Source organism: Arachis ipaensis, chromosome B1 (genome assembly GCF_059453495.1).
Source record: "Arachis ipaensis isolate K30076 ecotype BB chromosome B1, ASM5945349v1, whole genome shotgun sequence".
NCBI classification, from domain to species: domain Eukaryota; kingdom Viridiplantae; phylum Streptophyta; class Magnoliopsida; order Fabales; family Fabaceae; genus Arachis; species Arachis ipaensis.
Window position 1 is genome coordinate 12,569,006 of NC_142436.1, and position 72,089 is coordinate 12,641,094.

The 72,089-nt window shown below is 34.3% G+C and overlaps 4 protein-coding genes and 2 pseudogenes across 6 annotated transcripts in view; 3 read left to right on the plus strand and 3 right to left on the minus strand.

Moving 5' to 3' along the window:
* The first annotated feature begins 9,589 nt into the window (after window positions 1–9,589).
* Window positions 9,590–25,154, plus strand: GCT (RNA polymerase II transcription mediator). 3 transcript variants are annotated; one of them, XM_016327790.3, is made up of 22 exons: window positions 9,590–9,897; window positions 10,397–10,470; window positions 10,591–10,730; window positions 10,907–10,993; window positions 11,116–11,203; window positions 11,278–11,358; window positions 11,634–11,711; window positions 11,803–11,879; window positions 12,455–12,533; window positions 12,637–12,969; window positions 13,576–13,635; window positions 13,956–14,199; window positions 15,216–15,476; window positions 15,938–17,311; window positions 18,316–18,559; window positions 18,634–18,781; window positions 18,885–18,972; window positions 19,655–19,733; window positions 20,351–20,646; window positions 20,918–21,986; window positions 22,793–23,158; window positions 24,193–25,154. In XM_016327790.3, the coding sequence occupies exons 1-22, from the start codon at window positions 9,874–9,876 to the stop codon at window positions 24,759–24,761; spliced, it is 5,859 nt and encodes a 1,952-aa protein (XP_016183276.1). In that variant the 5' UTR covers window positions 9,590–9,873; the 3' UTR covers window positions 24,762–25,154. The 3 variants fall into 3 exon arrangements, with proteins under 3 accessions (XP_016183276.1, XP_088357154.1, XP_088357153.1); XM_088501028.1 differs by having other exon boundaries at window positions 12,640–12,969; XM_088501027.1 differs by lacking the exon at window positions 9,590–9,897 and having other exon boundaries at window positions 10,310–10,470.
* Window positions 25,155–34,330: 9,176 nt separating this feature from the next.
* Window positions 34,331–45,943, plus strand: LOC110269587 (lupeol synthase-like; annotated as a pseudogene).
* Window positions 45,944–46,090: 147 nt separating this feature from the next.
* On the minus strand, window positions 46,091–50,392 carry LOC107625216 (TORTIFOLIA1-like protein 2). Its single transcript, XM_016327804.3, has 6 exons — window positions 49,483–50,392; window positions 48,915–49,109; window positions 48,710–48,812; window positions 47,663–48,321; window positions 46,652–47,365; window positions 46,091–46,535 (listed from the first exon to the last, which is right to left on the minus strand). Exons 1-6 carry the CDS (start codon window positions 50,152–50,154, stop codon window positions 46,347–46,349), a joined length of 2,532 nt encoding a protein of 843 aa, XP_016183290.1. The 5' UTR covers window positions 50,155–50,392; the 3' UTR covers window positions 46,091–46,346.
* Window positions 50,393–51,351: 959 nt separating this feature from the next.
* LOC148575743 (uncharacterized) lies at window positions 51,352–55,463 on the minus strand. The gene is made up of 7 exons (XM_088502528.1): window positions 55,319–55,463; window positions 54,044–55,201; window positions 53,490–53,504; window positions 53,157–53,332; window positions 52,847–52,943; window positions 51,711–52,636; window positions 51,352–51,387 (listed from the first exon to the last, which is right to left on the minus strand). The coding sequence occupies exons 1-7, from the start codon at window positions 55,461–55,463 to the stop codon at window positions 51,352–51,354; spliced, it is 2,553 nt and encodes an 850-aa protein (XP_088358654.1).
* Window positions 55,464–61,048: 5,585 nt separating this feature from the next.
* On the plus strand, window positions 61,049–67,707 carry LOC148575744 (cycloartenol synthase 2-like; annotated as a pseudogene).
* LOC107646469 (uncharacterized) overlaps window positions 67,697–72,089 on the minus strand; it is a 6,590-nt gene continuing 2,197 nt past the window's right edge. Inside the window, exons 8-18 of the mRNA XM_088501029.1 lie at window positions 71,936–72,008; window positions 71,609–71,674; window positions 71,183–71,225; window positions 70,745–70,884; window positions 70,234–70,446; window positions 70,025–70,109; window positions 69,532–69,826; window positions 68,999–69,257; window positions 68,636–68,858; window positions 68,289–68,503; window positions 67,697–68,160 (exon numbers count right to left, since the gene is read on the minus strand). Of these exons, the coding sequence (XP_088357155.1) occupies window positions 68,011–68,160; window positions 68,289–68,503; window positions 68,636–68,858; window positions 68,999–69,257; window positions 69,532–69,826; window positions 70,025–70,109; window positions 70,234–70,446; window positions 70,745–70,884; window positions 71,183–71,225; window positions 71,609–71,674; window positions 71,936–72,008 (1,762 nt within the window). The 3' untranslated portion in view covers window positions 67,697–68,010. The remainder of the gene's footprint in view (window positions 68,161–68,288; window positions 68,504–68,635; window positions 68,859–68,998; window positions 69,258–69,531; window positions 69,827–70,024; window positions 70,110–70,233; window positions 70,447–70,744; window positions 70,885–71,182; window positions 71,226–71,608; window positions 71,675–71,935; window positions 72,009–72,089) is intronic.

Here is a 72,089-nt window from a genome sequence, read left to right on the forward strand (position 1 = left end):
GCAATATTCATTTTCGTATTTCTTTAAATTTTTTATTGTGTAAATTGAAAGATTCAATAGATGTTGAATTTTGTCTTTTTATCCCAATTGAAAGAAGAAGAAAAACACATAGAAAGAACAAAAACAGATATAGAAAAGGAACAGGAAAAAGAGAGTACCCCTGAATACTTATCTGAGAATCTTTCTGAGAACGATAATAGAGAGAAGAAGCTCAAATTAAAATTTTTTCATAAGAAAATAAAAATAGGTAATTATTTATTAACAATATTTTTTTATTCAAAATTCGTGTCCATTCTCTCAAATCTTGTGTTTATTATTGTCCTTTGTTTAAGAATGAACACAAAAAAAAAAAAAACTGTCCTAAAAACACTGTATTTATTATCTATGTTTCTTTATCTAAATACGTTTTAAATATTTAATGTCCATATTTTTGTGTCCTGTCCATACAAATAAATACAGTCTCAATGATATTTTTCTTATCAATTGTTTAATGTAGAAGATAAAAGAAATTACGACAACTATGTTATTTGTAAGAAATTCATAGAAACCAAAATAATTTTTGTGAGACCGAGTAAAATAGACGAAAATATTATTTCTTGAAAATTATAAACAATTCGAAAATCTTAAATTTGAAGTAATAAATGAAAAAATTAAATCATCTATTCTCTATTCTTTTCTTTTATCTTCTTATAAAAAAGTTGACTATTATATTCGACCGAAAATATGCATTGAGTAAAAAAAAAACATTTCAAAAAATTTTAAATATGAAAATTTTCCCATTTAAAATTTTAAAACAAGTGCACCTATGATATTATTTCAAAACTTAAATCTTAGGGTGAAGATTAATGTGGAAAAATCTAAAGCGTTTTACTCTAAGGCTTGGTTTGGTAAAGTTTTTTGAAGAGGTGTTTGTGCTTTTTAAAAATTCAAGCTCCTCATTTTTTGTTTGGTAAATTAAAAAGATCATGTGCTTGTGCTTGCAGCTTTTAAAAGATCTTGGTTTGGTAAAGCTTTTGCTTTTTAAAAGTAGCTTATGAAAGCTGTCTTTTAAAAGATAGCCTTTTAAAAGCTGCAGCACTTGCGTTTGTTAAAATCAAATTAAAAATGACTTTTAATAAGTACAAGCACTACAATTATGTTTGGTAAAACAGCTTTTAAAAGTTGAAAAAATTATAATAAATATGTTTATAACAAAAAATATTTTTTTTTTCAAATTTTTTAAAAATTTATATAATATTTTAAAATAAAATAATGTTAAAATAAAAAATTCATAATAAACATAATATAATAAATAAATTCTTTTATTTTTTAACTTTAAAATTTTATATAAGTATCATAAAAATTTATTTTATCCTAAATATCATCACTAAAAATAAAAAATAAAAAATATATGAAGACTGTGTTAGAATTTGTGAAGGTTAGGATGAGAAGTTATAAATATTTGAGGATTTCAATGGCAATATAATAGCGAGAAATATGTGCGGAAAAATGAAAAAAATTTGGTAAGTATAAGCCAGCTTTGAAAAGCTCCCTCCTAGGTGCTTTCAAAAGCACCCCTAACTTTTAAAAGCCGTAAGCACAAGCACTTGGGCTTTTTAATTTACCAAACGCAAAATGACGTGCTTGTGCTTTTAAAAAGCACAAGCACCTCTTGAATAAGCTTTACCAAACTCAGCCGTAGAGCTTTTCAAAGTTGGCTTGTGCTTTTCAAAATTTAAAAGTCTAATATAACCTCATATGTTAACTAATTTTCAAATTTAATGCTTGCATTTATGTCTATTATAGTATTTTTAAATTTTAAAAGCTATTTTACCAAACGCAATTGTTGTTACTTGTATTTATTAAAAGCTATTTTTAATTTAATTTACCAAACATAAATGCTACAACTTTTAAAAAGCCATCTTTTAAAAGTTAGCTTTTATAAGCTACTTTTGAAAAGTAAAAGTTTTGCCAAACCAAGCCTAAGAATATCTCTACAATAAGAAAATAGGTTTTTATTGGAGTATCATCTATCAAATTTGTCCAAGACTTGAGCAAGTATCTTGGAGTTACTCTTAGCCATTCTAGGGTGACCCGTTCAGCTTTCAATGGTGTCCTGGATAAGATTCAGGATAGACTAGCAAACTGGAAAGGGAATTTACTCAATCGGACTGGTAGGCTCTGCTTGGTTAATTCTGTTGCAGCCGCTATTCCCACGTACCAGATGCAGGTCTCTACTTTTTCCAAAGGAATCACTAGTAAATTTGAGTCTATGATGAGAAATTTTCTTTAGAAATGACAAGTTGATGGAAGATGATTGAATCTTATTAGTTGGAAGGTACTGGTTACTCCAAAAAAATATGGAAGTTTGGGGATTAGAGATTCTTATTGTGTGAATATTGCTCTTATTGGGAAGCTAGTTTGGATTTTTTTTCCAGCAGCTAAACAAGTTATGGGTCCAATTGTTGGATGCCAAATACCGATCATCTCTATATGACTGTTTTAGTTGTCCTAAGAACGAGGCTCACCCATTTGGAAGAGTCTTTGCAACGCTTGGAAAGTGTTGAATGATAGGTTTTCTTGGCGTATTGGGAATTTGAACCAAAATTTTTTATTTTCTAACTGGAGGAGAGAAGGACGATTATCTAATGAGATGGATTATGTTCACATTTCTGATTCGAATATCTGGATACAAGATATTTGATCGGTTGGTAGATGGCATTTGGATACTCTTTATTCTCCTTTATCTCAAAATCTGAAAGGTAACAATATTCTTTTTTACAATCCAGATGTGCAAGCAGGTTCGGAAGTAGGTTGGTATTGGGTTGGGTCTGCTGCCATTAGGTATGAAAAATAATAAACAGAAAAAGAACTATGTCTGAGGTACAAATTTTCTAGATGATAAATAATTGTTACAATTCACTATTACTCCTTATATATATATATATATATATATATATATGCACACACACACTCATTGTACATGGTAATAATTAGCTAATATTTTTAATGGAGATACTTGCTACAATTAGGTAAAAATTATGCCATTATCTTTTATTAACCTTTATGATTAATTCAATGGAGATACTTACTCGGTATACATGTTATCTACATTAATTATATGCCAATATTTTTAGGAAAGAACTAAAAAAAGAGATATATAAATATATATAATATTGTTGCTCTATAGGAAGCAGATATAAATTACTACGTTCTTTTTTATTATATTATATAACTTAAAATTATAGTATCATGTTATTATTAATTATAGATACTTGTTACAATTATATCAAATTTAATTATGACTCTAAATAAATAAAATAGATAACAATTAATATTATTTTGTTTTCTTTTTTACATTCAATATTTATTATAAATATAAAAAATAAAATAACTAATGAATAAAAATATGAGTAAAAAATAAAAAATAATAATTAAAATTCAATTTGTTAACTAATTAATCTTGTGTCCATACAATATTAATATTATTATTATTGTTATTATTATTATTATCCACTAATTAAAGCAGAAGATAAAGAACTATATAATTAACAACTATTATTAGAATGAGTGAAAATTATAGCATGAATTATTGTGGATACAACTATCTACTAATAAAATTATTGCACATGAATGAGAATTAGAACTATATCAATTAATATAATTAGAATAAATACAAATATCGATGATTGATAATTAGTTTAATAATGCATTGAATATTGATTTGATATAATTATAATAAAGATATTTTCGTAAAATAATATAATTATACATTATTCATGAACTAATTGTAATATAATTAAAATAAATTCATTTGAAAAAAAATCATGTGTAATCTTCATAAATTACAGTAATTTTTTTTATTTATGTATACGTATGTATTAATTTTGTTAAATAATTCTAAATATTTTCTTATTTATACATACATATATATTAAATTATACATAAAAATATTTAAATCACATATATTAAATATTTTTTGTTATAATTATTATTATTATATATATATATTTTTTTTTTATTCCACAATACGTGCAATAAATTTTTATGTTTGATATCGATCGATATATAGTTTCCAATCCTAACTCCATTCATATGCAAACTATATACAATTTTTTTAATAGAGCAATTTTATTTTTTAATGGAAATACTTGCTACAATTAAGTAAAAATTATGTTATTATCCTTTATCAACCTTTATGATTAATTCAATGGAGATAATTGCTCAATATATATGTTATATATCTACATTAATTATGTGCCAATATTTTTAGGAAAGAGCTAAAAGAAGAGATATATAAATATATATAATATTATTGCTATATAGAAAGTAGATATAAATTGCTACGTTCTTTTTTATTATATTATACAATTTAAAGTTATAGTATCATGTTACTATTAATTATAGATACTTGCTATAATTATGTCAAATTTAATTATAAATCTAAATAAATAAAATAGATAACAATCAATATTATTTTTTTTCTTTTTTACATTTAATATTTACTGTAAAAATAAAAAATAAAATAACTAATGAATAAAAATATAAGTAAAAAATAAAACATAATAATTAAAATTTAATTTGTTAACTAATTAATATTGTGTCATACGATAATAATAATAATAATAATAATAATAATAATAATAATAATAATAATAATAATAATAATATTATTATTATTATTATTACTATTATTATTATTATTATTATCCACTAATTAAAGCAAAAGATAAAGAACCATATAATTAAGAAACCATTATTAGGACGGATGAGAATTATAGCATAAATTATTGTGAATATAAGTATCTACTAATAAAATTATGGATAAAATTAATTATTAATATATACAACTATCTATTAATAAAATTATTGCACATGAATAAGAATTAGAACTATATCAATTAATATAATTAGAATGAATAAAAATATTGATGATTGATAATTAGTTTAATAATGCATTGAATATTGATTTAATATAATTATAATAAAGATATTTGCTTAAAATAATATAATTATACGTTATTCATGAGCTCATTGTAATATAACTAGAATAAATTTATTTGAAAGAAAAAAAATTCATGTGTAATCTTCATAAATTACAGTAATTTTTTTATTTATGTATATGTATATATTAATTTTGTTAAATAATTCTAAATATTTTCTTATTTATACATACATATATATTAATTATGCATAAAAATATGTAAATCACATATATTAAATATTTTTTGTTATAATTATTTTCTTATATATATATATATATATATATATATATATATATATATATATTCCACAATGCGTGCAATAAGCTTTTATATTTGATATCCATATATAGCCTCTAATCCCAACTCCATTCATACGCAAACTGTATACAATTTTTTTAATAGAGCAATTTTAATTTTTCGTTTTATTTTCTTTCACGTACATTTTCTTTTTCCTTTAAATAGTGATATTTTAATTTTTTTCTTTTTGTTTTAAGTAAATTTTTATTAAGAATTACATTACTAATCTAAAATACAAAAAGAAAAAAAAAGGTGATACATATATTCAAGAAAAAAAATTAAATATAAAAAAAAAGAAATCTTATATTAAAATATTTAAAAATAACATATCCAATAAAAATAGTCGTAATATATAAATTGAGGCAACAATTTAAATTTAAATTAATGTAACACGAATTTAATCAAATACCAATATTAGAACTAAATTACTTAAATAATATTTAATCTATTCTAGTTCTTAGACACATATAAATTAGAGTCATTTTCGTAACGGTAACCAACTTAAACATCATAAGTTTGGACATTTAGAATTCGCGCAAATTCAGACCATCCTCTTGTTAAATAAGCTTCATCATCCGTTATCCCATGCAATACTGCAAGATATAGAATTGCTACACTGAGAAACTAAATTGACCATTTATTCTCCTCAATGATATTGCATTGATGCAAAAGAAGGCCGGTAATTTCTGAAAAAAATCACAATATATTATAAAATTATTTTAATAACTAAAAACTTAAAATAAAAAAATTTAAATATATTACCAATCATTAAAATTGCATATCCGAATTCGACACGAATTTAGCAAAACTGACTTAAATTGAGGGAATTCAATCTCATTATGTGCTCTACTTCGAAGATCTTCGGACAGACGTATAAAGCATGGAGGGGATGGAACTTGAACTTGGCCTACAAAGCTCCGTGGAAATAATTCCTCAATCAAAAATCGAGTTCTTTCCAAGAAAACTAATTTTACCCACATTCCATTAGGTTGGTCATAATATGTAAGTAGATCCAACCATCCTTCGATAAAATAGAGTTTACTGCCTCTCCTTTGGACGCTTACATCCATGTAGTTAGAAACCGAATAAGTGAATACAACTGGATGAGGTATTTCATAAATGTGATGCATTGTAAACGATTGCGGCAAAAGACAATTGCAATGGAACATTAGACGAAAAGAATAAGTTGGAGTAAGAACAATCATTAAATTATCAAAAGAATAAGAGTAAATAACCATTTCTAACCACGAAAGATATAAACACTGACAAATCTATCCATGAAAAAACAAAACTAACGCTGTAACCATAAAAGATAGACTACCGTAGATAAAACTAACCAAAACTTAAAAAACTATTCAAATTCCAAAATTACCCCTTCTTTACCAAATTTAATCTAATCTATTTATGTCCTGCAGATCTCTCTACACATGAAATGCTACTTTTTCTTCTCTTTCTATCTCTCTGTCTCTGCATAGCAGTAACAATTTATTTATCTATGTATTCATTTATTGCTAACATATACTCAAAAGTACATTCAGATTTGAAGGAATCTGTGTTGGATTTGTGAAGATAGAGAAAAATCAAGAATCGTCATTTTGGTAATTCAGAGACCAACTTCATGTGTAGGTTTCGAATCTGCCAAACCTGTATTTGAACGATTCTATTTGGAGCAACAATTATAGTTCAAAGAGGCCTGATGAAGGAGGAGCTTCGACATCAAAGTCAGCGGTGAAATCAACTCATCACCATCACCTTTACCATCACCCGCTTCTCTACAAGTCAAAAGCACCTCTTTATGATTTCAACGATGGCTGGAAGCAGATCAACAACAACACCACCAATGGATCTCTCTTCACCATGCCAGAGTCAATAGCAACGGACCAGAACCGACAGAGAAGCTGATGGCGACGGAGCTAACCCAGAGTGGCACCACGACGGGATCTTTGACCTCGCGTGAATCACACCCTCGTTTCTAGAAGGTTCCAAGGGCCTCTTCTTCCGCTTCGATTTTCGCCACGACGGTACTCTCTTCGGCAACAAGCTCATCGACAAATGCCGCATTCCGGTGGCTAATCTTGTCCACGACGGCGAATGCAATTCGATCTGTTAGCTACCGCCTACCAGGTTCGGTCCGGCGAGGAAAAACCTAACGGGATCTTTAATTTTTCGTATCGATTGAAAGGAATTGGGGATAGGTACAATCGATATGAATCATCGCAAATTTTAGAAGGGAGAATTTTTTGTGGGTGAGTTGATGTAGGACGATGAAGGTGAGTTTATCAAGTTGAAGTTGAGTGCGGTGGTGGAGGTGGTGGAAGAGGAAGAGGAAGAAGAAGAAAAAGAAAGGTTGTGGGATTAAATTTGGTAAAGAAGGGGTAATTTTGGAATTTGAATAGTTTTTTAAGTTTTGGTTAGTTTTGTCTACGAGGGTCTATCTTTTATGGTTACCGCCTTAGTTTTGTTTTTTCATGGATAGATTTGTCAGCGTTTATATCTTTCGTGGTTAGAAATGGTTATTTACTCAAAGAATAATATAATAAAATGAGTATAAAAAAAATACTATACAAAATTATAAATTGTATCTCAAAAGGATCAACTTCGATGAAAAACGAAAAATACATTCTATGAAGTAGTAAAAGAAGAATAATAAATTTAAAGAAAATGAGTTGACTCTCAGATTTAGGCTCATGTACCACAAAAAAAAAACTCTATATACAAGTTTTATTTAAAAAAAATATGTAAATTAGTTATTATTAAGGTAATTTTTGATTATTTACGTTAGTTATACATCATATATTTGTTTTGTTAAAATTATATGATTTTATCATATCATATCATGATTATAATTATTGTTTTTTTTATCACGAATAGAGTAGTCGGGGCCAACTTCATATTATTATTAAAAATATTTTTGATTGATAATTGATAAGTTGTTTAATAATACATTAAATATTGATTTTATATAACTATAATAAAGATATTTTCCTAAATTAGTATAATTGTGCATTATTATTTAAATGCTAATTATAGTATAATTATAATAAAGATATTTTTATAAAATAAACTTAGAAGAGAAAATAGTGCATTTATTTTGGCGAAAAAATGAATTCATGAGGAATCGACACCTCACTTCTATTAGTTGGGAGAAACCCAGTTTTAGTATATTAAATAAATAAATAAATAAATAAATTGAAGTAGATAGATAGACAAGTACATCTTATGTTTGTTTGGGGCTATTAAATTAATAAAAAAGATATTTTTTAATAAAAAAGATATTTTTTAATAAAAAAGATTTTTTTATTTTTTTAAATTATTTAATAAATTTATAGTAGTAAAAGTAAAAATACTAAAAAATAAAATAAATATATTTTTTGAGAAGTTACAATTTATATTTTTTTAAAGATTTTTTCTTAAAAAAAGATATTTTTCACATAATAAATAAATAAAAAGTACTTTTATATTATTATTTTCAAATATAACTGATAAATAATTTTCTTTATATGAGATATCTAAACATAAAATTATTTTTATTTTTTTAAAAACTCACCCAAACAAGATCTTTTATCTTGTAATACTATTTTACTTTTTGAGTTTTATGTTTATGCTTTTGAAAAAAAAGTAACAAATAAGCTGTTGAAGAGAGAAAATTTGAAATAAAATGGTATTACAAATTTATTTCTATATATTTTTAAAAAGACAAATATAGTAAAAAATATAGCATATTAAAATAAAATATTTTTAATTAAAATATTATTAAAAAGATAGCATAGCTAATATTTTATTAAAATTTTATGTAATTATTTTATTATATACTAATAAGTAAATACATAATAAAATAATTATAACTTTTTTTTAAAAACTATATTATGAAAATATTTTTTATTTATATATTTATTTTATCTAAATAGATTATTTGATTCTTACTCTAATAATATAAAGTGCTTATATAAATATATTTAAAAAAAAATTTAATTTTACTTCTATTTTTCAAACATAAAAATAAATAGGTAACGAGTTATAGCTCAAATAGTATAGTATCTTCATATTCACTTAAGAAGTTGTGGGTTGGAGTCTCCCTATCTTCGGTAGAAAAAAAAAAGATCATTATAATTTTAAGTAGCCTTATGTTTATTAATATTGGATATATTTAATAAATAAAATGATAATTAATAAGACATGAATTCTATTTGTTCATGAAAAAAAGATATGTATAAAAAATTAAAAAAATCAAATTAATAATTGTATATTTATTTTATATATTTTATATTTTAATATGTATTTATTATTTGTAACTGATTTTTTATGCACTTAGCATATGTGCACTTAGCATATGTGTTTAATTGTTTGTTTATTTATACTTATGTTGGCGCGTCCATGTGAGTGGTTCCGGAGTTAAGTAGGATCGGCGGTAAGAGGGTGCTGAATCTGATTCGGGAATTTGTAAATTGAAAAAATTGGAATGCAGAGTTAACCACTGCTGTAGCTCCAGCTGCATAGCTGAACCACGTAAACGTCAATTTCAACAAAACAAATCATAAACCCTCTTTCTGCCGATCGAGACGCTGCTCAAACCCTAATTCCCCAATTCCTCCCAAAACCTCATATTCCAGTTATGTGGACCAATGTCTTCAAAATCGTATGTTTTCTTCCAATCCCTCTGATTTTTTTTTTTTTAATAATTATTTTTTGTCTATAGCTGTTTCCTTGCTATGGTCCGAAACAGAGAGTCATAGATGATGTTATGTGCTTTTCATTCTCTTCAATGCTGTTTTTGGATGAGTGAATAGCTTCATCTGGTGCTTTGATCCTGATTGGGTGGACAAGACCAAAGAGTGGCTTTTGGATCCTGCAAATAACTTATTTGCTCTATCTTGTCAATTAGTGGCATTAATGCAGTTCTCATCCCTGTCAACCTTTTTAATAAAAGGATTGCCCGAAATAATTGAGAATTTAAACTTGTTTCTTTAGTGGGAGAACGGTATCAGTATAGAAACTGAGAGTGAATGGTTATGGAGTGAAGCTTGAAATTTAGTTAGCTTTTGTTATAAACTAATATATATGTAATGATTTCTGCTTTGTTAATAATTGCTCATATTTCTTTATGTAAGTTTACATGCTGTTGCAAATTTGTGCAGGGAGGTCTGCATCAACTATCATGGTTTCAGTTCCTCCCTAATGAACCTGATCCGTGCTTTCTACCTGATAAAAGGTTAAATTTGCATTGTTTCTCCATTTTGATTCATTTTGTTTAGATTTGCCCATAAGTTTTCTAATCTTTTATGTTTCTTTATCTTTTTACTATCACTAATGCTGTCTTGTGTTCGAACAGCAATAAAGTGGACCAGAAGGATGCTGCAATGTTAGCGGTGATTTCATCGCATCTTCAATTGCAGAAGGAAGGATTTCTCAGCGCATGGACTAATTCTTTTGTTGGACCTTGGGATCCATCTCAGGGTTTGCATAATCCTGGTAGAGATTGCTGACCGAATGGTTTTTGTAATAATGTGCTATTTGTTATTTGCTTTGTGGGCATGAATGCAACTATCTACATGTTTTCTTTTTCTTTTTTTTTTTTTTGGTACGTTATGTACCTGTTTTCTAAGTATGCAAATATGTCCTTGATACCTTCTACATCAAACATGCAGATGAAAAGATTAAGCTTTGGCTTTTTATTCCGGGGCGTCACTCTTCAGTTATTGAGACTGCTCAGTCAGCAGTATCTGGATTGAGAGGTATCAATGCTACTAAACTTTGTTGTGCTCACGTCTTTCCTTTAGAGGTAGTAGAATTGTAATTATATGCCCTAACATTTTCTAATTATTATATTTTTTTGGGTAAAAAATATTCAATGAAGTTGTTGCTTCTGGGCTCTGGTTAGCTCCTGGGGATGTAGAAGAGGTTGCTGCTGCTCTCTCTCAGGCTTTAAGGAATTGTATAGAAAGGTTTGCGTCCCATCCCTTCAAAGTCAAATTATTCTTGATTAGTTCCTGCCATTTTATCTTATTTAATTTTGTAGGGCACTTAATGGGCTTTATTACATGAGATTTGGAGAAGTATTTTCAAAGTTTCATCATTTTCAAAGTGAAGAGCTATTTAGGTATGTTTTATCCGCATTCATTCATTGTTGCATAAAATAATAAATTGAGGTGATAGGCCAAATAAATTATTCAGGTTAAGTGGAAATTGTATGTAGTTTGTCGTTCTCTCTTTAGAACTTCGACTAGAATACCTGGCTTGTAATTGTAAAGTTACTTACCATATTGTGTTACCCCATGATATGACCTGTTGCTATAATTAGGTCTAATATACTACAGTTACAATTTCATAATTTGAATTCGCTAATGCGTGCTTGCATGTTTCTGATACATACAGGAAAGGACAACCTACAGTTGAGTTCGTCTTTGCTGCAACTGAGGAGGCAATCTTTGTACATGTCATAGTTTCCTCAAAGTATGGTGCTAAATATTTAGTTGGTCAAAAGTATTACCAAATCTTATGTTCAAATATTTAAATGTTGTTTTCCGATTTTCCCTTCATACAGGCATATCCGAATGCTTTCCACTGGTGATCTGGAAAAAGTATTGAAGCATTCTATGGAGGCGAAATATAGACTACCAGGTTGATATGATTTCTTTGTGAAGTTTATTATTTGTTTGAAGTAGTCAGAGTTACTATTCTCTGATAATTTTCTTTGATATGCTATATTAGCGGTGTTAAAATATTTTGGTTATGCTTGTGTTTTTTTGGGCCAGTGAAAAGAACAGTGGTAGTATTTTCAAACTTTATTTGGTATGGCATTTTATGTCATTACCTTTGCTAAAATGTTTCTTTTGAGATGTATCAGAAGTAGGTTAAGAGCTTTATTGTACTCTGTCTTGGAGATTTTGTTATGGATGCTCAAATGAATTTAAAGGGGTTTCTGTCATTCACTCGGATAACTTTCTTGAAAAAAAATTCTTTTACTATAAAAAGGAGAGAATTAATTCATTATCTTGAATTAATTCATTATCTTTTCTATGTCAATTTTTTGTCACCCTCTATTTGTCACTGTCTATATTTCTTTTACATTATTCTGTTCTGTTTTCAGTTGTCATACCATATTTTCATGCATTTGTTTTTTTTTAAATATCGTAAAGGGTTAGGTTAATACAGCTTCTGATGTTTAATTTCATCTTTATATCATCACGTAACAGTGATCGTTTCTCCTCATGGAATAAGAGGCAGCCTGGTTGGTAGTTCTCCAAGTGATCTTGTCAAGCAAAGTTATTTCAGGTCCTTACTCTGACCTTATGCATTTGCATTTGATATATGGTGAATTATGTATGATAGTATCCATACCTGAATTCCATTTTATATTTTTAATTTTCTTTTATAGCAGTACCTCCAAGTTTAGGGCATCAAGTGGAATTATAGGTCTTCCAAATCATGTTTCCCAGGGTGTTGGTTGCCAGCTTAGGGGCCAGAATTGTTATGTTGAAGTAAGTCTTGGGTTCCCTCGCTTGGTAACTGACAAGGCATTGCAGTCAAACAAGAATAGTGTCAGGAATTTATCCAAACTTCATGTTGCTGAATCTCCTGCTGCTGGGCGGAGTGATCATAAGGGTTCACCAGATCATTTGTCTGATTGTGAGAAAACATTTCTCTATCCTGCTGAGGCAGTTCTTGTGCCAGTTTTACAAACGTCCTTAGCAAGGTCATCTTTGAGAAGGTATTGTTATTTCTATGTGTATATGCTTGTGTATTTCTTATTTTATTTTCTACCTTTATTTGATTTGGAGGAAATGTGATTGTCCTTTTTTGTCTTTCAACAAAAATTCATTTAGATTGAATAAAAATTGAGAGGAAATAGGGCAATAAAAGATACTCACAAATTTAAGGGGTAGTCCAGTGCACAAGCATCCTGCGTTAACGCAGGGTCCGGGGAAAAATTTTAAACAACAAAAGAAACAGATAAAACATTACTGGAGCAAAGTTGCTATTCCCTCTGGATATCTATTAGGCAAATCTCTTTGAGAAGTGCTTAACCTCATAAAGAAGCTAATTGTGTCTAACCTTGTTTCAAATTTAGCTTCTTAGAAACTCAGACAGATAGAAACTTAAGCATTATGCTCCAATCATGCTACCAAATAGCAGTGTAGATTGCATAGGATTAGAAAGGTGGATAGTGTGTGTTAGAGCACAGCTTCCGTACTCCATCTCCTTTGAATGGAGATACTTTTTTTGAGTTATTTCTTGTTTACAATTTGTAATATATATTGTCATTATGCTTGGCCTGTTGTATGACTTGTCTAAAAGAGCTGTGTGATTCTTTCAGATTTTGGCTGCAGAATTGGATGGGACCATCCCTACCTGGTTCCTCGTCCTTTATTCACTGGTTTGCTCTCTCTCTCTGCAGATGCTTCTTGCGTTTTTCCTGTTTTCTTTGATTAATTGGGTCAATTCTGAGCTCTATACCATGTTATGGCTTCTTTTTTGTTTTCTGCTGATGGTTGTATGTCTCTGGAATGAGGATAGGCTGGAATAGAAAGTTATATTGCTATTTTTGAGTTTTTTTTTTTGGGTCTTGAGTTTTCTGTTACAATGCATATCATGATGTTGCAGGGGCTGATTTTTCCTTAAAACAAAAAGAGTTGGATAAATTTTTCTTGTTTCTCAAGCCCTTCAAACTCCTAAATTTTCATTTGTCTTCTGCAGTGCTGCTAATGTGGATTCTGTAGAAGATCCTTGGGCTGAAATCAATGGATCCCGCATGCAAAATAGTTATGACAGTAGTAGCAATAGCAATAGTAGCAGTATTAGTAGCTTAAGTGCCAGCTCTAGTGATAGTGATTACAAAACTACAGGACCAAATGAACTGGAGGCGGATGCTGATTCTTTAACATGTAGACAGTCTGTGGTATCTTCTGGCGATCAGTTGGAAAGTGATGGCCCTAAGTTGGTATGTTCTTATTTGCCCTTTTTGAAAATTATCTTTGATTTTTGATATTTTTGACATAAGATTTATGATCACAGTGAAAAGATAAATAATTGTAGTTTGAAGGATAATGATAAAAATGAAAATGAAAATAAAGCAACAAAGCAAAAATGGCAGCATCATTGACTCAAATGAGAGAAAGTTGCCCCCAATTCCTCTACGTGTCTGCCATGGACTCCTGGAATGAACTGTGTTTTTCACACCAAATAGAAGCTAATTTGGTAATCTTATCCAAATTCTGCTTTTGGATTAATGAAACCTTTTAAATGAAAATGTTTAATCTTACCCTTTAGCAAAGTGCTCCAAATATTAACAGGTTTGCACATTGTGATGAAAGCTTAGCCTGCTTTGTTTTTAAAAATCAAAACCACAAAACATAGTCACCGTTTTTCTCCATTTTATGCATGAATCTCTTAGTGTGGGATGTGATGCTGCTATCTTGTCACAGATTAAAAGAAAGAAAAATGTATCCTTTGGTGCCTGTTATAAGTATGGGATAAATTATAAATAAATTCCAGTATAAATACTACACTGATGCGTTTTTCATACAGTCGCTGGGCCAGTTAAGCATTTTCTCTGCAAAATAGTAACGCAGTTATGCTTAGAACATCATAAGTTGGCCACTTGTTTGATGATATCCATATCAAGGTGGCTTAATTATTGTTTTTAATATGAATTGATAAAACTGCTTATTATACGTATTGAATTTAAATTATATTATTTGTTGAGAAGAATGATTGTGTCCTCACAAAGAAAGCAAAAAATTAACAACCAAGTCTTTAGTGGATAATTCATGTAAGAAAGCATAAGCAAAATGCCAAAGGGATGCCATAAAGGAGTTATGAAACACTGTTTGACATTAGTCAATATTCTGTGTATTATTATAGGCTTCTTGAGGAAGTAGTATTTTCAATTTTCCTCTTTGCTGATCCTTACTTCATGAAATGTGTGGTGTTATGATGGCTCTAATTTCTATGCAGGGTTCTAAGCGATCTCGAGCGGGGGTGACAGAATCATTAAGTACAGCTACAAATGTCCCTATGCAAGATGCTTACATGTCAGATTTTGGTTCTATGGAAGTTAACAATTCAGCCATCACAGGAGTAGGAAATGAGCCAATTGGGTCTTATTGGGACTGGGGTGATGATGATAGAGGAGTGGAAATGGATATTCAAGCCCTTCTTTCTGAGTTTGGTGATTTTGGTGACTTCTTTGAAAATGATGTTTTGCCTTTTGGAGAGGTATAGTGAGAATTCCTTCATTTGATGCACAAATTTTTCTTTTTAAAAGTCTGAGTTGTAAGAGCTGTTAATTGTGACTTCAATGTTTAGACATTCTGCAACACGCGCAAGCTCTTTTAAATTGTAAATTTTTTATTCAAATCATTACATTGTATACATTTGACCTATCATTATCTATTGCCATCTACTTGTTCAAATAGTTATATTTTTTTCTCTCGTCATTATTGTACAAAACCTGAACCTTCCTACTTTTATCTATTTTTGTATTTTTCAAGTCAAGGTTCGAGTATGACATTGTCCTTTGGTTAATTGCCTAACTTCTAAATTTCCAATAATTTCTAAGAATCTTATTTGTTAACACTAACACATGGAGACTGCAAATTCAGAAGCTTCACTTTACATTCTAGCATTGTTTTCTCTTGCTTCTTGGTCTCTTATTGTGTTCAATTTTATGGCAAAAGCCCCCAGGAACTGCAGAATCTCAGGCACTTATGTTTTCTGCCCCGGATTGTGGAGATGTCAACAGCAGTCCTGTTGGAGTCATGGATGTTTCAGATCAAATGCTTTTGCCTGTTGGATTTCCTTCCTTTGAGAGTTTTGACCCACCTCCTCCAGCAGCCATGGAGGAATGCCTCAGCAAAAGTCAAGATAATTTGAACAATTCCATGTTATCGGGTCCAGTCAATCAAACACAATTGTCGTATACAAGGGAGTTTGATCATATAATGAAAACTGAAGCGATGATGACATTTGCTCCTGAATTTGGAGCTGTTGAGACTCCTTCTAGTGAGTTGTCCACAACGTTATTCAAAAGCCCATATTTTCCAAAATCACGAAAAGCAGATAGTTCAAATTCTAGTACAAACAGTTACTTATATGGTGCAGCCCCGCCCTCTTCTCCCTGCATTGAAGGATCAGAAGGGAAGAATGGAATGGTTATCAATAGCAAAACATGTTCTGGAACACATGATGCAACTATGAATCTCCACTCAAAGAATTACTATACTTATGTAGAGTCCAGGAAAGACATCAATGATAAAAAAACAGTTACATGTAAGAATGACAGCATTGTTAAATCTGATGGCATGGTATCACCTCCATTCTCAAACATAGGTTCTAATGCTGTAGCCAAGTCTGGCTTGAAGATGAATGAAGGCACACTTGAATCAGAACATTTGCTTCTATCCGCCAAAACTCTGTTGGCAACTGATGTTATGTGTGTTATGTTTCAAGCTTCGATGTGCAGGCTACGACACACGCTCTTATCTTCCAGCAACATCATGCCTCTTGGTTTCGGTAGGCCAACTGGGGTTGCATTTTTTAATCAGCTTCCTGGTGACCCGAGTACCACCACAGAAAACATATCGGGCAAGTATGAGGTGAAGAAGAAAGAAAACATACCTGTTAGAATTGCAGGTGATATTGAAGGAGGAATGCTTGATGGGCACCTCAATGCACCTGTTGGTGTCTGGCGCACTGTAGGAGTTTCGAAACCCATGAAACCTTCAAGTTCACCAAACATGGAAGTTGGTCCTTCTTATTCTCATAATTCATTCAGTGATGAAGGTCTCCTTTCTTACAGTCAACGGAAACCACTTCAGGAACTTCTTGATGGGATTGCATTGCTTGTCCAACAAGCTATTTCCTTTGTTGATTTGGCCTTGGATGTGGATTGTGGTGATGGTCCTTATGGTTTGCTCGCACTGCAAGAACAGTGGAGGCGTGGATTTTGTTGTGGTCCTTCAATGATCCATGCTGGCTGTGGGGGAACACTTGCTTCTTCCCATTCTCTTGACATTGCTGGTGTGGAGTTAGTGGATCCGCTTTCTGCTGATGTAAGCTTTTACTGTATATATGACTCAAAATTGCACCTTTTGTTTCGTATCAATTTGTGAAGAATTGAACCATGCATGCCTCTCTTGCTAGGAAAAGAGGTTGGGTTTTTGTTTTGGTACTTATATGTAGTGCTAATGCTGAAATAAGCTAGCTTTTTAAAGTTATCCTTGTTCAGATGCAAAATCAAATTGATTTGAAATCCTTGATTTGGTGTGGAAAATGTGGATAATTGTTATCTATAACTGTCACTTTGACAAGGGCATGCCACTTGGTAGTTATGGATTAGAAACTAACTAGATACATTGAATAATGTGTTTTGGTAGAAACTTGACATGGATTTTCCTTGTAAATTGTGATTCTTTTAGGCACATAATTCAGAGCACATGTAGCATGTGTTTCATGTTAAAATGTGTTAGGGACTTGGGTAATATAGGATTCCTATTGCCCAGAGTCCTACGTCAAGTAGTATGGGATGTTGGTTGTGGTTAAATAGAGTTGTTCTCCCCCTTATCAGCTATCTTTCGAAGGTGTGGTTCCCCGTTTTCCTTATGTGCTTGTGCTTTGCACATAAGTGTGACCTGCTTTTCTATCTAATCTAGGATATCACCCAGCCTAGATTTTTTTTCCCTGTACATCACACTTTCTTGCTGTCTTTTCAATATTATGGTTTCTCCAACGTGTTTAGCAAATAAGCAATGTCCATGTCATGGATATGTTTTGAAATTTTGTTTTGCAGCTCCAAATGCCTTATTATCTATGCTGAGGGGCAATTTAAAGTTTGGCTGAGAAAAAACAAAAGCCTTTCCCCACTTTGTTCTTGTTTACCAAACAAACACTCTGTCTTTGATGTGAGGACTTTATTTTTGATAAGATGCAAATTCCTTTTTGGTAGTCTTTTGGGGATACTTAAGTTTGGTTAATGAGTATCTTGCACCGAATGATGCTGTAGATGGTTTCTGTTTTGGTTTATATACTTATGTTGTCAATGTTTATGAACTTCCAGGTTCATGCATCTACTGTGATCAGTTTACTGCAGTCTGACATGAAAACAGCTTTGAAATCTGTATTTCCGCATTTGGAAGGGCCACTTTCTGTGACTGATTGGTGCAAAGGACGCAATCAATCAGTTGACACTGGAAGTATACTTGATGGGGTTTCTGCTGAGTCTGGCATTAGTGAATGTAGGGATTCCTCAGAACCACTGAGCCCATCCCTGTCATCTATTGGTGGATCATCCAGTATTAAGGGTAAGAGTTTTCTTTTATGAGTGCTGGAAGTTTTTTCTTTTCATCATGCTGATAGAGTTTGATTGTATGTGCAGTTTCCAACATGATTGATGGTGCTAAGGTGGAGGAGAATTCTCAAAGGAGATCTGGCCAAGATATGTGCAGTTCAGAGTCAGAGCAGCAGCCTTGTCCACGGCTAAAGCCTACCATCATTGCTCTTCCATTTCCTTCATTACTTGTAGGGTATGTGCATAGTTTATCATTTATGTTTGAAGAAAACAATGTTTGGTATGAGAACTCGTAAGTTTGGAATGTAGTTAACCACTCATGCAAATTTGTCCAATAGGTATCAAGACGATTGGCTGAAGACGTCAGCAAACTGCCTACAGCACTGGGAAAAGGCTCCTCTCGAACCCTATGGTCTTACAAAACCTGTAAGTTTATAATATCCAATTGCTACTGTAATGAGTGCAACCTTGCTGAGTTTCATATATCCTCATTTATCTTAAAGGTAAAGAGTTGAAGAACCATGCTTTTCTGTCATTAACAATCTCTCCCTCCCAGAAGTTTATCTACGAGCTTATTCTTTCATGAGATATGGTTCATGTGTGTTATTAGAACTTGTGTTCAAGTGGTATATATTTTGATCCTTGTTACTCATTGTTCTAATTGAAACTTCATATTAGGTAGGCATGCTTGTGAAATATCCATGCTTCTTTGAGGGGGCATGTTAGAGTTATAATAAAAGCTATTCATGGTCCTACATCTAACCATCTAAAAGATTAAGCAATTTGGTGTCATTCATTACCTCTCCCAGAAGTTTAAGCTATTATGTATAGGCTAATAAAGGTTTTATATCTATCAAACCCATTATGGAAGACTTTTAGCTTGAGGCTCGCATGAACTTGATCATTATATTTTCTTAATAAGAAGCATTGGGACACCATGAATTGAACTCTCGGCCACTTTATTATAGAGGGTCAGATATGTTATTAGACATCTATTCTGTCCAAAATCCTTACACTGTTAAACGAAGGTTGATTAATATTTATATATAAAAAATATCTGTTAATCCCATTAATCCCATATTATCATTATATTGATTGTTGGTTGCAGCTTACCTATCATGTTGTATGTCCTGACATTGATCCACTTACCTCTGCTGCTGCTGATTTTTTCCAACAACTAGGAACAGGTGAGCAATATGCTTCTAGTTGAGACTGTTTGATAATCACTACTGAGCGCATGCTTGAAACAAATAATTCTTTATGGTCTAGCAATTGCATTTGTATTTATGGCCTATTACATATTTCGAAATATGCAAGAGGCTACTAGGATTATGATAAAGACATTGGTTTGTATTCGATACTTAAAGTCCCACATCAAGTAGTTTGGGATGCTTGGCGATGTATGAAAGGAAGTGCTTCTCCTATGTTAATAGCTAGCTTATAAGAACCGAGGAAATCGGGTGACCATACCCTTAAAAGCTTGCTATTAATAGGGACAAAATAGAACACCAAGCGTACGATACTACACAATAAGGGACTTTGGGCTTCCCATACTGTGTCTCGGGATAGAATCCTCTTTCTTGAATGGAAATAGCAAGTGGTACGTGAGGTACTTAGAGAAGTCTATGTTTCTGAACATCAATGAGTCTTACTAATTGAATGTAACAGTAGTGCTATGCTGTGTTAGTAGAATGCTTTAAGATTTCCATGCTCTATGATTGCTGAGTTAAGTTTCATCTAATTTTGTCCATTCACTATTACCGTTGAATTGTTTATCAATCTTATTTTTTATATTCTCTTTCAGTGTATGAGACATGCAAGCTAGGTACTCATTCACCTCAAGGCTTGGGGAATCAGATGGAGATAGAGTCGGGGAAGTTGTCATCTTGCGGTTTTGTTTTACTAGATTGCCCCCAATCTATGAAGATTGAGAGCAGCAATGCATCTCTTGTTGGTTCAATAAGTGATTACTTTTTATCTTTATCTAATGGTTGGGACCTGACAAGCTATCTCAAATCTCTTTCAAAGGCACTTAGAGCTTTGAAACTTGGTTCTTGCTTCTCCTCAAACCCCAGTGAAGGAAGTAACAGTTCATGTATGGTGAGTGGCTAGTTTGGCTTGATTATGTAGATTCAATGGTTATTATATGTCCCTTGGCGCTAAGTATATCAAACATCAAACTTTTTGGCAAGGTCTTAATTGCCAAATTGTTGATTGGTTGTATTGTTTAAGTTACTGATACCATTATACGATTCATATAAGAAAATAACTTTCTCATAGTATATTTTTTTCTCCATTCTGCCTCTCAGTAGATATTTCTATGTCTCTAGATGTGTTCAATCTCATCTATTTTTATTTGTGTTATATTTAGGTAATCTATGTGGTGTGCCCTTTTCCTGATCCTTCTGCAGTCTTGCAAACTGTAATTGAATCTTCTGTTGCCATCGGTTCAGTTATCCAACAATCAGACAGAGATAGAAGATCATTGTTGCATAGTCAAGTTTCGAAGGCATTAAATGTCTCGGCAACTGTTGATGAAACTTCGGCTTCTAACATTCTTGTGCTTTCTGGATTTAGTATTCCCAAATTGGTCTTACAGATAGTTACAGTTGATGCTATCTTCAGAGTCACAAGTCCATCAGTTAGTGAGCTTGTCATTTTGAAAGAGACCGCTTTTACTGTATACAGCAAGGCTCGTCGAATTTCAAGGGGAGTTTCTAGTGATTTTTCTCAATCAGCATTTTCGAGTAGATCTCACTCTGTCTTAACTCAAATGCCTTCTCCTATCTCTGGCATGTGGAAAGACTGTGTTGGTCCTCGAATGGCAGGACATTCTATCCCAAGAGAGGGTGACATTGATGCTAGCTTGAGGACTGGTACATGGGATAATTCCTGGCAACCAACTAGGACTGGGGGGTTGAGCTGTGACCCAAGTAGATCTGGAGACAATTTTCTTCAAGATGAGACTCGTTATATGTTTGAACCCCTTTTTATTCTTGCAGAACCAGGTTCTGTGGAACATGGTGTTTCTGCTGTTGGTAGCCCCAATTCAGATTCTTCAAAAACAATGGCAGATGATGGTAGTGGCAATTATATGCAAAATACAAGTACTACAGGAAGTGCAGATTCTGCTTCAAGCATTGATGGATCTGGATCTGATCAAAAGACCCTTCCTAGCCTACATTGTTGCTATGGATGGACAGAAGACTGGCGTTGGCTTGTATGCATATGGACAGATTCAAGGGGAGAATTGCTTGACAGCAACATTTTCCCCTTCGGTGGGATTAGTGGTAGGCAAGACACCAAGGGTTTGCAGTGTCTGTTTGTTCAAGTTCTTCAGCAAGGTTGTCTGATACTTCAATCTTGTGATACTGGCCTTGCAAAGCCTCGAGATTTTGTCATAGCTCGCATTGGAGGTTTCTTTGAGCTTGAGTACCTAGGTAAGATTCTTATCTCTTCGTCTGCCATTTTTGGTAGTGCATATATAGATTTTAGGCCTTATGAGCCAATGTCAAAAGAGTACAAGGTTTCTTGAAGGAATTATAAAGATACATGGATGTACTTGACTTCTAAAATTAGCTTGTGTGTTTTCTAAATGGACACAGCCGACCCCACTTAGTGGGACAAGGCTTTGTTGTTGTTGTTTTGTTTTCTAAATGGACACAAGGAACAGCCTAGCATTTTGTATTCTTTAATATTACTTTATAATTGATTATTGGGGAATTGACAGGCCATAGGTCTTGCTATGAATAAAATTTTTTACCATAATTTGTGGCTGTATGTGACAAGCATGTGTTGTTAATATTATGAACCACATCAAGAGGTTTAAGCTGTCAGGTAGTGGAATGTGAGTGATTTTATATCAACACCCTCACGCAAGAAGCCATTGGGCTTGAAGTGTGAACAATGCATAGGACCATCCACCTCTTTATTTTCTTAGATTTCAAAATTTATTAAGGAGATTGGGGCAACATTTAATAAATTATGAACCATTTGGACATATGCTGTCATATATCTTCTCTCCTAAATGGTTAAGCTGTTGGTATAGAAACATGAATGATTTTACATCCAACAGCAAGCATACATTTGCATACAATCATAAATTGAAAATTGTAGTCATAATTCCAACTATATGAGACTATATGAGATAGAGTGGTCAATTGATGCTAAATATTGCTGATTGGAGTTGTTCACTTCTTCATATGACTAGCTTTATTTATGCATTGTTATTTTGTTATTTTTTCAGAGTGGCAGAAAGCGATTTATTCAGTTGGTGGATCTGAGATGAAGAAATGGCCCATGCAACTGCGGAAATCTATGTCTGATGGGTTGTCTGCAACTAGTAATGGTTCTTCTTTGCAACAACCAGAGATGAGTATGATCCCAGAAAGAGCTCTTCCATCCTCACCTAGCCCTTTGTACAGCCCTCATGCCAAACCCACTGGTTTTATGAAAGGCAGTTTGGGGCAACCTGCAGCAAGAAAGCAGCTTATGGCTGGACATATGGTTGACAATTCTAGGGGTTTGCTTCATTGGGCACAGAGCATCAGTTTTGTATCTGTTTCTATGGACCATACATTACAACTTGTTCTCCCTGCTGATTCATCTCCTGGTTAGTTATCTTTACTACTGTAGCTTTCATTTCTGTATTTTCTCGTTTCACTAAATTATGAGGGGCAAATTCAGAGTCTAATCCAGGTCTGTTTTGCATTGCCCAAGATCTGTTTTCTTATGGAACAACTTGTTTAGCATCTTTGGTGAATGTTGGGGGGTGTCTGGAGCCCTAGACCAATTATTTTTTATTAGGCTTGTTGGGTTTGGTAGTAGAAAAAAGGCAAAATTTTTGTGGCAATGTGCAGTTTTTGCCATTTCTGTATGCAGTTTTTGTCGCGAAAACCAACAAGACTTTATTTAATGCTTGGCACCATTTGCTTGAAAAATCCGATGGCTTGTAGCCAACCTTTGACCTAATTTATATCAATGACTATTTTCCAATAGCTGCACCCAGACTCCGAAATCCACCATCCTTTAAAGACTGGGTTATATAATTGCATTATACTGATGGTGATTATTATAATGATGAACTTCATTATTCTTAGCTTAGGCTTCCTCAATATTGTTATAGATGTGCCTTAATAGCAGAAGGGACTGAGCTGTTACCAAGGAAATCAAACTGGGTCCCGAATTTCAAAATTTTTGGGTTCTAATTCATATTTATGTTGTTTATTTTTTATTTTTAAGCAAATTTCATCTTAGTATAGTTAGTAATTGAGTGAGTGAGCTGCTTGGGTCGAGTCACTACATAACTTCTGCTCATAACGAAATCCAAGTTATCCAATAGCCTAACCAACTATGCCATGTGGATAGTGAGCTGGAACAGCTCATTCACTCAATTACCCTAAGGTCCTCTAGAAAAAGAAGTGAAAACAGGAAACAGAATTTTATTGCTTCTGTTTTTTTATTTTTGCCATAAAATCCTGAAAATAAATACTGAACAAAAAACAGAAAGTGAAAATGTAAACCAAACAGACCTAAGGTGGCAATATGTAATAAGATTTGCCTCCTTTTTCTTCTTGTTCTTCTTTTTTTTTTTTTTTTTTTTTTTTGTGTGGCTCAACTAAAAGATGTGTGTGATGTTTATTTTAGGTTATATAGAAGGTTTCACGCCAGTGAAGTCTCTTGGCTCAGCATCTTCTGCGTACATTCTGATTCCTTCTCCCAGTATGCGGTTCCTCCCTCCGACAACTCTTCAACTACCGACGTGTCTCACTGCAGAATCTCCACCATTAGCTCATCTGCTTCACAGCAAAGGATCTGCTCTTCCACTCTCCACCGGGTTTGTCGTTTCAAAAGCAGTACCTTCCATGAGGAAGGACTATAGAAGCAACCTGAAAGAAGAGTGGCCTTCAGTACTTTCAGTGAGCCTCATTGATTACTATGGAGGTACTAATATCCCCCAAGAGAAGATTCTCCGAGGAATTAACAAGCAAGGTGGCAGGATTCCAAGTTGGGAAGCGAAAGATTTCGAAATTGAGACCCACTTGGTTTTGGAGTCTCTTGCAGCCGAGCTTCATGCCTTGTCGTGGATGACTGTGAGCCCCACATACTTGGAACGACGAACGGCACTTCCATTCCACTGTGACATGGTTCTAAGATTAAGAAGACTTCTACACTTTGCTGATAAAGAGCTATCTAAACAATCAGAGAAATCCTAACTACAGGTTATATATCAAAAGAATCCCTTGGCTCACTGGTTTGAGAAGAAAGAGCGCCAAGCTGGGTGAGTAGACTGTATCATAATATATTCACTGTGATTTTATGTAAAGTTGTGTAAAGCCTGCTAATGTTTTCAAATTTCAAGGAAGAAATAGATTTAGCAAATTTAGGTGAGAGTGAAGATTGTTCAGAATGTACATGAGCTTTTTTAACCCAGATAAGATTAGCTTGATTCATAGAAGCTGTTGATTGTAGCATAGTCATAGTTCTCTCCTCGAGTGTAGGGTTGCTGGAATTAGATTACCTTTTGTAACTATTTTATTTTATTTTTGGTTAGACAATAATGTAGCGATGACGGTTTCATGGTTAATTTTGATTTCCTGGTTGATTAATTTTTGGGCTAACTATGTGACGAAGCCATCTTCTATTTCTCGTTTTTAACGTAGCTTGCCTGTAATTCAATTTCTTCGAAATATCTCTGGATTTTCTCAGCGGGTCGAATTTATTTTGGTATTACAAAAATATGAATAAAACCAGAAAAAGAAAATATTATCCATGATGTAGAATATCTGAATATGTAGTATTTCCATAGGACGAACAACTCCAAAGTGTACTTTTAGTTAGATTTATCTTTTATGTTATGGTAACAACTTTTAGTTAGAGTTGTAAACAATTCATCAACTTAAAATACATTTTGCTGTAAAAATTTATATTTGAATTCAATTAGCTTTTCATCCAAAATATTTTTATTTAGTATTGTTTGAGTTATTCAAGATACATTTTCATATTCTTAGTCATTATTAATTTTGCCAAAGAATATATAGTATAACACATTGCATAGATGAATTAAAAGTCATTGTATTTGTTTTGCATAGTGAAATTTAATCATTTTTCCTTTAAAGAGGAACTTTTTTCGAAGAATTATTTTCATATTATCTATGTGCAAATGATTAATTGCAGCACTTATTCAAGAAAAAGTACTCCTCTTTTAGAAAAATAATTAGCTTATCTATCTATCGTCAATTGTAGCAATTGGTGAAGAAACGATTTCATGTTTTGTGAATTATTAGTCAAGGTTAATAATTTTTTCTATAAAAAACTTTTTAGCTAAAATCTCTATGTCCAAATTTGTAATGGGAATATTTCTAGAAAGAAATTCTAATTTGAGAAAATGATTAGCTTGACTACTGTAAACAATGACCATTGGCTAATAAATGATCTCACATTTTGTTATTTATGAGATCTATATGTGGATAAATGACAGACATTGAATAGTTAGCAAATATAAAACTACCTTCATTCAAATATCTTCGATAGCAACAGTGAAATTTAATCATTTTGTCCTTATAGAAACTTTTTTGTAATATGAATGTACAAATTCATAGTTTGGCTATTGCAATGGATGACAATTGACTAACAAAGAATATCAAATTTTGAGAATTATGAAAATCTATATATGACTAGGTGATAAATATATTGAATAGTTGACATATATAAAATTATTTTTTTTTGAAGTGATTTGATTGTAATAGAAGTATAATCATTTTTTGAAAAAATGTTTTCGTAATATAAATGTTCACATTCTTAATTGCAACACCTTTTCAAAAAAAAAGTTCGTCTTGTTACGATAAGAATGAAATGGATGACCATAGACGACTCATCTTTTTCATACTGAAATGCTATGTTACCAATGTCCTTTCATTTAATGATAATGGTAAATAGAGGTTAAACCTCAGTGAATAACACACAAGCAATAAAACAATTTTTTCTCTTTTTTTTAGTTACAAATATTCTTCTCTCTCTTATTTCTGTGTGGTTTTAAACTATAATAATTATAATATTAATATAAATATATAAATTACTTATATTATAGTGAGATAAGAGCATATTTATATTTTTCTATTTATATTTATCTTCCTTATTTATTTTATAACACGTTATCAACATGAGACTCTGATCAAATTTTTAGGAAGACTCAAGTAACAAATTTTTATTATATCGAAACTCTCTCATCTTGAATTCAATGTTCTTGATATATCTGGAAATAATTATTTATCATGGATACTGCATACTGAAATCCATCTTGATTCAATGGATCTTGGAGATACCATTAAGGCTGAAAATAATGCATCCCAGAAGGATAAAGTCAAAGCCATGATTTTTCTTCGTCGTCATCTTGACGAAGGATTGAAAAATGAATATCTCACATCAAAAGATCCTGCAGATCTTTGGAAACACCTTGAAGAAAGGTATAATAAAAAAAAAACGGTGATACTTTCTCAAGTCCGATATAAATAGACGCACTTGCGTCTGCAGGATTTTAAATCCATAAATGAATATAATTCTGCAATGTTTCGAATCAACTCACGAATGAAATTATGTGGAGAAAAGATAACTGACAATGATATGTTAGAAAAAACTTTCTCGACCTTCCATGCCTCGAATGTGCTCCTGCAGTAGCAGTATCGAGAAAAAGGATTTAAAAAATATTCTAAGTTAATTTCTTGCCTTCTTGTTGCTGAACACAACAATGAGTTGCTCTTAAAAAATCATGAAGCGTGCCCAGCTAGCGCCACTCCATTTCCTGAAGTAAATGCGGCAAATTACCCCAGAAGAGGTAAATGGGAAGGTTTTAATAACAAGAAAAATTATGGAAGGAAAATGATGGAATAGTTTAATATGTGGGATTGTTAAGTATCCATGTAAATAAATAATGTAAAGAACTTATTATTAAGTTTTATTTTCTATGATGTATAATGTTCTTGAATTTTGAAATCATTAAATGTGTCAAGTTTTAAAATAAAATTTTAGTATATGCCATTATGTACAGTGTTTCTTAGAAAAATAATTCCAATCAAGTATTCAATTTAACTGTGCATACTACTCATTTTATTATTATTTGTCTTTGAAGAAAATGACAAGGATATATAATGAAAATGTATGCCTTGCGGATAGTACAAGTTCGCACACCATTCTTAAAAGTGATATATATTTTGCCCATCTTGTGCCAAAAGAAGAATATGTTAATACTATTATTGGCTCAGGCAATGTGATTGAAGGCTCCGGAAGAGCTATAATTTTGTTTCCCAAAGGAACAAAATTCATAATAAATAATGCACTATTGTCTACCAAGTCTCTAAGAAACTTGTTGAGGTTTAAAGATATTCGCCGAAATGGATATCATATTGAGACTCTGAATGAGAAAAATCATGAGTACTTATGTATCACAACTCATGATTCAAATAAAAAGGTTATATTAGAAAAGTTACCCTCACTTTCATCTGGGTTATATTATACCAAGATTAGTGCAATTCAATCACATGCCACTGTAAACCAGAAGTTTACTAGCCCAAATGAATTCATAACTTGGCACGACCGATTGGGTCATCCGGGAACAACTATGATGAGGAGAATTATTGAAAACTCTCATGGACATTTACTAAAGAACCAGAAGATTCTTAAATCTAGTGAATTTTGTTGTGCTTCATGTTCTCAGAGAAAGTTAATTTTAAGGCCATCACCAGTAAAGATTAGATTTGAGTCCCCTGAATTCTTAGAAAGGATTCAAGGCGATATATGTGGACCTATTCATCCACCATGTGGATCTTTTAGATATTTTATGGTCCTAATAGACACATCTTCGAGATGGTCACATGTGTGCTTATTGTCTTCTCGCAACCTGGCGTTTGCGAGATTACTGGCTCAAATTATTCGATTAAAAGCACAGTTTCCAAAAAATCCAATCAAAGCAATTCATCTTGATAATGCTGGTGAATTTACTTCCCAGGCATTTGATGCTTATTGTATGGCTAATGGAATAAGTGTTAAACATCCCGTAACTCATGTTCACACACAAAATGGGTTAGCAGAATCATTTATTAAACGTCTCCAATTAATTGCTAGACCCTTACTTATGAGAATAAATCTCCCAACCTCGGTTTGGGGCATGCTATTTTACATGCCGCAGCACTTATTCGTTTGAGGCCAACGAGTTACCATAAGTTCTCTCCTATGCAATTAGCTTTTGACTAGCAGCTAAATGTTTCCCATTTAAGAATATTTGGGTGTGCGATATATGTTTCCATTGCACCACTTAATCGCACCAAAATGGGACCCCAAAGAAAATTGGAGACATATGTTGGATATGATTCTCCCTATATAGTGACGTATCTTGAGATACAAATTAGAGATGTATTTAAATCCCAGTTTGCGGATTGTCATTTTGATGAATCAAAATTTCTAACATTAGGGGGGAGAGAATAAGCTTCCTGAAAAGAAACTTAATTGGAATGCATCATCCTTGATGCATTTAGATCCTCGATCAGGGCAATGTGAACTAGAAGTTCAAAAGATTATACATTTGCAAAGAATAGCAAATGAATTGCCTGATGCATTTTTCGATACAAAGAGGATAACCAAGTCGTATATACCAGCGGAAAATGTCCCAATTCGAATTGAGGTCCTAGTTGGACAAATTGCCACAGAAGCAAATACACGCCAGAAGCGTGGCAGGCCTGTCGGTTCCAAAGACAAAAATTCTCGAAAGAGAAAAGAGGTAAATACTATTCCTGTTGAAAAAGACATAGCAAAGACACCTGCAGTTGTCCAAAATTATATGATTTTAACGCCAGAAGACGTTCAGGTACCTGAAAATTGTGAAAATGACGAGATCTCGATAAATTATGTCTTTACAGGAGAAAAATGGGACCGAAATAAGACAATTGTCAATGAAATATTTGCATATAATGTGGCATTAAATATCATGCATGAAAATAAGGATCTTGAGGCAAGATCAGTCGAAGAATATCGACAAAGGAATGATTAGCCAAAATAGGAAGAAGTCATGAAGGCTGAATTAGACTCACTTGCAAAACGTGAAGTCTTTGGACCTGTAGTCCGTACACCAGAAGATGTAAAATTTGTTGGATACAGGTGGGTATTTGTGAGAAAACGAAATGAGAAAAATGAAGTTGTGCACTACAAAGCCCGACTTGTGGCACAAGATTTTTCATAAAGGCTCGGTATAGATTATGAAGAAACGTATTCCCCCGTAGTGGATGCAATAACATTGTGTTATTTGGTAAGTTTATCTCCATATCATAAACTGCATATGTATTTAATGGATGTAGTAACAGCCTACTTATACGGCTCATTAGATCGTGATATCTATATGAAAGTCCCTGAAGGACTAAAGATATCTAAACCATCCAATGAATATTCGCAAGGGTTATACTCAGTCAAATTGCAAAGATCTTTATATGGTCTGAAGCAATCTGGACGAATGTGGTATAATCGTCTTACTGAGTATCTGGCCAAAAATGGATTTAAGAATGATGATATTTGTCCATGTGTTTTCATAAAGAAATTTGCATCTGGATTCATTATAATTGCTGTGTACGTTGATGATTTAAATATCATTGGGACTCCTGAAGAGATTCCAACAATTATAAAAACTCTAAAAGAAGAGTTTGAGATGAAAGATCTTAGAAAGACTAAATTTTGTTTCGGCCTGTAGATCGAACATAAAAAAAAATAGGATCTTTATTCATTAAACAACATATACAGAAAAGATCTTGAAGAGATTTTATATGGATAAGTCACATCCATTAAGTACCCCAATGATGTGGAAAAGGATCAATTCCGTCCTAAAGAAGAAAATGAAGATATCCTTAGTCCTGAAGTACCATATCTTAGTGCCATTGGAGCGCTAATGTATATTGCTAATAATACGCGACCTGACATATCATTTGCGGTGAATTTACTAGCAAGGTATAGTTTCTCTCCAAGCAGAAGACATTGGAGTGGAATCAAGCAAATCTTTCGATATCTTCATAGAACGATTGATATGGGATTGTTTTATCCCTATGGATCCAAGTCACAGTTAGTTAGTTATGCAGATGTTGGATACTTGTCTGATCCACATAAAGGGAGATCTCAAACAGGATACCTATTCACATATGGTGGTACAGCTATATCATGGAGGTCCATGAAACAGACAATAGCAGCAACCTCCTCTAATCATGCTGAAATACTAGCGATACATGAAGCTAGTCGCGAGTGTTTTTGGCTGAGGTGTTTGATCCAATATATTCTGTCATCATGTGGACTGATTAATCAGAAGATAGCTCCAATTGTTCTGTTTGAAGATAATACAGCATGTATTGCTCAACTTAAAGGCAGATACATCAAAGGTGATAGAACAAATCATATTTCTCCCAAATTCTTCTTCACTCATGATCTTCAAAATCAAGGGACAATTGATGTCCAACAGATCCGCTCAAGTGACAATCTGGCAGATTTATTTATAAAGTCACTCCCAAAATCCTACTTTGAAAGATTGGCACATGAGATTGGGATGCGCCGATTTCGAGACATTAAATGATGTCGACAAGTGGGGGAGACTGTACTCTTTTTTCCTTGGTCAGGTTTTTTTTTTCTATTGGGTTTTTCTTGACAAGGTTTTTAATGAGGCAGTCCCCCATCATAAAGAATTTTGTACTCTTTTTCCTTCACTAAAGTTTTTCCCATTGGGTGTAAGGTTTTAATGAGGCATAATTCTAAATAGTCATCCAAGGGAAAGTGTTACGATAAGAATGAAGTGGATGAACATGTGCGGCTCATCTTTTCTATACGGAAATGCTACGTTATCAATGTCCTTTCATTTAATGATAGTGGAAAAAAAAAAGCTTTTTTGCATGTATAAATAGAGGTTGAACCTCAATGAATAACACACAAGTAATAAAACAATTCTTTCTCTTTTCTTACTTACAAATATTCCTTTTTCTCTCTTTCTTATCTATGTGTAATTTTAAATTATACTAATTATAATATTAATATAAATATATAAATTATTTATATTATAGTGAAATAAGAATATATTTATATTTTTTATTTATATTTATCTTTTTTATTTATTTTACAACACTTCTCTTTTAGACTTTTATTAAAGTGATTAGTTTAGTTGTTGCAAACGAAGATAATTAACAAAGAATATCACATTTAGTAAACTATAAAAACTTATATAAGAAGGAGACCAATATATTTAACAGTTGGTAAATACAAATATTTTTCGTTTCTATATCATCGATTGCGATGGTAAATCTTAGTCATTTTTCTTTAGAGAAAAGCTTTTTCTTGAAGAAATGCTTTTGTAATATTAATGTTTATGTTTTTAATTGTAACACAGTAACACTTATTCAAGAGGAAGTTCTCTTTCAAAAAAGTGATTAGCTTGACTATCACAAACGAACACAATTAGTAAAGAATATTACATTTAGCAAACTATGAGAATCCATATATAAATAGGTGTATATATATAATAGTTATTAAATGTGAAATTATTTCTTTTTTATACGTCTTCAATAGTTAGGAGTGTTCATGGATTGGATTTAATTTGTATATTTGTGGTGTTTATCCAAATTTGATCTGCACACTAATAGAATTAGATTGCGAATTTTGTGTAGGTATTCGCATATCCGCATATCCGCAAAAATAAAGAAATAAATAAGTAAATATTCTTTTTATGTTTTATTTCAACTAATAATTATTATATATGTTGTATTATTTTAATTTATTATTTAAAAAAAGTATGTTTAATATTATTTTAAGAGTAAATATATTAAAAGAATAAAAAAATGAATTTTGTTGATATTTTTTAATAAAAATAAACTTTTAAAAATATTTTTGTGTTTTGCGGATATATCCGATAGCCGATCCAATAATTTTTGTGCAGATCAGATCGAAATTTTAGCCATATCCAATCCGATCCGATCGCATTCATCCGTATTGTTAAATTTTAATTATTTATTTTACAGAAAATTTTTTTTCTTAAAAAAATACTTTTGTAATATTAATGTCCACGTTTTTAATTCCAACATTTGTTAAAAAAAAAATTCTTTTGGAAAATTGATTAGCTTGATTGTCACATTCAGTGAACTATGAGAATCTATATATAGATGCCTATATATCCAACCGTTGCCAAATATGAAATTATTTTTGGTTTAATTACTATGTTATTCTTTATAATTTTACAAAATTTTTAATTAGATTTTTATATTTTTTTTTTTAATTGAGTCATTGTACCAAAAATTTTTTTAATTGAGTCTCTAAAATTTTTTTCTTTTTATTTAGGTCCTTGCACACTAAATTTTTTTAATTAAATCCCTATACAATTAAACTAATTATTGTCAAGGGAGACTTAATTAAAAAAAATTGGTGCAAAGACTCAATTAAAAAAAAAATTTAAAAACTTAATTAAAAATTTTGCAAAACTATAGAAACTAATAAAGTAATTAAACCTTCTATATATCCTACATGCCCGCTTTTCATTATAACTATACCTTGATTAAGGCATCATATCCTTTGATATTTTAAGAGTCTTGCTAAAACTTATTTCAATAATAAAAAATATTTAAGAGACAATAAAAAATTAATACAATACAGTTTAAAGTTATTTTATTTTCGTATTTTTTATTTTATTTTGTATTTAATTTTTTAAACACTGTTTAAATAATTAAATAATATTAGTTATAAAAAATATATAATTATAAATATTAAATTAAATAAAATAATTTTACGTTATTATCTTTCTAGAATTACTATTAATAAGTTTCTTACGCCTAGTTGTACATGAAAAAAATAATTAAATGTTATTCTCACATGTTGATTGACTTCAATACAGAGTAGCAATGGCGGTTTCCCTGCTTGGGAGCCTCAAAGAAAATGTTTAGAGGTAACAACATTTAATTTGGAGGCAAGATTAATTATGGACTTTGTTTTAATTAGTAACACCATTTTAATTAAGAGGAGTGCTACACGTACAAGTCATTTGATTTACAAGTCATCGTACAAGTTGGGATAAACTTAACAAAAAACACGCTGACTCATATGACCCATATACGATTTCCATGGCGTGCTCCTCTTTCTCCTTCTCCTCTTCCTTCTTCTTCTCCTTCTCCTTCTCCTTCTTCTTCTCCTCTTCCTTCTTCTTCTCCTTCTTCTTCTTCCATGAAAACAAATTTCTTGTCAAATTTGATTTCCTTTGTGCGTTCTCTCTTTGTCTTTTCATTCGTTGTTTTATCTGTGTTTATCACTGGTATTCTTGCTTCGTTTTTTTTTTTTCGATTTTCATGGTTTCTGAAATCAAGTTTTGAAATCGTTTTGAAGATAATGGAACTTCAGAAATACACCCAAACGATTATAGAAATACACCCGAACAATTACATAAATACACCCAAAGAATTACAGAAATACACCCAAACGGTTACACGAATTCACCCAAACGATTATAAAAATACACCCAAATGATTACAGAAATACACCCAACGGATTACGAAAACCTCCTCATCTTCTGCTGCTTCTTCTTCTTCAAAAACGATTTCAGAGTTTGATGTCAAAAAATAATGGACATCGAGAATAACGAAGAAAGAAAACAGAAAAGAAGAAGAAGAAGAAAAAGAAGAAGAAGAAGAAGAGGCATGGAGAAAAAAAAAGAAGAAGAAATAAAAGACTTGTATGACTTGTATGTGAAAAGACTTGTATGTGGAGAATTTCTCTTTAATTATTGCAAAAATTCAATCTAACAGAATTTTTTAAAAGCGTTATCGTTGAAATGGAGTAAGATTTACATAAAAAATTAAATATATTTATGTATGACACATTAAATTTGTTAGATATATAATCATTTATATATGACTACTTAATATTTTAAAATTTTGGTACAAGCAATTTCATAACATAAAAAAAAAAAGGAATTTTTAAAGAAGGTTTATAATTAGATCTGTATTGTTCCAAATATCAAAATTTATCTACAATTTCATATTTCAAGCACAAAAATAATTTGCACAAAAGAATATATTAGATATATAATTATTGATATATTTTTATTTGACATCTAATTAAATTTTTAGGACAAATAATTTCGTGACATTATAAGATCTTTTATATTATGAAATTAGTTCATCAATGCAATTAATAATTTGAGTTCCATGTTGTGAAATAGTTATGTAGAGTGCACATCATCGGCACTGCAGGGCTTGCTTATATTTAGAGAGCAATACCCAATGCATAGAAGACAAGAAATAGATCATTCTATTTCCAAGGCAATCCATTTCATTCAAAACTCTCAAAATTCAGATGGCTCATGGTATTGTATCTTTTTTTCTTTTTTTCCTGCTAATGACTTGGGATGCATTAGTCATTATCATTCTGATAAAAAACATGGCACGCCAAAAGTAACAAAATGATTTCTTATGCTATCTCATTTGTAAGGATTGGATGTAATGTATTAGAACTAATGAAATTCTTGTTTTAAATTTAAATTGTTTATTAAGGGTCCTTTGGGAAGGTTTAAATATTATTTTTTTGAGCTTTTAGCTTATAAAAAATAATAGTGATCCGACCGTTATAAATACTAAGTTATAACTCGGCATCACAACTCATAAGTCGGCTAAATAAATGCATAGTTCGGTGTTACGCGTTATCAACCGAATACAACGGCTTGCGTACTAAGATTAAAACGTCTGAACAGATATCATCACCTATTAAGCCTTATTATTATTCTTCAATTCAGACGATGAAACAAAAGTATAACCGACTTGTTTTACTCCGCCTATAAAGGTATAATATCTTTTCTTTAATTGGACACATTAAATTCTCAATACTGACTTAAACTTTGGAGTGCCTTTGCAGGTACATTCCTCCCTTGTTCCTTACTCACGTTCTGTGCAATTGGACATCTCCTCGGAGAAAAGCTCGGACTTCCACGAAGCTCATAGGTCGGCACCAAAGATAACAACTCGGCGTCGACTCCCAGGGACCGAGCTCTCCCTTCAGGTATCCATACAAGAACAATTGGCGCCCACCGTGGGGCCGAGAATATAATCCCTTCCATATATCATCGGCCTCGAGGTTCTCGCCCGAAGTCATGGCTGAACAGCTTCCACCCATGCCATCCGAATTCCTTCAGATGGTGACCGAGTTACGGCAAGCCGACCAGCGCATGGCCGAAGAGAACCAAAGAATGACAAATCAAATTGCCAACTTGAATAACACCCGAATCGAAAACAACAACGATCGGCAAGAACGGATAGAAGAAGCCGAGCATCAGTCAGGGCCGATACACGTCTCTGACACTGCTCGGCACGAAGAGGAGAAACCCGAGCTTAATCAAGAAGCTCGGCTAGACGATGAGGACGACAATAAAGAAGACTCCCCTGGGCCATTCATGGCCGAGGTGATGAATTTCGTATTACCCATGAGGTTCACTCTGCCGACCACCCTAACTCCATATGATAGGTTAGGTGATCCGAAGAAATATATCAAAAAGTTCACCTCCATAATGATAGTAAACGGTGCATCTTACTTAGACGGTCCTGCACTTGATTGGTTTTGTTCTTTGCCTGCAGGTTCTATTTCTCGCTTTCGAGACCTATCAAAGCCCTTTGAGGGACACTTTGCTGGATCGGCCATCTACCTACACGACTCCGATTACCTGAATACAATCAAGCAAGGCCAGCATGAAAGCCTCAAGGACTACATGACGCGCTTCACAAAGATAGCCATGAGAATACCCGACCTCCACCCCGAGGTGGAACTGCACGCAATAAAAGGCGGACTCCGACTAGGGAAATTCCAGGAAACCATTGCTGTAGCCAAGCCTAAGACTATGGCCGAGTTCCGTGAAAAGGCTAAAGGTCAAATAGACATCAAGGAACTCCGACAAGCTCGGAAAACAGAAAAATCACACTACCGAGACAACGACAAAACACAAGACAATAAGAAGAACTTCAAACCGACTTCGTGATATGAGTCCTACACTCAATTCAACACCAAGCGCAACGACATCATTAAGGAGATCTTGAATTCGAAATTGATCAAACCGCCAAGAAAAGCCGGCAGTTACCCAGATTCAAAAGGCACAGACAGATCAAAATACTGCCCTTTCCACCAAAAGCACGGACACACTACCAACGAGTGTGTCATCGCCAAAGACCTTCTGGAGCGATTAGCTCGGCAAGGTCACCTGGACAAGTACATCGGCTGCCACATACAATGACGAACAAACCCTGGTGAACAAAACTCGGCGACACAGCATGGTCGAGATAAAGACCGGCCGAACACCAGCCATCCTGACCGACCAAGACGTATTATTAACTGTATTTCTGGAGGTTTTGCAGGTGGAGGAAAAGAAAACGATCTTACCGAGCTATGCTTTCCATAGAATCCGATCAAACTCAACAACAGACACTTCCACAGTTTCCTCAGATAACATTCCAGACAGCCGACCACAACACCAATGTGGCAAATCTAGATGACCCAGTCGTAATCTCCCTGCAGCTCGGAGATCTCCTAGTCAAAACGGTGTTACTGGACCCAGTGAGCAGTGCCGACGTTCCCTTTTATTCCACATTCCAAAAAATGAAACTAAGCAGCAACATCCTCCAACCTTCCACTGGAGACCTGGTAGGTTTCTTAGGTGAGAGAGTCCCGGTTATGGGCTTTGTGTGGTTACAAACCACACTCGGTGAGTTTCCCCCGTCAAAAACTTCAGACATTCAATACTTAGTGGTTAACTGTTTTAGTCCTTACAATTTGATACTTGGCCGACCTTTCCTAAATAGGTTCGGTGCCATAGTCTCTACAATTCATCTATGTGTTAAGTTCCCTTTACAGGATAACACAATTGCAACAATTCATAGTGATGCCCGAGAGGCCAGGGAATGCTACAACAACAGTCTCAAAAGACCTAACCCAAACATAAAAGCCCATGTTCACAACATCGGCAGCAGGGACGAGCTCCCAGCTCTGGCCGACCTTGATCCACGACCAAAAAATCTACTTCACAGAAAGCTCGAACAAATTCACTTACGTCGGCTCACATTACCCTCAGAAGAGAAATCCTCATTCCGAGCATTTTTACAACAAAATGCCGACATGTTTGCTAGGACCCCAGCTGATATGCCAAGCATCGATCCATCCATCATATCCCACAAGCTGGCATTAGATCCATCCGTCCGACCTGTAGCACAGAAAAAGAGAAATCTCGGCCATGATCGCAAACAAGCTTCCCTGGAAGAAACCAAGAAGCTCATCAACGCCGGTTTCATCCAAGAAATCAGATTCACAACATGGCTGGCGAATGTCTTCATGGTGAAAAAACATAACGGTAAATGGCGCATGTGTGTTGATTTCACCGATCTCAACAAAGCATGCCCCAAAGATTCCTATCCTTTGCCCTCTATTGATTGCCTAGTTGATAATGCCTCTGATTATGAAAAACTTAGCTTTATGGATGCATATTCTGGCTATAACCAGATCCAAATGCATCCATCCGATCAAAATAAGGCAGCCTTTATTACTGAATATGGAAACTATTGTTATAAAGTCATGCCATTTGGGCTTAAGAATGCATGTGCAACATATCAACGTCTAATGGACAAAGTCTTCGCCAAGCAGATCGGCAGGAACATTGAGGTCTACGTTGACGATATGGTCGCCAATACAAAGATCGGCAACAATAACCTTGACGACCTCGCAGAAATCTTCGGTCAACTAAGAAAATACAACATGCGGTTAAATCCCAAGAAGTGTGCATTTGGCGTTCAGAGCGGCAAATTCTTCGGCTTCATGCTCACTAGCCGAGGTATCGAGGAAAATCCAGAAATATGCCGAGCTGTTTTAGACATGACAAGCCCACAAACCATCAAAGAAGTTCAACGGCTAACAGGGAGACTTGCTGCACTCTCTAGATTCTTACCTTGCCTGGCTTCTAAATCTTTACATTTTTTTCCAAACTTTAAAAAAGAAAAAAGCTTTCCAATGGACTGATGACTGCGAACAAGCATTCACAATTATTAAAGAAAATTTTTCAAAACCCCCAATTTTACAAACCCCCCTTTCAAAGGGAACCACTATTCTTATATTTATCTGTCACTAACTGGGCTGTAAGCTCCGCTCTTGTCGCAGAAAGGGAAAAGAAGCAGCTCCCGATCTATTTTACTAGCAAAACATTACAGAATGTAGAGCTTCAATATCCGAGCATTGAGAAGTTGGCCCTAGCCCTTGTTTTCTCGGCCAGAAGACTCCGACCATATTTTCAGAACCATGAAATCCATGTTCGGACAGATCATCATTTACGATAAGTCCTTCAGAAACCAGAGCTTGCTGGCCGACTAGTAAAATGGTCGGTTGAACTTTCAGAATTTGATATCAAGTACGAAGGCTAATCATCCATCAAGTCCCAATTCTTGGCCAACTTCATCGCCGAGTTCTCAGTACCAGACAAAACTGAAGACTACATCGAATGGTCTTTATACGTCGATGGGTCCTCCATCCCAAAAGGATGTAGAGCAGGTATCATACTTGATGATAGCCACGGCAACGTCATTGAACATTCCCTCTATTTTTCATTCAAAGCAAGCAACAATCAAAGTGAGTATGAAGCCCTAATTGCCGGTCTTAGACTCGCTGTTGACCTAAACATCACCGAACTTAAGGTATACTGCGACTCCTTACTCATCGTCCAGCAGGTAAACAACTTATACCAAGTAAAGGACCCTTTGATTTCTAAATACCTTGACATCGTACAATATTTACTTTCAAAATTTTCTAAATACGAAATACAGCACATATCGAGGGAGACTAATGGCCGAGCTGACATTCTGTCTAAACTCGCCAGTACTCAACCAAACGGGTCATCCCTTTATCAATCAACATTGCTCCAACCAAGCATTGAACTCACAAAAATCTTAAGTGTAACACAGGAAGCAAATTGGAGATCTCCATACATAGACTATCTTCGGACAGGAATCTTGCCAGGCGACGTCGAAAATGTCCGACACTTTCGCTGACAAGCCTTCTTTTTTACAATTTCTAACAATTGCCTATATAGACGAGGACTCTCTCGTCCGTTACTAAAATGTCTTTGCAGAACAGAAGCCGAACTTGCACTTGCCGAGGCACATGAAGGGATCTGTGGTACACACCTCGGAGCCTGAAGCCTGTCTTCAAAAATCCTCAGAGCTGGATTATACTGGCCGACACTAAGACAAGATTGCCAAACAAAAGTCAAAAGTTGTAACAACTGCCAGAAACACAGTCCGATCACACATCTCCCGGCCAAACTCCTACACTATTCCGAGGTAAGTTGGCCGTTCAACCAATGGGGCATAGATATCCTCGGCTCTTTTCCAACAGCAGCAGGGCAGGTAAAAGTCCTGGTTGTCGGAATTGACTATTTTTCCAAATGGATAGAGGCACAGCCTCTAGCCAAGATTACATCACAACAAATGCTTTCTTTTGTCTGGAAATATATTATTTGTCGATTCAGCATTCCTCGGCACATTATCACAGATAATGGTTGCTAGTTTGCCGATAAAAAAATCACATCCTTCTTGCAGGACTTGAAAATCAAACAACACTTTTCATCAGTAGAACACTCACAAAAAATAGGTTAACTGAAACTGCAAATAAAGTCATACTACATGCTCTAAGAAAGAAACTGGATGATGCAAAAGGCCTCTGGGCCGAGCTTATCCTAGAGATCATATGGGGATACAACACCATAATCCACTCAACCACAAAGGAAACACCCTTCTGGCTAGTCTATGGTTCAGACGCAATGATACCTGTGGAGATCTCCCAGTACTCACTGCGCACTGAAATGGCCGACCATACTACAAAAGAAACAGCTCGGCAATCCGAACTCGACCTCCTGGAAGAAGTCAGATCGTCCATAGCAATCAAACAATTGGCTATGCAACAACTCATAGCTCGAAGATATAACAAAAGACTTCACTCAAGGTCTTTCCAAGTAAACGACCTTGTGCTCAGAAAAATAGAACAAGCTAGAAGACCCTCAACACATGGTAAACTAGCAGCAAACTGGGAAGGTCCTTTCCGAGTTATTGAGGTACTCGGGCACGGTGCCTACAAACTTCAAACCTTAGATGGTAACACTCTCCCAAATACTTGGAATGTGTCCTCTTTAAAGTTATATTACAGTTAAAACCAGGGACAGGCTAGTACTCTTTTTCCTACTACCAAGATTTTTCCCACAATGGGTTTTGCTTGGAGAGGTTTTAACGAGGCTAGCCTACTTAGGCCTTTGGAATCAAAGGTTTTACCATAAATAAACTCCTTATCCAATCAATACTTTTTGCATTTCATACTTCTCAATTATTTGTCAAAAATTTATACCACCGATCTATACTCCGAATCCGACCATTCGGAAACAATCATTCAATCAGCTAACCGATCTTAATCGAAATCCGACCATTCGGAAACAAATCATTCAATCAACTAATCAATCTTAATCGGAAACCGATCATTCCAAAGCTATCAGTCAAACAAATAACCGATCTATCTCGGAATCCGATCATTCAGAATTTATCAATCAAACAAATAACCGACCTTGCTCAGAATCTATCAATCAAACAAATATCCGATCTTAATCGGAAGCCGATCATTCAGAATATATCAATCAAAATTGCCGATCTTATTCCGAAACCGACCATTCGGAACTTCTCAGGTAAACAAATGGCCAATCTTACCCCAAATCAGATTACTCGGAATTAATCACTCAAACAAATTGCCGAGAACAACTCGAAAATGGACCATTCAAAATTTATCAACAATACTGCCGATCATTAAACAGAAAATGGTTACACCAAATATTATCAAATCAAATAAACCCTAATCCTATTACTTGGCATCTCCCTTAACTCGGCCAACTCGGCCTTTCCTCAACGTTAACAAATCTTTATCAAAACTCCATCACCTGAAACAAATCTACACAACACTATGATATGTTTTATCCATATCAAGCAATCTGGCTAAAAGCCACAATCACAAAAACAAATAACACTGATAACATATTCATATACTAATCATAACATGCAAAAAGCATGAAGTCAGAAGCATTATAAGTTACTTTCTCTCAGAAACAGTACCAACACAACATTACAAAAATAGGCTCACCTCAGAAGCCAAATAGTTTACCAAAATAAATTATCCAAAAATACAACAACCACAGCCTATTGAACATTTTCATCCCCCCTCTTCTTCAGCACCATCATCCTCAACCATGGCCCCATCCAGAACAATCTTACCCGGATCCATCTGATCAAAATCAACATTAGGAGCTAAGAACCTGGCTTGCAGAGAAGCTCGCTCAAACCCCTCAATAAAAGAGTCTAAGATCGCTGTCTCCTTACTCTTTTCTAAACATTTTAACTCCACAGTCAACTCCACCATCCGAGTACTCATACTTGACAGATCAGCCTCTTTCTTTTTAACATCCTCTACCTCTTTTGCATAATTTTCCTTCATCAATTTTAGCTCTTTCTCAAGATCAGCTAATTTATTCTCCAGTTCTGTAACCCTCGCACTCTTCAAGCTCAACTGTTCCTCCAACTTCACATCTGGCTTCTACTCGGCCACTTGGCGATGTTTCTTCTCTTGGCTGCGCCCCAAACTCGCAAGCCGAAGTCCAACAACCTTCAACAATAACAGAGCATTTGATCACACACATACCAAAGCAATAAATAAAATAGTAAATCACATACATACCTGCATATACTGGTCGATGACAACATCACCAACCTCACCAACCAAAATCACATCTGCCAACCCTTGACATACCTCATCTGTGACGGCCATATATGGAAAATCCTTCCCCCACAAAGATGACCCGTCACTCAGCTCGGCCACGTCATGTAACTTCTTCTGATTCTCATAAAACAATTTCAGCTCCTCTGCTGGAACCTCGTCTCGAACATCCTCGGACTCATCAGACAAATCCACCAAATCATGCTTCCTCTTCTTCAAAACAATCTTTCTCCTGCTCAGCTTGGGCTGGTTAACCTCGCCAACCCCTGCCACCTTGTCAACCTTAGATGACGAACCCTCTTTGTCCAAATTTTTGCTTTTTACCCTCGATCTCAAAGTCACAGCAAACACCCCTGGATATTTTCCACCTACAAAAGAAGCCAAAACAAGCAGTCAGAACATATCTCGACCCGGATAATAAAAGCAAAAATTCAAGTCCTCACCTAAATACTATATTACGGCTTCCCTATTATCCTCCCACTGAAGCAAGTCAAATACTGAGATTAACTCTTTCCAATCAACAGCATCAATCAGGTACTCTATGATGCACTCATTCTTCGCATTGATAATCTCCTGACCCAGAATACTCTGAGGCTCCGAACACCACCAAATCAGAAATTTCTCCCCAAAATGATCGTCCATATAAAAAGGGAACTCTCCCTCAACATTCCTAACTTTTACATACATTTCCTTGAAATTCTTAAAGGAGGATTTATATAGCTTGAAAACAGCAAATCGGGGAGAACTATTCAAGTTTACCCAACCCCCTTCCAAACTCCTTTAGCCTGAAATAACGAAAAGAACAACTCCACCGTCGGTTTCTCTTCCAAAAACTCCATGAGAACCTCAAAAGCACGAAGAAACGCCCACCTATTGGGATGCAGTTGGGAAGGTGCGCAGTTCAACTGCTTCAATAACTGACACTCAAAACCACTAAATGGAAGTTTCACCCTCAATTCCTCCAACACATTACTATACATGTAAAAGAACTCAAACCCTTCCTCCCCTATGAAACACCCTCTCACTAGAAGAACAAGGGAGTAACTCCAAATGAACACCAGACCCAGCCCTAACAATCTTACTTGTATCTATTTCTTTCACCGCTCCCTCATCCAGAAACAACGATGAATACTTCCTCACATCCTCATTAACCCAGTCATAAGACCAATCAATCATCTCTTTCTTCTCTTTTTCAAACCCCATTACTAGGTCACACAAGAAGAAAGACAAAACACAGAATAGCAAAACGCAGAAGAAGAGAAATCAGAACGTACCTCGTTTGCTCATTTCTTCTCTAGCAACCTCAAAAATCAATTTTACATTAACTAGAGAATCAGACTCTTCTCATTCCATTACATTTACCAAAAACAAATTTAACTAATGCCAGTTACTTTCCTCTATACCCACTACTAATCACATCAAACCGCCCCAGGGAAGCATTGAAAATGACAAAACCACTTAAATGCTATCATTACTTCTCTCTCTCCTCATTAAAAACAGCCACTTTTCACATTCTTTTATCTTTTCACATTTTTTAATTAAGCATATTAAACTAGGGCTCCAAACCTACTCCATCGGCTGAAGTTATGCATTCACTCAATAGCCAACTTATGCTTCATTAAAAGCTCAACCTGCTTCATTAAAACACTTTCACAGGCTAAGCTTGGGGGTTATGATCCGACCGTTACAAATATCAAGTCATAACTCGGCATCATGACTCATAACTCGGCCAAATAAATGCATAGTTCGGTGTTACGCGTTACCAACCGAATACAACGGCTTGCGTACTAAGATCAAAACGTCTGAACAGAAATCATCACCCATTAAGTCTTATTATTATTCTTCAATTCAGACGATGAAACAAAAGCATAACCGACTTGTTTTACTCCGCCTATAAAGGTATAACATCTTCTCCTTAATTGGACACATTGAATTCTCAATACTGACTTAAGTTTCGGAGTGCCTTTGCAGGTACATTCCCCCCTTGTTCCTTGCTCACGCTCTTCGCAATTGGATATCTCCTCAGAAAAAAGCTCGGACTTCCACGAAGCTCATAGGTCGGCAACAAAAATAACAACTCGGCGTCGACTCCCAGGGACCGAGCTCTCCCTTCAGATATCCATACAAAAATAAATAGTATTAATGTTTAGTGTAATTTTTAAAATTAAATTGTAGCTTTCTAAAAAGCTATTTAAGTACTTATAGAGAAGTTTAAAAAAAAAACTTCTCTCATAATAATTTTTTTTAAATAAATATTTTTAGAACTAAAAAATCAAATATAAAATAATTTATTTATAAACTATTTTTAATATAAATATTTATTATTTAAACTATTTTTTCAAAAGAAATTTAATTAAAGTATTTATCCAAACTGAACCTAAATCCAATATAATACAAAGGTTCATAGTACTTTACTATTATTATTGATGAGTACATTTACACAGGTATGATTGTTGGGGTATTTGTTATACCTATGGCACATGGTTTGCTGTGGAAGGAATTACCATAATAATCCTTCATTGGGCAAAGCTTGTGAATTTTTGTTGTCAAAACAACTTCCTAATGGTGGTTGGGGTGAAAATTACTTGTCAAGTCAAAACAAGGTTATGCCTTAATAAATTTGATTTTGCTCTTAATTTTGCACAATACTAGGAAATTCAAGAATATCATTTTGTTTTGATGTAGCCTTACATGCTCGATTTCCTTCATTCAGGTATATACAAATCTAGAAGGTAATCGGGCAAACTTAACTCAACCTTCATGGGCTTTATTGTCACTTATTGGAGCAGGACAGGTTAGAATTCTTGAATTTCATAATTTTTTATAGTGACATAATTAAAAGAAACATTACTACTATTAGTATTAACATATTAGTCCTTCAAACATACATACGACAAATAAGTTAATAAATTACTACAAATTATTGGAAATTTCTAAAAGATCCTTGTCAAATTAGAAATGACTACTATTACCTAACAACATCTTACAATTTTCAGATAATTAATTGTTTCTCAGAAAGAAGAATGAATTGAAGAATATACAATATATGGTATACAGTGAGATATATGATATTTACAAATGATGAGGTAACTGTGATATGAGAGAATGAATATCTTTTTATTTTTCTGTATTTATTTTTTCCGAATTAAGTTTAGATGCAAAGAATGTAAACTGTGCTAATCATTGGAATTTTGCTGTAAAAACTAAAAAGGCCGAGATAGATGCTACACCCATACACAAAGGAATAAAGTTAATAATCAATTCCCAAATGGAAGATGGAGATTTTCCACAGCCGGTAATTCTTCCATATTAATCATATCTTAGCATTTAGCAAAAGGGGTTCTATAATCAACATATATATAACTTTTACTAATTTCTAATCCAATTTTCCAGGACGCAACAGGAGTGTTTTTCAGAGAAACCGTCATAAACTATGCATCACATCGTAACATACCTATATGGGCTCATGGAGAGTATCGAAGCAGAGTGTTGCATGCATCATAATGTAAGCATAATTCATAAGAATATTTTCAATTTTCTCTTATTGATTCCATAGTCAATTTACAAATGGTAAACATGTATCAGTTATAATGTAAACCTTGTATTTGATTATTTCCAATGTCCAATGTAATATTAGTTCTTACTCATGCTTTACTTATCCTACATTACATACATTTATTGCTTTTTTTTAACACTTTATATAAATAAATGGAAAATGAGAAAGTGTAAGACAGTTATGTTGATTTAAAAAGTGAGATGAAACATAATTCACAATCAATATCTTGACATAGGTAGCCAAAGATGCATATTGCTGAAACAAAGAAAACACAATCCTTGCAATATACATTGCTATCAAACATCATGAACAAACTTCCGAAGTTATTTTATTTCAGAATGACTAGCAACGAACCATTGACTAAACCTAACACTAGATAAAGAAAATGGCATCAACATTTTCCCCCTCAAATATACAAAGATTATGAAGTTTCATTAATCTTACTCCATATATGATGCAACTTCATTGCTAATTCAGTGGCGCACCTTCTTTCTGCATGACTGATAATAGTCAAGTCCCCAGCTTCCTGAACTGCAGATATAAGCTGTTCCTTGACTTCAATGGAGAGAGCTATGCAATTTGGTCCATGGATGGTGCTCATTTCAACAATCTAAAATAAGAAAATACCATAAATTGTTTGAAGTTAATACATGACACTCCATACTGTTAAAACTACCAATTCAAGTGTAAAATTTTACTCTGAATAACAATAGTAAGCATACTCACCTGCTGCAACCAGGGGATTATCGTATTAAAGAATCTTCCTTCAAGAATATATGATGCTAAAGTACTAAGAAGAACATTGACTGTCTTCGCTGATAAACTCTCTATAACTGGACCGGTTTTATTCAGAAGCTCAACAAGTATAAGTTCATCACCAGAGCATAGAGATTCCATGTATGCAGAGTTTAGATCCCCTTCACTCACAAGCCGTTTCACACATTTCCAGTAGTTAGTATTACTCACACGACAACCAATTCTGGGTTTGGCTCTGGTAGCACAGGAAAGGACATCATCGTTCTTTCTCACTTGAGTAGAAATCATGCTGCGTGTATCATTCGCAGAACTGTTCAACATATCCTTCTCTGTAAAATTCCTTGCATTCTTTGGCTTGTAGCTTTTCCATGAATCTGTGGTATCTCCAGCAAAGTTCCTTGGCTGGCTCCTTGAAAATGTTTTCTTCTCCTCCCAACTTTCGGATTTTTTATTCGATGACAAGCCAGACAGCTTACCTTTAATATCTACAGATGGCCTTGGAGTGCATGTGGAGAACCTAGGAGAAGCTGTATTTTGACTCGGCCTCAAAAATTTGGAGTTTTCTGAATAAGAATGTCTTCCTCCTTGCACAGATTCTTGAGTTAATCTATCAATTACGTTTTCTAAGCCTACCATTCTTGATTGGATTGTAGAAAGAGCATCCATTATGCCGGTTGTAAACATCTGAAAAAGATTTAGAAGCACATTAAGTAAAAGGATGTGATGCACAATGAGAAACACCCAAGTCCAGCATTGAAATTAAAAGTTTACCATAAGTTACAGAACTAACATTTTTCTATACTCCCTCATGATAAACACATGGATATTTTCTACATTGATTATGTTGTTGATAGGCGAGTGAGAGAATCATGAAAAGGAAACAACTCTTATTAATAATATTAAGGGTTGTCATGCTCTTAAAAGAAAACAACAAAACCTATATTCAAGAAATTGTGCATATAAGCACTGGTGTATGAATACCTGTAACTGATGCATCATGTTTGCCTGTTTGATTTCCATATCCGAAAGCTGATTCTGAATACAGATCATATCATTTGCAAGTTGAACACAACAACATTCATGTGGAGCATGGGGATTTTGCTCTGTTATTGTAGAACCGGAACTTCTAGGATTCTGAGACTTTATGGAGTACATTTGTTCATTACAACTTCCTTCTTCACCAAACTGTTCACTTCTTGCGAGTGGCTTCTGAAATCCATTCTTTATAAAGCATTCATGAGAAGCAGCTAAAAACTTGGTCTCAAAGTTATCATTGGTAAGATTAGAGACAGAAGAGCACTCCTGCTTGTCATCCATAGGAACATATTCATAACCAATGTCGCGCACGCTTGTAACTTCTACACTAATTGTTTCTAATGGCTTGGTGACAGAACTACTCTCAGAATCTTCATTCAGGCTATGGAATTCCACTATAGAATGAGTTCTAGGCACTGCAATTTCAACATGCCAATCGTCTTTGAGATGCTGAGGATTTCCAGCATAATTTTGACCTCCCTTTCTAGCAGACAGAGGAATTCTTCCCATAGTTGATTTTGTGTTAACCTTTTGGGCCTTGAGATCTCTCTGTCCAGATTCGGTTGTACTACTAAGATCAGCCGAGTCACCTCTGCATGTGTTTTCTGTGGATGCCATAAGTGGCAGCAAGACACAAACAAGAAATCAAAATCAAAAGCATGGAAAAATAATAAAAAATAAAAAAGGCTGACAATCATAAGCGTGAAGCACATTTTCACATTACCAGAGGATGATGTGCTCAAGATTAGTTCAGTTTTTTTTTTTTTTTGGGGAAATAAAAAAGAAAAAGATTCTTCCGGATAAACTCTGCCTATGTTTAAGTAATTTTACAAAGTTTTATATAGCTGATCCCAATTTCAGATAAAAGAAGGTTGTATACTTGTATTAGGCCATCAACAGCAGATAGGCACCACTAAAACTTTGTTGAATCTTCATGGCATGGAGTAAATATTACTACCTGAGATAAAATTTCTAGTAAAAGTGAAGGAAGACCTTTTATGGAGGATCCTGTTTCAGAAGGCTCAGGAGTATGAGGGCCTGGAAGAATTCTCCAATACTTAAGTGCTTGCAAAACAGCATCCCTCACTGGTTTCACCTACAACCAATTAAAACAAGTACTTAATCAGTTCACAAGAAACAAACATGTGGTTCATTTCATTAATTTATGTGAATAATAATATATCAGATTGACAAAGACCTTGTCGAATCTACATGACTCAAGAGAACGAATACAGGAAGCCCTTAAACATGCCAAGAAAGAAGCACCACTCAAACCAATCTCTCCTAGTGCCACGGCAGCCGCTTTGCGTGTCGCCCAATCACTGTCCTTTAGGGCCTCTTGGATGCTAGCAATAGCAGTGGACAGCACATTCTCCGACGGAGCTCCCCCACCCTGAAATAAAAAATAAAATAAAATAAAATAACAACACACAGTTAGTCACACAATGGCACACTGCAACTAATATTAGCCAGATGAAATCACTTGAAACTTGCACTCAGGTGTTTTGTTCAATTGATCACATAATTTCATAAATACAGCTCAAAATCCACCTCCACTGCAATTGAATTCGAATTGCTTGACTTAAACCATCTCAGATATAAATCATTTTGGTCTAAGCAATTGATTTTAATGTATATACATTGTAATCTAATTCAAACGCAGATGCACGAGTAATAGGCTAATACTGAAACTTTCTATTACTATCAATTTGGAACATAAACCAAATGATTACAGCTGAAAATAAAATAAAATTACAAAACTGAACCTGGATAATGCTCTTATTCAACTCAACAAGTGCCGGTTTCGCCATGAAGTGCGGATTCTTAAGCAACTTGAGAGTTCTTCCAAGCATCTTCTGCAAAACCGCCACTGGAGGATCACTAGTAATATCCACAATCCTCGCCAGGCACATCGCCGACCCGCTCTGCACGTTCTTGTTTTGCTCCCCTAACGCCTCGAATATCGGCCTCACCACTGCCACAAACGCCCTGTCTCCGCCGCAGCCATTAACAATCTTGGACGCCAAAACCCCAACCGCGTCCACGCACGTGTCCCTAACCACCGAATCCGCGTCCCTCAACCGCCTCACGATGCTGGACACCATCTTCGGAAGGTACGGCAGAACGAGGTCGCCGTGGACGGCGGCGACGGTGGCCATAAGGCGGACGCATTCTTTCCGTACGGAGGCCTTCTGGTCGGAATCGGTGTCGAGGAGGCAGGAGAGGAACGGCGAGACGGAATCGGCGGTTAGCGAGCGCGCAGTCCTGTCGAGCTCCTCGACGCCGATCTGGTGCGTGTCGCGGTCGGAAAGTTTGTTGAGAGCTGTAACTACCTTTTGCTTCAGCTCGAAGAGCGTTTTCGCTTGCGATTGGTGGTTGTTATGTTGCTGCGAGTGTGGCTTCTTCATCTTCGTTGAAAGCAACGAATGATAACTCATATGTGAATTTAACTTATATCCAAATCCAAATACATTAATATAATTACAAAAATAGACCAAGTTTTCAAAAGATAACAGAGGAATAGTTTACAGTATACTTGAAATTGAAATTTGAATGAAAGGAAACAAGAATGAGAATCTTGAAGCTATTACATATGTTACATTGGGGAGGGGGAAATGCAACTGAACCAACAGAAAGTGTGAGACAGGTTCATGGGTTTGTTTTTTGTTTGCTATCTGGGAAACCATGTCTGACTCCGTTCGCTTTAAATTTTCGCGCCGTAAGCTATAGAATTTGAATTTAGGGAGCGTGTGTCGGGCCCAGTTTGGATTTGGGCTTTGTTGGGCTTGGGAGTGAAATAAGGTGATGAAGATCAATCTGTTGTTAAGACCGAGAAAAGCAGCTGATGCCTTGGATCAATGGCAGCATCACCTAATCCATCGACAAAAAAAAAAAGACCGAAAAAAAAAATATATTCTCTCTTTTTAGATACTAGGACGAAAATATGCATCGTTAAAAAAATGTTTAATTATTCTGTGGTTTATATGGTATGACCAAATTTTTAATTAGGTTCTTATATATTTTTTTAATTGAATCTTTACACTACTTTTAATTTTATAATTATGTCGTTTTCATGTTAAAAATGTTAAAATTAATATAATATTTTTATCAAAATATATACCGTCAAAGATTTAATTAAATTTTTAATTATAAATACCTTCAATTTGTAAAAAATATTCAGTTAATTTTAACATTTTTTACACTAGAAAAGACTTAATTACAAAATTAAAGCAGTGTAGAGACCCAATTAAAAAAAATATAAAGACCTAATTAAAATTTTAATAAAATTATAAAGACTAATAAAATAATTAAACATAAAAAAAAAGTATATGTTGAGTCTATTGACCCAAAAATGAAATTTCAAAATATATGGGAACAACTTTTTAAAGTCCGATTAAAAAAAATTACTTTTTAGTGAAAATTATACATTCCAATAAAAAAGTTAAATTTCAATACCGTATCATTACAACATTAAAAACATTTGTTACAAGTGGACTCAAACTAAATGTACACATTGGTGTAAAATTTTTAAAGGAAAACAGTTGTAAAATAACTAAATATTAATCATGTGTTATTAGTATCATAACATTTTCAATATATCTTTGTAAATTTTTTTTGGTTGCCTACAATATCTTTCAATCTAACAGGTCAATGACTAATTCGTTGCGAATCTGAACTTTATTTAAAAATTTATTGTTGGCCAATGAATTACTGCATGTGCAAGACATGATTCATGTGACTTGATTGTGACTCATGTATATTGTAATTTTTTTTTGTGACTAAATAGAAAAGAAAGAAAAAAAAAAGAGACAAAACTAAATTAATTGGCTAGAATCATATCTAAATCTATTAGATGTTGAAGCTCACTCCATGGTTGGCTCCAATTCGAGTGAATGTCCGCGACAGAAGCAGCTGCTTTAGCCATACAATCTGCAACACTATTTGCAGTCCTCTGAATTAAAAGAATAGAGACACTCCAATTCCAATTCATAACCTCCTGTATATGCTTTGCCAAATCCCATTCCGGAATATCCTTACCAAGCATTCTTTGGTTTACCAAGAAAAGAGCTTCTAAACAGTCTGTTTCACAAATAACCTCACGAAATTCACTCTCCCAAGCAAGAAGTAAACCTCTCCAAATTGCATACAATTCAGCAAAAAGAACACTGCACACTTCGACTTTTCCAGTGCAACCTTTCAACCAATATACATCAGGATTGCGAATGATACAACCAAAACCAGCATAGCCAGAAGGAGCAAACCAACTAGCATCACAATTCAATTTAACAGAATGAACTGGAGGTGGAACCCAATGCAAACAAAGTGAAGGGGGAGACAGAGATTGATGCATAGCAAAAATAGTGTGAAACTCCCTTACTGAACTACGAATCAAACTCACCACTTTACTAGCACTCCATGAATAATCTATATTAAATAAGTCATGATTCCTGCTTCTCCAAATCCACCAGATGGTCGAAAAGAAAAGAAAAATATCTCCACTCCTTACACCTCTGTAGAGCCAATCATGTAAATTCGAGTTATCTGAATACAGGCCTAAAAGGTTCCAGACCTCCTTGGCACTAGGGCACTCCCAAAGACAATGAAGAATGGATTCAGAACCATTCTGACACCGATGACAGGTGCTAGATAAAGCTAAACCACGACCCAAACAAAACTCTGCCGTAGGAATAGCATTATGAAGACTGAGCCAAATCAAGAACTTGTACTTCTCAGGAATATGCAGTCGCCATACCCACAACCAATTATCATGCTCATTCCAGTCAAAATTTCTTTTGGCTAGCCAACTGTACCCACTCCTAGCTAAGTAGAGTCTAGAAGATGCCACACCCCATGACCAACCCGAACTCTCTCCAGCATTCAAATCCGGATTATAAGCATTCAAACGCTGTTTGACATCTTCTGGAATGATAGAGAAAATATCATGGAGATTTCATTGACCATCTTTTCAAACGTCTCTAATATTTAAATCAGAGTCAGATATATGTACAAAAGGGACATCTTGAGCAATTGGGCCCTCAATACTCCAATTGTCAAACCAAAAAGATTGATCAAGTGACCCAACGCACCAAGAGAAGACATCCTTAAGAGCACTAAAAGCCTTTGAGATACTCTTCCAAACATGAGAAGCATTACAAGGGACAGGGCCATCTAAAACTCCCTCATTCCTCAGATACTTCGCCCTCAATAGAGCAACCCAAGGCTTGTCCTGACAATGAAAAAGTTGACACACCAATTTACTAAGTAAAGATATATTAACACACGCAGGATCTCTAACACCCAGGCCACCAAATTTTTTTGGAGTGATCACGGTCCTCCAATTAACAAGAGAAAGACCTCTACCATCAACTTGACCCTTCCAAAGGAACTGTCTCATCATAGAAGATAATTTATCGCAAACCCAATTTGAAAAAAAAGATACCTGCATATGATAGACAGGAATGGATGCTGCAACAGAATTGATCAGGCAAAGTCTCCATACTTTATTTAGAAGCCTTCCTTTCCAATTAGCTAATCTTCCCCTCACCTTTTCAATCACCGAATGAAAAGAAGCCCTACTGGTACGGGAATGATTAAGATTAACTCCAAGATATCTTCCTAAGTCCAAAGCAAAACGTATTGAAGAAACACTAGTAAAAATATCTCTTCTACGAGCAGTCACATTTTTAGAACAAAAAGCTTTAGACTTTTCAAGATTTACTTTCATGCCAGATGCCTTGCAAAAAATGTTAAGAGAATGCATGACCATTTGGACCTGACTCTTTGTAGCCTGACAGAAGAGTAAGAGATCATTTGCAAACATCAAATGAGAAAATTTTGGGCCACCCCTAGTGACAGAAACTGGTTTCCACACACCCTCGACCACCTTATGAGATATATAGCAAGCAAGCCTTTCCATACAAAGCACAAATAAGTAAGGAGACATTGGATCGCCCTGTCTAAGCCCCCTTCTAGGAGCAAAACTATCCAATCTATTCCCATTCCACATAATAGAAAGAGATGATGCACGGACACAAGTCATAATCAAATTAACAGTGATGATAGGAAAACCAAAAGCAATGAGAGTACTCTCCAAAAACCTCCAATCCACCCTATCATAAGCTTTTTCAAGATCAATTTTAAAAGTAAGAGTACCTTTCTTGGATTTTGTATGCTTCATGAAATTCAGAATTTCTTGGGCCACAATAATATTATCAGGAGCACCACGACCCGGAATAAAACCTCCTTGTAAAGGACTAACAATATCTGGAAGAAAAGACCGAAGTCGGTTAGTCAATATTTTGGTGATAATTTTATAAACAACATTACACAAGCTAATAGGCCTGAACTCCTTCATAAAGGTAGGGTTATCAATTTTAGGAATAAGCACAATCAGAGTTTTCATGATGCTAGGATTTAAGAACTCTCCCAAAAAAGCGCTCCGGACAATATTCCAAATCTCAGTGCCTACTATCTCCCAATATTCTCTAAAAAAATAAGCTTGAAAGCCATCTGGACCAGGAGCCTTAAAAGGGCTCATACTGAATACTGCTGACTTAACTTCCGCAAAAGAGACAGGGTCAATTAACCTAGCACAAGCTTCTGTGCTTAGAGTGGGCATCGGAACATCCCCTAAACAATCAACCTCAACCTCTTCCGTTGTACCAAAGAGATTCTTGTAAAAAGAGAGGGCTTCTTCCTGGAGAATATCTGGATCAGTAGACCAAGACCCATCTCTAACATATAATCCATGTACTCTATTATGGTTTCTACGCACCAAAGTCTGAAGATGAAAGAATTTAGTGTTTCTATCCCCATACTTGACCCACTGCTCTCTAGATTTCTGGTACCAAAAAAGTTCCTCTTGCAATAAAAGCCTATTGTAATCTTCTCTCAGTTCAGCTTCTTTAATTCTCAAAGATAACACATCGGTAACCTCCAAACGCCATTGAATCTGATCAATCTGATATTCCAGCTTTTTTTTTTGCACAAAAATATTTCCAAAAATCTTTGAGTTGAAGTCCAAAGAAGCCTGTTGAACCATCTTAAGCCTTTCAGTAATGCCTCCAAACTCTTGATTCCAAGCCTTACTAATAACATGTTTATAAGAAGGATGTGTTGCCCACGCAGCTTGGAACCTAAAAGGACGAGAACCTTTCACTCTAGGGCTACCATGACAACGAACTAAAATAGGACAATGATCAAAATGAAGCCTGCTAAGAATTTCAGAATAACCCTCAGGAAACATTGTCATCCACGCCTCATTAACTAGAGCTCTATCCAACCTTTTAGCCAAGTCCCTGCCAGCCTGAACTGCTCTATACCAAATATATCTCCTACCAGTCACTTTAAGATCAAAGAGCTCACAGTCATCTAGAGTAGTAGCTAATAGACTAGCTCTGTGAGAAGAAAAATAAGCACCTGTACTCTCATCTGGTGCCACAATCTCATTAAAATCACCAACGGCCATCCATGGTCTATTATGGCCTGAATTAATAGAACGCAAATGATCCCAAAACATACATCTTTTTTCGAATTGAGGACTCCCATATACTGCACTACAAAGCCAAACTAAGTTACACACACTCACTTTCACTGTGATACATTGGTCAATTTGATCAATAACCACACAAGAAGCATTAGCAATAGAAGATAAAAACCAAATGCCACCCCTGTGTCCTACTGCTTCCTCAATACCAACACAATGAAAACCCAACTTATCCCAAAAATTCTTCAAATTATTAAACATGGTATGAGTCTCAAAGAGAAAGAAGAAAGATGGTTTATATATTCTCACCAAATTTTTGCAATGCACACGGGCCATCTTGTTAGACGCACCCCTCACATTCCAGGCTATGATATTGAAACTATCCATAAAATCAGCAAAAAGGGAGCTCCAATAACAAACCTAAGACTTAACATGATGTCCCTGTCTTCGACGATCCTACCTTTAATGGACTCTCAAGTTGCAGCCCAATTTTCTCCGTCGAAACTTGCACCATACCCGCCGTCGATGCTCCATCCTTATCTACTGGTAAATTCTGCAAAGAGTTTGGGCGAAGACGCTTTCGCACAGTGTCATTTGTTGTCTCACCTTGCTGCTGATGATGAACATTGTGCCGGGTCTCCGAAGAAGCCACACTAACTGGTTTTCTAATATTGATGCCCCTGCTTAATTTTACTTTGGATCCAGTAGCATGTGTTGTACGTTGGTGATTAGGCCTTGTCCAAGTATTGGTAGCCTTGTTAGGAGTCATCTTTGCTTTTGGTTGGACCTGATGGGTGCTAGGAGAAGGCTTTTGACCCATTTTATACTTTCCTTTCCTAATCACTTGAGTCCAACCTTCCAAATCCTCATGTTGTGCATGGTCTACATGAACAGCTTGCAAATCACTCTCCACCAAATCTGGGACAGTAACATTTACAGTCTCATCTCCAAGATTCTTGCCAAAATGAAAACGTGCCTTTTCCACATGTATTGGATTTTTTGAATTTGAGCTTTCTGGCTGCTTTGCTACATCGCTGATCACCTTGGCATTAGTTCCTTCTCCTGCATTGATGTCAGTCTTGCACACCTTCATATCATGACCAAACTTGAGACAGGAGTCACAAATAAGGTGAAGACTTTCATATTCAACCTCATATTCAATACCTTCAACAAGAATCTTCTTAGTCATTGGCAATCCTAAATCTATCTGAACACAGGCTCGAGCATATCGTTCTCTTTCAGCTAATTTTGTTGCCAAATCAACCTTAACGGGAATGCCAACTGCAGCCGCAACACGGAGCATTGCATCTTCTTGGTAGCACCAAATTGGTAATCCAAAAATTCTAATCCACACTAAAGTTGCTCCAAAACAGTTTTCACTTGATCTAAATTCTTGATCCCAAGGCTTCACAGCCACATAATTTCCCTCGATCATTCATGGACCTCCTAAGAGAACCTTTTCTCGCTCCTCAGCCACATCAAACTTCACAAGAAAGTAGTCAAATCCCACGTCCAATAAATCAAAACCTCCCTTAATCCTCCATACCGTTCGGAGTTTATGAGACAATGCAGTGTAGTTATAATATTTACCTAGCACCTTAATCACTATAGCATCCTTATAAGGTTCTGCCAAGCAATTCTTAGCTTCTTGGGTAAACGTGACACTCGGTGGCAAGAGATCTCCTTGCTTCCCAGAAACTACCGCAATGTTATCTCCTGATAAAGTTTCAACAAGTGAAAAAGCTTTAGCAATCTTGGAACCCACAACTTTGTCCCTGAAAGAAACCTTCAAAGGCTTAGAAACTCCTCCCGAAATATGATCCTCCTTTTTCCCTGATGCAATCCCTCCCCCGCTCTCCCCCTTATCTCTTCCGCCGACATTATCGGCTGCCTCACCGTGTTTCACCCTCAAAGTCTCTTCCCCGCTCACTCCACCGCTCATCTTCGATTTTCAAAATTGTTCATGTATATTGTAATTAAGCAACTTTTAATATGTTATCACACAAGTAGTCAGAAGAGATAAATGTGTCCAGAAAATAGATAAAATGTCAAAACGTAGCTCTACCAAACATGTTAAAAATGAGCTGAAGCATAGTTTGCAATTGCATCTTCAAGCTAACCGGTGGAAAAATTCACATTCAACCAATGATTTAGTCAAATTTCCCGTTGTATCATTATTGTTCTAACATCTGAACTCTGGCAAAATGTTCTTATCCTATATTTAGTTAACTCTATTTATTTAACATTGCAATACTCCACAAGTCAGCTCTTTGTTTAGCTTACTACCAAAGTAATTTAGTCATGAAGTATTCAAGAAGGGAATCATAGAAACAAGTAAGATCTAAGACTGAAATAATTCAGATAGCATCTGGAGGTTAATCTATTCTTAATATATAAAAGTAGATACATAGGTTTATTCATATTATTTTTAAGACATTTTTTTCTTCCTACTAATGCCATGTTAACAACATCGCTTACTTAGCAAAATTTTAGAATTAACCATTCAAGTTTTACCAAATCAACTATTATTTTCAAATCAGCAAAAAATAAAATATACAAAAAATATACAAGTAATAAAAATATATGCAAATTAGAAATTAATAGTATCTAACCAAATTTGTAACCTACAAGAATCAATATCCCTATATTTATTATATTTTACCGTTATAAACATTACAATAAATTTATAACTCCAATAATTAATTTAAATTTTATAAATAACTCATTAAATGTAATAAACATCAATGTCACAAATGTCATAATAATCTATTAATCATAATAAATTTAACGTTGTTGCAATACTTGAGACATTATCTGACAGAGCGGGTCAAAAAAATATTAACAGATAATTTCACTTTATACTATTTCAATTATTCTTATTAAGAATAACTTATTTAATAAAAAAATTCTACACATTTTTATTCTTTTTATTATAGATACCATTGGAAAACTGCATGCACATCAAGAGATTAAGAAGGAAGAAAACCATACAAATTCAATACACATATTCATCTTCAGAAGAAGAACATACATGCAAAGATGGAACAAACAACATAATTAAAAGTGTATACAACTCAATAATTCATAAATAACATGCCTTCACAAGAATCTACCACAGAAAAATGACAACTAGCGTCTCATAAGGAGACTAAATTCATCGACCAAAACAAATACAAAAATCAAACCACCAAATAAAAATGTCACTTTGTACAACTCCAACATTCAAATCTTTTATACTACAAATTATTTTAAACAAAACACATTTTAAATTTAACTTTAGTTTACACATATTTAATTTAATTGTACAAAATATAGTCATTTTTAATATTTATTATATACTATCATTAGTTTACCGCCGGTACATCGCGGGTCTCATTCTAGTTTTTTTAGTTATGGAAAACAGAATGTGTTATGCTCAATTATGGAAAAATTGTGTGTTTTTTTATAGATATGGAGATAAATTTTTTTTTAATTGGAATTCATAAATTGGAGGCTCAGTTTTGTTTTGGAAACAAAATTTAGGATTCGATTTGGGGTAATAGAGAAATCTGAGCCTCAGATTTGTATAGACTGAAAATTTTTTTAAAGAATAAACAAATCGGTGGGTTAGTTTTGTAAAAAAAATTATAAATCATAAATTTGATACTCAAATTTGTATTTTGAAAAATAAAAAATTTTAAAACATTTGTGATATCCACACCCAAAAAAAAAATATATCAATTATCCACGTTCCTAAAAAACACCATTTGAATCAAAATATTAAAAATAAAAAGCGGCATCCAGATGGAGAAAGATTAATGAACCTGCAACACATTACATCGATATTCGTCCAATGTCGATAGGGAATATGTTTCTGTACGCAGCATAAGTGATCATGCAATTTCTGTTGAACATCCCAGTGATTTCTTAACAGGAGAGAAAAGAAACATTGATTTAGTTGATTTCTTTTGATATTTTAACAATTTAAATGATATACAGAATGCAAGATATGGGGTTTTGAAGTCAATACCTCTTGTCCATCTGGGAATTTATCAGCTATGCGGCTGCATGGTGCAATGGTTTTGGATCTCTTTTGGCCTGTTCATACATTTACATTCCATGGGAAATATAAAATTATATGATAAGACAAATGCAAGATAACATAAATTTACAAAGCATTGCCATGGGTTTTATATAAGTTTTTTTAAAAACTGTCCAAGTAAGCCTACCTCAATGAAGAATGGATTTGGTGAAATAATAAATTAATCAGTTCAAAACCATGACAGCAGCACAAAAGTAGCAAATATTTTGCTGTATATACCTGTCCAGCAGCAATGAGAGCCAGCAAGGCCCACGATGTGTTTTCAAGATTTGAATACACCTAAAAAACAGAGATTGGAAGAAATATAACTATAACTCTCAGCCTTTAGATTCCTGAAAGTAATAGAGTATTCTAACTGAATGTTACTTAAAAACAAAATGCAATACGTTATATCAAAATTGTATCAGTTTCATAAGATTCATCGTCTTATACTCTCCTTTCCTTCCTACCAACTTCCCAGAAAGTTATAATCTCGGCAACTTCTTTATCATGCACTACTCGAAAAAGACTCTCCTATGACATTTAGAAACAGTAAAATTAACCTTGTTTTGACAAGACAAAACTCTCTCCCCAGCCACCATTTGAAAGCTGCTTAGACAGCAGAAATTCTTTCCAGCAGCAATCAACCCATTTATCCCAAACCATGTGGCATAGGTGAAGCAAACTCCCCATGAACCATACCTGTTAAGCAGATTTGAGTGGTTTAGAGGTCTACTAAACTAACAAAGTTCCATTCATGCTAAAAGCAAGAGAGCGAAACCACAACATGCATAAATCAACTATCAAATCAATAGAAAAAACTTGAAAATAGTGGTTTCTAAAAAAGGAGTAGCAAACTATGAACCATCCGAAGCTTGAACGCTTTCAATATATGCAGTGACTTTTTTCTTCTGGGCGATGCATGGGATATAATTTCTGAAATGATGTCAATGTTCGCAGAGAGGCTAATGTACATTCCACATAACTATAGCACAATGCAAATAGAAATATTAAAAGATTCAAATGATGGGTTAAGGGATAGGAAGAGGAATGCAAAAACCTATACTGAACAAGCATTTGACAGCTTACCAATAATCAATAACTATATTGCCAAAAGAGAAAGCATTCATCTAAGTGTGTATCTAATCTCAATCCAAAATCAACTTCTTAAATTTTCAGGATCAACTCGTCAGCTGTAATTCCAAAATCTAGAGGAAAGGCCAAAAAATTTTGTTCACAAACAATAATTTTAAAGTTGTAGCTTTTGTGGCATAACTTCAAATACATGTGCTTGACGAATTGAGAAATGAGTTTTGGGAGAAGATGGCAGAGGGAGAATGGATTACATTGTAGCAGATTTTCATACTTTATTATTCACATGGTGTAATTCAAGTAGACTAATTTCTAATTATTCATAAAAGAAAGTTACCTCCAGCCATCCATATGATCGTGTGAGTTCATATGTTGCAAAGCCACCATCGTTATTCTAAAGAATTGGGAAAATTCAATAAATAAATAAATACATCTATAGATAATAACATTGATTCTTCAAAGAGATTCAACAAATTTTAAGGTAAAGTTATTAATAGGTAATGTTACCGGTTAACGAGTGAAAAATATCGCCGGCACCAGGAATCGGGGTAAAAAATGACATGAATTCAAGTCCAAATATGTAATAATATTGGAGGATCGTCAATCTCCTTACAGTCAAAGCAAGATGCCCTACACAATACTTTATACAAGTGTGCTAGGATGCCGAACTCAGCTGATTTCGTAAATCCGAAAAATGTCGCGAAGCAGTGGCATAAATTTTCAATTAACCGCTGACCCAGACTTATCGGTAAACAAAATTGACCCAAATAACAACAATATATGGCACTTTACATATCTATTGATGGCAACTCGATCATTCAAATGTAATCTGGCTTTCACATTTCTAATCTAGGTCATCTACAATCACTGGTCCTAAGTGCAACTTCAAATTGACGTAAGTATTCAGCTTTTATAGCCTCGTGACTAGTCATGGTTGTTCTTACTACGAAAAGACCATTTATCGGAATACTAAAAGAGCCATATCTTTCAAAATAATGGCACACTCACCAGTCGAAAGATGAAAGGTATAAGTATCTAGGTGTCATCGAGTTGTTACCAAAGCCAACTAACCTTAAATTATTTCAACTTGAGATACGTGATAAAATTTAGAAGCATGCAAAAGAGGCTCAATTATTGAATTGTATGTATCCAATAGATTCATGTGGACACACCTTAAAGTTTGTGTACCCTACAAAACATGGACTAATAATAGCTCAAGTTATCTCAGTTAATTAATTATATATAAATTAAAACACTTATAACTAGCATAAACATTAAAAAAATCTAATTTAAGCTCTATACTAAAAGTAACTAGTATAGTTAATAAAAGTATTTACTAAATTAATTTTAACTAAATTATCATTATAACTAATTTTGTTACACATAAATATACTAAACTAGTTTGATTATTAACATTATGACAATAATTAGTTTTAATATCTACCAAATAACATTAACATAACTATAAAAATATAATCATTTATTTTTATTAGTATCTTAATTTTATCATTAATATTAACATTCTCGAAAAGTTAAAATTAAATTGCTAGCTATTTTATTACATGCAAATATGGTTAATTAATAAATTAAACTAACCATTTTAATTTATATTCCCATACAATTAAAATAACTAATCACATTATTTACAAATCCTAAGTTAATCTCTTTTAATTAATTTAGTAACAAGGCGTAATTAAATTATTATAGCACTAACACTAAACAAAAGCTAGCAAATATTCTAAATTATTATAGCACTAACACTAAATTATTATAACACTAACACTAGACAGATTTATTCCGTTTTGTCACCTCCTAATCATATATGTTAAATTTAATTTAATGAAACTTTAGTATATACTTTTACAAATGAAAAAAAATGTGTAATAATATAGAATAAAAAAATGATGTTTTATTGATATACCAATCAAAATAAATTAGATAACAGTTGAACATTTAAACAAATTGTAAGCTAAGTTAATAAATTTGAAAAGATTTTTAAATCAAGCAAGTTACATGGGCACTAATTATGATGTTTGACCTGTCTACATTCCATTATGTTATCAAAGTTGCCATATGAGACTGTAGGAGAAGCAATAGAAACATAGAGATTGTTTGATGCTGCTAATCTCATTTTATCCATGCAGGTACCACACTAATTATAATGCATATATGCCTTGAAAATTCTTAGGCAGCGTTTGGTTAGACGGACTGAAACTGAGATCGAAAGACTGAGATTTAGTATTATGTTTATTGGTGAGAGATTTGAAATTAAAATTTCAGTTTTTATCTCTAAAATTTTAATTTTCTGTGTCTCTACTTTTTAGAGGTACAGAAGAAATTAAAATTTTGGAGACGTAGACTGAAATTTTAATAACATTTTTTTGAAAAATATCTTCGTTTAACTTTTCAAATTCCAAATCTACTTTCTAATCTTCATATTAAGTTTAAATTAAATATTACATTTTACACCAAATACAATACAGAGATTTAATTCTATCTGTCTCTCAAGTCATTCAATTTCTGTCTTTCCGTCTCAGTCTCTCAGTTTCTGTCTCCTTATCAAATGTAACCTTAGTTCCAAAAACTGAAGAGAAAAAAAGAAACCATGGTCCAAAATGACAAACAAAAAAAAAAAGATAAATCCAAGAAATTATATGCTAGTAGTGTTAATATTAGTGACTTAGTAATCTGGAGAAGAAAACAGAATAAGCATTAAATTTTTAAAATAAATGAATAAATAATCTATGTCCTTGAATATTGGTAATTTTATTGACTACAAATTTTTAAATTTATCACTTTCTGATACATTATTTAATCAGTATTTATTTGTACAAAAAAAATGATAACCATAAATAAGAAAGAACGAAAAGAATATTTGCTCTATATATAAAAGAAATGTATTCAAATTTAGAATTGTTTGACTACAGTTGTATAAATTCACCAATCAAATAACATCTCACGCACTAATCTACTCTAATAATTTACAATTCAACTACGTACCAGAACGTTATGGATGTACTCTTCACATAACATATTTTACATGTGACGTAGTGCATACCCATTCCCTTACCGGAACTATTGTGTTTCATGTGACTGCATTTTGAATATCATGGCGCCATGATCATGACTCAATCAATTTACTCTTCAATTTTATTACAGAATATTAATGGCGGGTTCGCATCCTATGAGCTCACAAGATCATATAAATAGCTAGAGGTAACTTCTACTCTCTTGAAAAAGGATTAGGAAACATCTTTTTTTAAACTCCTTTGGTTGCTTCTGTCACAGGAATTGAATCCAGTTGAAACATTTTGCAGACATCATGATTGACTATCATTATGTAACTATGTATTACATTAATTACATGATTACTTGTTCTTTAGATTTATGATGAGTGAGTTCTTCCTTTTAAATGTCATCATTTTTATGGATACGTGGATTGCACATCAGCAGCAATTCAAGCTCTTGCTTTATTCAGACAAGAATATCCAAAACACAGGAAGATGGAAATAGAAACTTGCATTACCAAAGCAGCAAATTATATTGACAGCATACAGTTATCGGATGGTTCATGGTTTGCAATTTTTTTTTTTAAATTTTCTTATTAGCCAACAAAACTCACTTCATTTTGTTCGTAACAACTAATGCAAACTAATTGAAAGATGTCATTGAGTAAAGTGACAAATAAATCCTTGAATATTTATATTTTAGATAGATTAGTCTCTAAAAAAAATACTAATAAAGTCTTTTAGGATAACAAAGTTGAACAAATTGGTTTAAATCAAGACCTTCTACCCTAATCATAAAGGCTAATTTAAAAATAGTGTGTACACGTCTCTGCTGTTATGAAAGACTTTATTAGTACTTTTTTTTTCTTTAAGAACTAATCTATCCGAAGTGTAAATACTCAGGAATTTATTTGTCACTTTACTCAATGTTATTTAAACATTTTTTTTAGATTTTATTTATTTATCAAATACAAAAAGAAACATAAGTACTTCACTACTTTATGGAATTAATGGATCGTCATCTAAATCGTTTAAAATGGAAAGGGGCTTGAGACAAGGTGACCCGCTCTTTCCGTTCTTGTTTGTGCTGGTTGTGGATGTTCTGCATAGAATGGTTGGTGAGGCAGTTAGGAATGGCCGCATTTCTCCTTTGGTGGTTGGTCGAGACAGGGTGGAGCTATCACACCTTCAGTTTGCTGATGACACCATTCTGTTTTGTCCACCAGATGATGAGACTATGCAGAATTACAAGCGGCTGCTGCGTTGGTTTGAGTTAATGTCAGGGCTCAGTATCAACTTCGACAAGTCCAGTTTGATTCCACTCAATTGTGAAGAGCAGTGGGTACAGCGTATGTGTAGGTTGTGGGGTTGCAAGGAAGATACCCTCCCTGTAAAATACCTTAGAGTCCCTTTAGGAGCTAATCCGAGGTTGATTAAGACCCGGAAGCCTATCATTGATAAGGTGGAGGAGAAACTAAACCTCTGGAAAGCTAAGGTGCTAAACAAAGCGGGAAAGCTGGTGCTTATAAAATCTGTCATGAATAGTTTGTCAGTGTATTATCTGAGCTTATACAAGATGCCAAAGGCAGTTGCTGAGAAGTTGATTTCCTTGCAGAGAATATTTTTGTGGAGTAAGGAGGACGGGAGGCAGGGCATGGCATTGGTGAAATGGGAGTTGGTGCAGGCCCCTAAGAAATTCGGTGGGCTGGGAGTTGGAGATGCTATGATTCGGAACGCCTCACTGTTGTTCAAGTGGTGGTGGCGTTTTGTGAAGGAAGATTGCCCATTGTGGAAGAAGGTGGTCTACTCATGTAATAATTTGAGGCCGAATGAGTTACTATCCACTCAAGTGCTGCCTATTAGAGGAGGCCCATGGAAGGATATTTGCCATATAGAATTCAAGGAGCAGCATCTGAGGGATAGGATGATTACAAGTTTGGCCATAGAGATCGGTGACGGCCGAATGACTCGGTTTTGGGAGGATGTTTGGTTGCATTGTGGTTCTTTGAAAGATCGATTTCCCAGGTTCTTCTCTGTTTCAAACCAATGTAGTTTGGCTATTGGGGATTGTGGGTTTTGGGATGGGATAGAGTGGATGTGGAACTTCCAATGGAGGCGTGAACTCTTTCAGTGGGAGTTAGAACTCCTGAGTCAGCTACATGAGGTTTTGAGACCTGTGAGGTGCTACAAGAAGGAATGCTATCAGAGGATGTAACCAGCTACAGCTTCACGAAGACCATCTGGAAATGCTTGGTTCCACCAAGAGTGGAGTTGTTTGCTTGGTTTGTCCTGGTGTGGAGTGCATGGATATCTGTGCTTGGCCGGGCCTGGATTTTCCCGGAGTTACTGAAGGACCATTTCCTGAGTTGGACAGATGAGCCGCGAAGAAAGGAAGATCGAAAGCAGCGTCCGAGATGCTTCTGCGCGATCATTTGGCACATTTGGATGAAGCGAAATAGGAGGATTTTTCAGAATGAAGATAAAAGGCGTAGACGATATCATCACAATGACCGTCCTGAGTAGTGAAGAGTGGAGAGGTGTGCATCCCTAGGGTTGTTGATGGCTATGCCGGAGATGACGTGGGGACGTCGGTTCTTTGGGTTAGGTTTTTGGGAGTTGTCTGTCTTTTAGTTTTTGATTCATGCTATATGCTCCACCTAGTGTGTTGAACTCTTTTACTTTCAAAAAAAAAAAAAAAAACTTCACTAAAAAACTATACTAAACCCACCCTAAAAGAGGTAGCAGAAATAAGAAAACCTAAAGGATAAGGGAAATTAGGCAGAACCTTGATAATTTATTTTGTATATTTTTTTTATAACAACGAATGAAGAATAATATACACACATAAGAAAATCATTTCTGGTCTTAAAAGTGAACTTTTTGAGTAAATGATTATCTTAAAGTCAAAAGGTATTAATATTTGTAATTTAGCAGGTATGGATCATGGGGAATTTGCTTTACCTATGGCACATGGTTTGGAATTAAGGGACTGATAGATGCAGGCAAGACCTACCAAGATAGCCACAGCATTAGAAGAGCATGTGATTTTTTGCTTTCCAAACAGCTAACTTCTGGTGGCTGGGGAGAGAGCTATCTCTCATGCCAACAAAAGGTGTTATCAACCTTACACCTAATGACTTAGTGCTTTAATAAGAAACTATATTTGTTCCCCCTTGTGTACTCATTTTTCCTTGTATATCAAGTTGATTATCTCCTTCCACCATTGAATGTAGTATGAGAATTGCTCAAGTCAGTTCAATATATGAGGGGAATAAAAAAAGTTCATATAACTCAATGAAGAACCGATAGCTATCCTTTGTCTAGATACATTAATTTTTCAGTAAACCCAAAAGGTGAAAACGACAATTATTTTCAACCGGAGGGGGTTGCATTATTTTAGAATAGTTGCACTACTCTAAGCATAGCTTTTTTTTTCTTGTCACCAAATAAATAGAACAAAAATGTGCACAGGTATACACAAATCTGGAAGGAAACAAGTCCCATCTAGTGAACACTGCTTGGGCTATGTTGGCACTTATTGAATCTGAACAGGTATACTATGGCAAATACAAATTGAGTTCAATGTGTAGAACCTATTTTATCTATTTGGAAAACTAATGCTAAAATGAATGAAATATATGGTTTAGGCTCAGAGAGATCTATCCCCACTGCATCGTGTGGCTAAGCATTTGATTAATTCACAAATGGAAAACGGGAGTTCCCTCAACAGGTAACAAGTACCAACCATATACTTAGATAATTTCTTCGATCAAGAATAAATCAAATGAAAAGTGAAGACTGTAACTAAATTTTTTAGGGGAATGCACATTGCACATAATGTTTTTATTTTAATATTTTTTTCTGAGGTAAAAAACAATCTCCTCTCTTCACCCAACTTCATTATTCACCGTAGTCCGTAACATTACCGATATGTGTGGGAGAAAGACAAGAATAAGAATCAATTTGTCATCCACTAGTGTACACCTACTTTCATCTGCTCATTAAAATAAAATGAGGTGGGAATTTGGAGGGGAAAAAAAGGTTAGTGTGTTAAAATTGTTTACACCATGAATTTGCACGAATTAGACCCTTGATGGGGTTAGAGTGCCTAATTGTACCTAGTTAAATTGCAGGAAATACGAGGAGTGTTCAAGAATTGTACCATCAACTGCGCAGGATATAGAAACATATTTCCCATATGGACACTATAATAATCATGTAAATAAACAAGTAGAGAGTTTTAATTAATAATTCCTGCTTCCGTGTGCTCTTTACATCCCATTAACTATATTACCCTTTGGCTGTAAAGAAATATGGTATGGGGGAAGAAAAAGTTGAGCATTAAAGCTATAAAATTTCTATTGAATAAATCACTCATGGAATCAATAAGTTGCAAAAATTTACTGATACAAAATCTTGTTTCAAAATTTTCTCAGTGCTCATGTGTGGAGCCTAGTAAAACAATAATTCCTTGTTATAAACCACCTCCACCAGATTTGACCAATTTGCTGCCCTGATTTCTTCACTCCAAGAAATGTAGTGTAGAACAAATACTTTTTAACTTACCCGCTACTCAGTTCAATGATTCGCTTTCATCTTGTTTCCATGGCCGTTAATTGAAGTTTCGAAATTGAGGGCTTTGTCATAACTAAATATGGGAATTACTAAGAAAGCCAACCACACATCTTACACTCTGAAACATCTTATCTACCCTCTGCCACACATTGCACTGAATATCAAGAAGCTTCCGAGCCTTTTCTTGTAAGTGTGAATGCTGCCGAATTGTCTCACCATGTATCTGGCAACAGGAAGCGCGGTACAGAAATTGTAAACAATCGATCAAAAAAACAAATATTTCTCATTTATTGAACATGTGCCTATGAACAGTCAAAACCACCCAACAATGAAAAAGGTAGTGTCTCTGACCTTCAAAAATAACCTGATGACAGCTTGTAGGAACTCGAAATTATTTCTGCAGGAGAGCTCATGGATAAAATAATCCATAAGCTGTTCAATCGATACTAACTCCGGTCTCTTCTCACCTTGTTCATCATCGTTGTCGTCAATTATCTGAAGCATTCGAAGTTCCATATCCAGAGTTGATGGAGATAATCCTTTGATGTAATCAGTGAATGCGCCATCTGCAACATGGAAAATCAAGAAAGTTATGATGCACTTACAAGGCACTTTCAAGAGAATGAACACTATTGAATTAATTGCCGGTGAAATAAACATATGATATTTATATAAGAACAAAATAGTTGGGTTCTTACAGTTATCTGCCACGTTTGAGGATTGAAGAAGATGCAGAAAACGGGATGACGTCGAATCTAATCTTGTCTTTTTCATTTGTTTACCATCACCAGCTCCGTCCCTCTCTTCAACTGATAACTTGCCAGGCTCAAACAATATTTCTCCAGATAGGGATGGAACTGAAGGCAAGAAAAATGGAGCTTTTTCGGGCTTCTTTGGAGGCTCAATAGGTTTATTGCGTATCTGGAATTAAGAGTTTGTTATATAACAATCAGGAGAAATATCAGTCAGTTGAGCAAAATACAAATGAAAATGAAGGAAAATAGGTTTCACAAAAATGTTCATAGCATGAGAAGCGATGTTGCTGAGAAGTAAGTGCATACCTTTATAATGTCTAAATTAATCAAGCTTTGCCACTGGCTCTTTGGCAGCAGTGAGAGTGTGACCAAATCAGGTATTTGATTAACTTGAGTTGGAACATGTGGGGCATCTTTAGGTTGAGAAGCATCCACCACCTCATCCAACTCCTCAACTTGAGAATGTTCTATGGAAGATATAGATGGCAACTTGACACTCACCACCTCTTTCCCACTTGCATATGAATCAACAGTTGAAGTACTAGAGAACATTGTTTGGTTTACCCTGATAAAAGGTGTCACCATAAAAGATGGTTTCTAATTAAGTAGAACGCTTTTTCCATTCAATATCATTATCATTTAAATAACCACATCAACTCTTCCCATTCAGGAATTTTATTTCAGAAATTAATGTCACTAAAGCCCTAACATCAACTTTTCCCATTCAGAGTTATTAATCTCGGAAATTATCAACATTATGTGTGTGAAACATTATGGGAAATGTAACAAGTTTTCCACAAAGTGGTTATTACCCATGAGGAATGAATTAAGAAACTCACCACAGGTATACCCCATTTTGATCAACATGAGCAGTTGCTAATATATCCATGTTTGGGGAAAGAGATAATGCTGTAATAGGCACATTAACATGAATTGCATCTATCTGTCTTGCTAAGATCACATCCCAAATTCTAAGACTTCCATCCATACTAGATGACAAAAGCCACTTCCCATCCTCACTGAAGCACAAGTCTGTTATGCGATCAGTGTGACCATCAAACTTACGAACTAATCTAAGAGCCACAACATCAAACAATCTGATTGCTAAATCATTTGCTACCGTAGCCAGGAGACCTACAAAAATTATTAAAACACTTCAAATCACATAATGACCCAACAGTATGAATTATAAGGCAGAAATTTCTTCCAGTGTCTTCATAAATTTTTTTCTCTTTAAAAATAGAAAATATAAATTAAAAAAAAAATGACGAAGGAATTAGAAATACACAAACATACGAGGGGGATATGGAATGTAGTAAGAACTCAATTTACCATTATAACGATGATAAACAATCTTAACAACAGAAAAACCGATCTCCCATCTGGATTTAAGTTCACGTTCTTTGAAATCCCAAACCTGCAGAGACATTATAAATGAGGATTTCCAGTCTAATGTCACAATATTAAACTAAGTGATTTGTGTTGTTTGTTAACTTCAACGAGTGCCAATTACAGACTGCCTCCAGATAAGAAATATGAACCTTTATATCTCCTTGATATCCTGCACTTATCATGAGAGTGTTAGTTGAGTCACATGCGACTCCAACCACTTCACTGTCATGAGCACACCTTATTGATTCTGACATGTCAATGTAAGCACCCCGAGGTAGTCCAGATTGTAGGTTAAACCTTTCAATCCAACCACCTGCTGTCCCTAGGATGGCAAAATTGCCACATGCACTGATGGCGCAAGCCTGTTGACATATGATAGTAGTCAATCAGAATCATTGTTTGTCAAAAGCTTTACTTATACAGTACCCCCCCCCCCCCCCCCAAAAAAAAAAAAAAAAAAAAAGAGGTGGTCTAAAGACACTTTTTAAATAATCAAAAGTGGAAAGTATTCAAAGAAAAAATGAAAAATAATGCGCAAGTTGTCAATTAAGCAGACATTTTACTTTTCATTGATTGCTTTCTTTGTCCAATTTCTCACTAAGTGCCCTTAATGCACTATATAGAAAATCCTAGAGATAATGAATAAAGTGAGATCCTAACCTTTACAGGTGTCGGATTTTCTGGGCAGGGATTCAATATATGTTCACCAAGAACAAAATTTTGAAGTCTCCACACATATGTCTGAGCAGTATCCATATGACAAGTAACCACGTTGCACCAATCACGTTCTCGAATTTCAGCTGAAGTTTGTACAAGAAATAAGAGGATTTGAAACAGATAGCAGCAGATTATAATATAATACATCAAGTGTAAACCAGCAAAATCAACCATAGAGATTTTGATTTTAAGGAGCTTGGTGGTCGTAGATCTATATGACTAGGCTATCTTTTATTTACTTTCAATTTATATACTTATACACATGCCTTTAAGGCTGGATTCCCCACTGTAATTCAGATTCTGCATTAATATACATCAGTTTCAATTTCATTTCTTCAGCAAAATTGGAACGGAATGAATAGTAGCAGAGAAATAACCCACCACAATCAAATGCAATCACGGGCTTCAACTTTATTTCTTCTTCCTGTATAAACACATACACAAAATGAGGGAAGGAAAAATCTATTCAAAACAGGAAGCAAAAAGACCTATGACTCACAATTAATATCATATAGTTTCCAACCTAATCATGACTATTGAACTGAATGCTTTCAGAACTAGAAAGCATAATCACAACATAAAAATAAAAAATAAGCCAGATTAAGAATACCAAAATCCAAATTGAGGTATCCGAGGAGGTCATAAGATGTTTTCACTAGTAAAACACACATTTATATATCTTTGTAATTATTATACTAAGTCTCTAAACAAAACATTAAAAATTTACACAGGAATATTAAAGCAAAAGCAACGCTTTCACAAGCTCTGCTAAGCAACAATAAGGAAAGCATGAAACACTAGCCATACCTTTACTTTAAGTTTCTTGGCTCGTCTAGAAATATTGTGCTGAGAAAGCTCTCTACTTTGTTGATCCTATCAAAGAAACACATTGCAAACACCATAAACATGTTATATATGGGGAAACCAACTGATGAAATTAATACACAGAAAATGCCAAATATAGAGAGGAAAAGAAAATATACATGCCAACAAAAGCTTGAAGGGAGAAAATGCAAAATTCCTTTTCTTTCTTTCTTTTTTATCTTTTTACTTTGAGGGGATGTTATTTTATTAGGCATTAATGAACGACTAGCTTTTGTTGGACTATTGATTGTAGATAATAGTGGCACCAACCTGAACTACAGAGAAAAGCCGAAATGCACGATCCTGACCAGCAGAGAGAATATGTCTTCCATTTGCATAAAACCTGCCATATGTAATTTGCAGGTGTGCCGTAGGTCATGAGACATGCCAAATTAGAAGTGCAAAAATTAAAATCATTACATCG

What these genes read in the sequence shown, in the direction of transcription:
- LOC107625216 (XM_016327804.3), bottom strand. Translation starts at nt 50,154, where the DNA reads ATGAGTTATCATTCGTTGCTTTCAACGAAGATGAAGAAGCCACACTCG. An exon ending in ACATGATGCATCAGTTACAG is followed by an intron (nt 47,366 to 47,662) that starts GTATTCATACAC and finishes AATCTTTTTCAG; the next exon opens with ATGTTTACAACCGGCATAAT. An exon ending in TAATCCCCTGGTTGCAGCAG is followed by an intron (nt 46,536 to 46,651) that starts GTGAGTATGCTT and finishes TTCTTATTTTAG; the next exon opens with ATTGTTGAAATGAGCACCAT.
- LOC148575743 (XM_088502528.1), bottom strand. Translation starts at nt 55,463, where the DNA reads ATGTTTAATAATTTGAAGAATTTTTGGGATAAGTTGGGTTTTCATTGT. An exon ending in TATTGATCAAATTGACCAAT is followed by an intron (nt 55,202 to 55,318) that starts GTATCACAGTGA and finishes CTATTAATTCAG; the next exon opens with GCCATAATAGACCATGGATG. An exon ending in TGGCAAAGCATATACAGGAG is followed by an intron (nt 51,388 to 51,710) that starts GTTATGAATTGG and finishes AATAAAGTTCAG; the next exon opens with ATTCGCAACGAATTAGTCAT.
- GCT (XM_088501027.1), top strand. Translation starts at nt 10,325, where the DNA reads ATGATTTCTGCTTTGTTAATAATTGCTCATATTTCTTTATGTAAGTTT. An exon ending in AGCAGTATCTGGATTGAGAG is followed by an intron (nt 10,994 to 11,115) that starts GTATCAATGCTA and finishes TATTCAATGAAG; the next exon opens with TTGTTGCTTCTGGGCTCTGG. An exon ending in GTCAAGCAAAGTTATTTCAG is followed by an intron (nt 12,534 to 12,636) that starts GTCCTTACTCTG and finishes TTTCTTTTATAG; the next exon opens with CAGTACCTCCAAGTTTAGGG.